Below are 72089 nucleotides of genomic sequence, written 5' to 3'. Positions count from 1 at the left end.
CGAAATTTGGGGAAAGGATAAAAGCGTGTAAAGTTAAACTTAAAAAGCTTTGCAATAAAAATGATTTGATTTCGAGCCAGCGGTTCCAATTAATTTAGAAGAAACTATTTACTATTCTTGATTAGAAGGAGATTTATTGGCGTCAGCGGTCAAAGCAGTTGTGGCTGCAATCTGTAGATCAAAATATTAAATTTTTTCATGCAAAAACAAGTTCTCAGCATCGTACCAATCATATTCATAAGCTGAAAAATGATCAAGGTGATTGGGTGTAGTGGGACTATGGCCTATAAGAGTTGGTGGTGAATTATTTTTCTAGTTTGTTTTCAGCTTCTAATGCTAATTGGCTGGAGGTGGCTCAGTGTGTGCTGAGTATTGTTTCGGCTGCTCAAATTTAGAGTTGCTCAAGCCTGTGTTGGAAGAAGAAGTGAAGCATGCTCTGTTCCAAATGCACTTAGACAAGAGCTCGGGACCGGATGGTATGAATCTTGCTTTTTTCCAAAAACATTGGGAGATAGTTGGTCATGATATGGTGAGGATGGTTCGAGATTTTTTTGATTGTGGTGTACTCTCAGAGGGTCTTAATGAAACTAATAATGTAGTTCTCATTCCCAAGAAGAAGAACCCTTCTGTGATTGGGGATTCGCGACCTATTTTTTGGTATAATGTGTTGGTCAAAGTGATTAATAAGGTGATTGCTAATAGAATGAAAGGGTTTTTGGATGTTATAATGTCTGATACTTAAAGTGCGTCTATTCCAGGTCGTCTAATCTCTGACAATATCATGGTCTCTTTTGAAGTCATGCACTATTTGAAAAGAAAAAAAAGAGGTCGGGAGGGTAGTATGGCTCTTAAGTTGGATATGAGTAACGCATATGACAGGGTGGAATGGGGTTATCTTCATGCAATTTTGCTTCAAATAGGATTCATGAAGAGATGGGTTGATTTGATTCTTACTTGTGTCATTTCAGTGTCTTATACTATTGTACACAGTGGTAGAGAGATGGGGCCTATCTTTCCAACTCATGGAATCAGACAAGGAGATCCATTGTCTCTATATTTATTTATAATATTTGCCGAGGGTCTTTCCTCATTGATTCAAGTCTGTGAATCTCAAAAGTGGATTAGAGGAATCAAAGTTTGCAGGCAAGCTCTTGTTATCTCTCATATGTTTTTTACTGATGATATTTATATTTTTGTAAAGCTTCCCCTGAATATGCTACGAGAGTTTTGGAGTTGCTTCATAAGTTTGAGGAGGCATCAGATCAACAAGTTAATTTGGTAAAATCTAATATCTTTTTTAGTGCCAATGTGGTGGGGCCAAGTCGATTGGATCTTTGCAATGTTCTACAAATGGCAGAAGCTTCTGAACAGAGTACTTATCTTGGTTTGCCTAATACCTTGGGTCATTCTAAGTCTGTGATCCTAGGTTTCTTGAAGGATAGAATTTAGAAAAGGGTTCAAGATTGGGATGGGAAGCTTCTTTCTATGCTGGAAAAAGATTTTGATTAAAACAATTGCGCAGTCATTGCCTACGTATGCCATGAGTGTTTTCTTGCTCCCAATTGATGTGTCTCAAGACTTGGAGAGAATTATGAGTAAGTTTTGGTGGCATTCAAATTCTTCTCATGGTGGCGGTATTCATTGGATGAGTTGGAAAAGAATGAGTAAACATAAAACTATGGGTGGAATGGGCTTTCGTAATTTTCATGACTTTAATTTGGCAATGTTAGAAAAGCAAGGGTGACGTTTACTAACAAAACCAAACTCTTTGGTGAGTATGTTATATAAGGCTCGTTATTTTTCTAGGAGTAATTTTCTTTCAGCATTCCTTGGGAATAATCTAAGTTTTATGTAGAAGAGCGTCTTCAAATTGCAGGAGCTTCTCAAGTCTGGCGTTCATTGGGCAATAGGTTCTGGTGTGATGCTTGATATTTTGCATCAGCCATGGCTTCTGGATGATGTGTGTCCTTTTGTTACTTCAGATGCCCAATATTTGGTGGGCCATAAGGTGAGCTCATTAATGTGTACGGATAAGAGGGAATGAGATTTAGATATTATTAATGATTTTTTTAACAAGCGCGATCAACAACATATTTTTGCATTTCCATTGAGTCTGAATGTAGCCGATGATCGTTTTTTCGGGTCTAAGGAGCATCATGGTTTCTACTCAGTGCGTAGTGCATACAAGTTGATACAAGCTCAAAAAAGAAATTGGATTGCAGATGATTCTTTTAGGTTTTGGCACAAGCTTTGGAATTTGAAGGTACCACCGAAAGCTCTCAATTTGGTATGGCGGGCTGCTTTAAATTGTTTGCCCATCTTGACTCAATTGTTAGGCTAATTTTAGTCTAAGTTTTGGGTATTATTTTCGGTTAGTTTTCACTCTTTGTTTCTAGTTTTAGGACTATATTACGCTTGATTCTTTTGTTTCAGGTCCTCGGGTGCTTAAAGAAAGTATGTACAAGAATTGAGGAAATGTGGTGAAAGAATCGAGAAGAAAAACCAAGAATTGTGTTGCTGCCTGTTCCAGTCGCGACGGGGGCATTGCCAGTCGCGACGGGAACTGGCAGAGAAAATCTCGAAGTCCCAAAGTTTAACCCCGTCGCGACGGGGGCATTGCCAGTCGCGACGGGGACCCCAGTGACGGGATTTTTGGGCAGTTTCGTAATTTCCCGAATTTTAAGGATGAGATTTGGTTTAAATAGATAGAGTGCGTGAAAATTAGGGTTCATTTAGAATTGGAACCCTAGAAACAAAGGAGGAGGCTAGAAGAGCGGCTTGTGGCGACCCGGATCAATTGCTTCAACTAGTTCTTTCTCTTCTCTTTAATTTTTCTATGTTCTTTTCTATTTCAATGTTAATTATGGATTTGATTATGGATGTTTTGAACTAAACTCCTATTTAGGGAGAATGATGAATGTTGTTTAAGTTTTTCCTAGTTAATGAATAATTGCCATTCCTCCATCTTGATTGTGAACACTATTCATATTTGTGTTTAATTTCCATGTGCAAGATTGATCACCTTTTACATGTTTTATGATCTCAATTCGAAATCTGAAAAGTGAGAATTGAGAATGCTAAAATTGGATAGTCTAGGTTTTGATGTGAAACGAAAGTATTTACATAGCCTTTGTGACATTTAGATTATTGCTTAATGCTGATTTCATGTTAATTTAATTAAGAGATTAATTAGAGAGCATGAGATTTAGAACCTAGAAGATCTGAAAAGAGCTAGGTTAATTTATAATCTGTCATTCACTTCAAGAGAAGGATAGCAATTAGACATTAACATTGGTAACTTAACAACAGGATTCGTCTCCCTATTCTCTCATCTTGATTAATACTCACTTGTTTCTTTAAGTTTCTTGAATTTCTTTCTTCCTTTTTTTAATCATAAATACTTTTGATTTGCCAAATAGAATTATAAGTATAGTTTAGTAGTAATTAATCCAATTCCCTGTGGTTCGACCTCACTTGCGTGAGTATACTACTTGATTGCGTGCACTTGCGTAGTAATTATAAATTTCAGCAACATCAATTAAGTGGTAAGAGGATCCCAATTCAAATCATGTGTCCAGTTTGTCAAAAAAGTGAGGAAACTATTTTCTATGTGCTTATTTCCTGTTCAATCGCTGCTCAATGTTGACAGAGACTTTTGGCTGGGGTTAGGCTAATTGTTGCTGGTGATTTTTACAGCTAGTTGATCAAATTTTGCAAAGGTGCAATAAGGACAAGTGTGGGGAGGTTGTTATGTTGTGCTAGGGGTTATGGAAGGCTTGAAACGAGTTGGTTTGGAACCAAAAGTATGCTACGGTGGATGGTATTTTTATCTCATCTATGAGTTGTCTTGTGCAATAGAAGTCAACCTAAAATAGAGGTTCAAAGGCTTCTTTTCCAATTTTTGAAGCTGGTGATGGAGTTGAATTTTGGGTTAAGCTGCAAGAGAATATAATTAAGGTAACTCTTGATGTCGCCATTTTTCGTGATCGAGCAGTGTTTGGTTATGGCATAGTCGCTCGAGACTCTCAAGAGAAAGTAGTGATGGCTAAGTCAAGTAGTTTTGCTGGTATAGGCGCTCTAGATTTGGCTGAAGCAATCAGTATAAAGAAAGCGCTAAGCTTGATTAAAATTCAACCATAGCGGAAAGTGGAGCTGAAGTCAGATTATTTGGTACGTAGCAGTCCAAGCTATTTGAAATTCATTACATATGCTTTATTCTTTTAGGATTATTATAAAAAATTATCATAAGTTTTTTGCATCTTTAAATAATGTTTTTTTTTATTAAATGATCTGTCAATATAGTTGCTCATAGTCTTACTAGAGCATCTTGTTGTTTCCCAGATCAAGTGTTCAGTAATGGTGATGTTCCTGTTAAGGTACAACCTTATCTTGGCGGACGATGAGCTATCCTGGTTCGAGGAGGTTCCAGCGCTGGTGGCGGACGTGGGCGTCGTAAATTCATGAGTGATTTAGATCACTTTGTCAAAAAAAAAAAAAAAAGTGTTCAATAATGGTGATGTTCCTGTTAAGGTACAACCTTATCTTTTGGCTGATTTGATAAATTAATAAAAAATTTATATTTGTTTAAAAAAAATTACCTTTTGTGATGTAAATACAAGAAAAGAAAACTCATTAATTTAATGAATATAAAAAATAAAACTCGTAATAATATAAATATACAAATATCAGAAAACCTCTAACACACTTTTACATGGTTTCAAAAATAAAAAATAAAACAACAAACTATTAAATATTCTCATTTAATGGACATATATTTTTCTTTTGGACTGCCATTTTAAAAATAATTATTTTTAAAATAGCATATATTTTATTTATTTTTGAAAAAATATGAATAATTTTATTTGTAATATATAATATTTAAAATAATTAATTGCATGCATATAAAATAAAATATGATGATGTAAATTAGTCAAAAATTTTAAAAACGAACCACATATTTACTATAACTATAATATAATAAATTATTATATAAAAAATAATTTTAATTTCTAAAAACAAAAAATAATGTCCCCACAATATACTTTAAAATTTTCTAACATATATATATATTAAAAAAATATAAATATATACATATATACATTGTATGTAGGCGTAGATCGACTAGAGCGTAAATATGGATTGAGCTTTCTAATTTAGCACGAAAACGGCATGAGTTTGGGAGGCACGAGTATGATCTGAGACGAAAAAATATGAGCTTGGACATGACACGACACAATACTGCAAATTAGATAACATAGTACAAAGAAAAAAATGGGCCTAAACACAACACAATATGACAAGCCCAAAAATATGATACGTAAGCACGAATAAACTAACCTGAAAGCACAACACGTTAAAAATTCTTATTATTTAATAATAATAATACATATGTATTTACTAATAAATTCAAAATTTAATCATTCTAATTAATTTTTTATATGATTATATGTAAAGTATTGTTAAAAATTTATATAAAAACAATTAACACTATAAAAAATATATATAATATATTGATTAACTCATTAATTGTAAAAAAAAAAGTGAAAAGTGAAGCCAGAGTTTGACCCGTGACATATTTATAAAAATTGGTCGGTCCGAGTAAAGCACGACATGAGTCTGAGCATATCACGAAAATATGGGCTTACATGTAGTGCCAGGCTTATCCTTTAAACTATTGGCACAGTACGACACGATCATATTTTTTTATGGGCCGATTCAACACAATCCATAATATTGTGGACTTTTTAAAATATTGGTGGGGTCGGCACAATACGCACATGTTTACAGCTAGAGAAGTGCTAAAACACACTACTAGTGCCTAGCACCCTACTCTATATTACAGCTATTGGTGTAATTAAGTATTAGGTCACATATAACTTAACACAATAACTTTTAAGAAATATCGCTAACCAATTATAAGATTTTTAACAATCTCAATAGTTCAGGGAGAATTTTTAACGACTAGAAAAGTTCAAGGAGCATGATTTGGTACATTTCAAAGCTTAGAGAGCAAAAATCTTAATTAGCCATATATATATTATAGGGTTTTTTTTTTTATTTTTACACTTTAAAAATAATTTTCTTTTTTGTATTTTTACAAAAATTCACATAGAAACTCACATAACAACTCATATAGAAATTATCGGAGTAATTCAAACCGTATATATTTTTTTTTAAAAAAAAGTTATAAAATAGTATATCGGAAAATTTCCCAATCTAATAATATTATTAGATGTGGTTATATAGTAACCAGTTGCCTAATGTGGGTAACTAGTTATCCGTAAGATTGTAACCAGTTACCAAACATCTAGATCCTTAAAATATGTATAAGGAAACATAAGGTTACTAATTACTTTACCCGAACACTGATAATAAAACGTTCCGGAGTTGGAAATGAAACAAAAGCACATAAAAAAATGGTTAAATAAGAAAATTGAGATGTTTTTTTTTTGGTTACGTATATACAATTACAAAATTATAGAGAAAAATACCGTAATGAAATTTGAATAATTTTTTTATGTATATAAAAACAATTCATTTAACTTTTTTTTTTTTTAAAAAAAATTAATATTAAAAAACAAACTGATAAACAAATAATAAAAAAAAAATTATTTACGCTCGAAATTTTTTTAAAAACACCCTATTTTAATAATTTTTATTTTATATAAAATTTATATTTTTAATAGTACTAATTTTTTTTAACTTTTTTTTTTCTAATTTATATTTTTAAAAATATACCTATCAAATAAAATAAAATTATATTTTAAATATTATGTAAAAAAATTATATAAAATTTTCTTAAAAGAAAAAAAGAAAAATATAGACATAATTTAGAAAAAAAAAATATAAACATAAATTCATATAAGTATTAGAATTATAAAATAATGTGAAGAATTTTTTTTTAAAAATACAATAAGAATAATTTTTAAAAATTATTTAAGTTTACTTTTTTAATAATAGGGTATACTTATAATTAATCTCCTATTTTTTGACAAAAAAAAATAAAATATGGCTTAAACATAAATTTGTACAAAAATAAGAGATAACAAAACTCATAAATACAAAATTTTGGAAAAGCGAATAGGCATCAAATAAGAATTTATAATAAATTTCATATTTTTGTAAACATTTTTTTTAAAGAAAAGCTGTCAATTATGTAATTTCTACCAAAATAATATTTGGTTGTAAGAAATGATGTAAGAAATACTAATTTATGAAATTAAAGCAATTTCAAATTTTATATTTAGCTTTCCTAAACAATCACTACAATTTTTTATTACTTTTAGTCACAACAAAACTTGTAACGAAAAGAAAAAAAAATGTGACTAATTATAAATCATTATTTTTATGTTGTGACTAAAAGGTCCGTGACTAAGTATTAGTCACAAAAATTTTAATTTATTGTGACTAAATGTGCTTTTAGTTACAATACTGGTTGTGACTACAAGTAAATTAGTGGCAACTTGTATCTAAAAATTATGTTTTAGTCACAAATAATTTTTTATTGTGATTAAAAGTCACATTTAGTTATAAAGAATTATATTGTGAATAAAAATTCATCACTAAAAGTAACTATTTTCTCTAATGAATATTGTATTATAGACATCCCAAGTCTACAACGGTTAAAACTTGTCAACTTTTTAGGTAATATTAGGAGTTTTTACATTTCATACTAAAATTTGTAACTTTTTCATTTTTTTTACTGTGGAGTGGTTTTTTTTAAAAAAAATATTGTATAAGTTTTATATTGTGTACTATGTTAAGTTTTCACGGTAATTTTAATTGTTCGATTTTGTTATTTTACGGTTGTTTTATAAAAGGATAATATTTTTGTAAAAAAAATTGTGTGATAGTAAAATTGTAAACTTTTACCTAAAATCTAATATTTTTGTAAAAATTCCTAAATATTATGCATAGTTAATAAAAACATATCTACCCATGTATGTTTCCTATATCATCATTATCATGGGCGTTTTCTGATGATTTTGAGTAGGCATGGCAAATTGAAGCTTTTTCGCGGATCGGGTCGGGGCCCCGACCCGACGGCAAGGCCCCCGCCCGACACAATCGGGTCTCTAACGGTCTTTGCCCCGCCCCGCCCCGCCCCCGTTAAATTTTTTCGGCTCTGGCCGACCCGATTCGATAATTTAAAAAACAAAAAAAAAAAAAAACCAAATTTTACTAAAACCCTAAATCCTTAAACGTTATTTCTTCACTGTCTCGATAATTCAAAGCCCCAGACCCCGACTCCCTCGTCTCCTTCCTCAAACGACATTTCTTCACTATCTCGAATTTCCAGCAAACTACTTGCAACGGTAATGTTCTTCTTCTTCTTTTTTTTTTTGTTTTTTTTATGAACATTGTAATTTAGTTTGTTGGGTTGTTTATTTTTTCAAATTTGAGAGCTGGTTTTTGAAATACTTCCCTGCTTGATGAAGTTCTTGTTAGAAAAATTAACTCTTGATATCTGAAATTTCAGAGTTGCAGAGACAAGGGTTCCTAGAGAACTAGAGATATCTCTCTTTTCCTCCCTCTAATTCTCTTCTCCAGGTTTTCTTCTAATTTTTTTCTTTTCGTTTTCATGAAGCCATTTACTGATTTAGTATGAGATAAGATATGAAATGGGGGTATCCTATTTTTGTAACTTATTATTGTTTATTGGATTCTGTAATATGGAATGAGCTCTTTAATCGTATTCAATTAATTTTTATGCTAATACTGTAATATTTATGTTTGGTAATATTTATGTTTTTGGGATTTGTTGGTTTCAGTAGTGTTAAGAAATCGTTATGACTGTTTTTATCACATTTGCCCTGAATTTTGAGTATGGAGACTCTATAATCTTGATCAATGGAATATTACTATCTTTAATTATGTTGCTCTGAAAAGAATGAGATTGTTACTGTGTTCGTGAGTGTCAATTTGTGTTAAGACCATACTGTAAAAATTTTTTAGTGCTATTAACCAAATGTCTTTCGATGAATTGTGATGAGTTACTTTGTTTTTTGATTCATTTCATTGGAATTTCTATCTCTAGCTCTGCAATAATGTTAGGTTTGCATATATTTTTGGGGCTTTTTTATTTTTACTCTTCAAAACAGTTTTTGCAACAAAAAATGGTATAGAAACCCCTATTGAAACTATTGATGATCGATCACTGTAGAAATTCAAACAGTAAATTTAAAAAAAAATTAAAAAAATATGTGGTAATTCTCCTATATTTTTCTGCTTTTGTTGGTTATTCTTTGGGTATGTTGTGTCCCTTGTTTTTGATAATTATCTTACATGATTATGTGTATATCCGTTTGCTTATGATCCAATCAGTTATAATAAGGTCTTTTCTAGTTTTGTAGTCTTACTTTTGGTACTTTGTTGGCGTTTCAGCCTTTTCATGAAGTTATCTTTCTACAGCATGTAAAGATGTTTTGGGTGTATGGTATCTTTGAGAATTGGAAGTCTTTTTTCTTTTTTCTTTCTTATGTTGACTGCTTCAATATTTTTGATTAGATCGCTAGGTGTAGTACGTATTTGAACCCCACATATATGTATTTATGTCATTATTCTCTACAGTTTTTCAATTTTATCTCGAGCTCGAAGCTTAATTACATTTACTCCTTTAAACTCTTGTTTTCTCTCTTAAGCCTTATGTAAGAATTTATTTAGTGGTGTTTCAAGTTATTTAAGTAAAAGGCTTGTTCTGTTTTAGTTTATACTTTTAAATCTTATCATAGAATGTAGTTTTTTATTGTGGTTAGATTTGAATTTGTGAGCCAGTAGTTTTGATTAATTAATAGATTGAACTATTTTATTTATATTTTAAGTATACATTAATCTAAATTTTTAAAAAAGGCTCATAGTGTCCACTTCTCACTGCAAAATTACGGTTTGAGTGTTGGAGTAACAAGTTCAAACTGCACACTTATCATATGTTTTTGGATAGAGAAAATTTATCATGGTACTAATGGAGAAATTGAAGGTGTTTGATTTATTATTTTGGATCTTTTCTTTTAGGCACTTTAATTTATCATGGTATTGTAGTTTGTGTTTTTATGATGACGAACTGAAAGAAAGAGTCCATGAAGCTATTATGTTAAATAATTCATTATTGGGAGACAATCAATACCTATGATCCATATAAGTACTCTTTTAATTTGCTATTTAATAATTTTATAGTACTCAATACTTAACTATTTTAATGTTTTTTCAGTCAAATAGGAGAGTTAAAGGAGATAAGTACACTGTACACTGCCTTTGTTATCTTTAAAAGTTTACAAGAAGCAGAGGAAGCATATGAAAAAGTCGAAGGCAGCATCTTGATTGAAGGTACTTTTACTATGATATAACATTCTTTTATTTAAGAGCTTGTAGATATTAATAGAAGAGTTTGAATATCTTATATATTCATCCATAGAGAAGTAGGTTCTGAGACTTTATGTGCTGCGGTGATATAAGGATGAAAACTTGTGTATTATCTGATTGTTTGTGATTAAAATTGACAGATGGTTAGATTAATAAAATAGGGAAAATGCTGTCCGATTTTTTTGAAAATATATTTATCATATTTTTTAAGTAGTTGTGTGCATTGATAGACATGAGAATATGATGTTATTGTAGGTTGATTAAAGAATAATGTCTGGTCAAATCGGTTCTAATTCGGAGGATGATGTTGATTTTGTGCCATCAACTAATGTTGAAGAAATACAATCTGTTAGTAATACATTAGATGAAAATCAGAATACAGGGAGAAAAAGAACTTCACGTGCATGGGACCATTTTACTCGACAAGAAATTGATGGTAAAATTAAAGCAGTTTGTAATCATTGCGGGCGTAAGTTGGTGGGAGGAAGTACTGCGGGGACTACGCATTTAAATACTCACGTGAAGAGGTGTCCAGTTAGAAAGGCCCAACTTGCTGCTAATCCAACTACAAGTCCTTCAGTTTCTTTCAATTTTGATCCTGATTTAGCAAGGATCAAATTGGCTCAAATGATCGTTAAGCATGAGTATCCATTGTCCATGGTTGAGCATAGCGGGTTCATCGAATATTCAAGTACTCTATGTCCTACATTTCAAATGGTGTCAAGGAATACAATTAGGTCTGACATCATGAAAATGTATAAAGCTGAGAAAGAAAAATGTAGGCAAAGTTTGGAAAAAAGTAGGAGTAGAATAGCCATAACCAGTGACATGTGGACTGCTAATCATCAGAAGAGGGGATATATGGCTGTAACAGCTCATTTTATTGATGATTCTTGGAACTTGCACAATCAGATTCTGAGTTTTAAGTATGTTCCATGCCCTCACGATGCTCCAGCACTACTTGAGGCACTAAGATCTTGTCTTAATGAATGGAAAATAGAAGACAAGATCAGTACAGTGACTCTCGATAATTGTAGTGCAAATGATTCCATGATAGATCTTTTGAAAGGACAATTTGAGCCTGACAGTTTTATTTTGAAGGGAAAGTTGCTACATGTGCGTTGTTGTGCACATATTTTAAATCTAATTGTCAAGGATGGCTTATCTGTCATTGGTGATAGTGTTGACAAAATTCGAGACAGTGTTGCTTATTGGTCGGGCACACCAAAAAGACATGAAAAATTTGAGGACACTGCTCGTCAACTTGGAGTACTATACACCAAAAAAATATCACTTGATTGTGTAACAAGGTGGAATTCCACTTTTCTAATGCTTAGCACAGCTTTATCGTACAAGACAGTATTTGAACGTGCAAGGTTACGTGAGTTGAGATTGAGGTGTGCCCCTTCGGAAATTGATTGGCAAAATGCTCAACAATTATGTGATAAATTAGAGGTGTTTCATGAAGTGACAGAGCTATTCTCTGGAACAAAGTACCCTACCGCCAATATTTTTTTCCCTAAAATTTGTGAAATTAAGACAAATATTGACTCATGGATGTCATCAGATGTGCCTTTTATTAAGGACATGGCAACTCAAATGATGTCTAAGTTTCAAAAATATTGGAAAGAGATTCATGGGCTTATGTGTGTGGCGGTTGTTTTAGACCCGAGATACAAGTTTATGTTGCTCGAATACTATTTCCCTGTAATCTATGGAGATGAGCAATATGTAACTCAAATTGCAAATATTCGTGAGCTTTGTTGCGAGTTACTGGAGGAGTATGGGTCTAAGTTTCCTGATTTGAGAGAGAGAAGGGTTCAGGTAGACAATGTATCATCTTCTTCGACACGGCGAATGGATGCTCTTTCTAACTTTGACAGATATGTTAGAGCTTCCTATCGAGTAGAAAATATGAAGTCTGAACTAGATTTATATTTGGAGGAGAACTTGGTACCTAGGACTGAAGAGTCATTTGATATATGCAATTATTGGAAGGTGACGGGCCTCAAATACCCTTTATTGAGTATGATTGCTAAGGATGTGTTTGCTGTGCCTGTTAGCACTGTTGCATCAGAATCTTCATTCAGCACTGGTGGTAGACACGTGAGTCCTCATCGATCGAGACTTCATCCTTCTACATTAGAAGCATTAGTATGCACACAGAATTGGTTGATGACTGACAAAAAAGGTAAATATCATTAAATAAATAATTATATATATTTGTGTATATGTTTCATAATTAGTATTGATTTTGTTTTGTTTTTTTTACAGTAACAATAAATGATGAAGATGTTGATGTTGATCCAACAATGGTAACTAGTTTAGTTTTCGTAATTTATCAAAAAAAAATTATCAATTTTTATTATTAATATTTTTCTTTGTTTTTTTTTTCAGGAGCCTTACGTTGTTGATCTTGATGATTAGAATATATGTTGTTTTATTGTTAGTTTTTATTATTAATGTACTTTGTTATTAGTAATATGAATGTAATTGATATTTCAACTCAAATTATAATTAGGAAATTTGTTTAGAACTTTATTTTTTGGGTATTGTTTAATTTTAATATGAACATCTTTAGAAATTTATTTTTAAGCATGTCTTTATGAATCCAAGAGATGTTTGTTTGTTTGTTTTGTTTGAAAAGTAATATATAAATATAATATTATATATGTGACATACGTGTGAGATGAAGAATCTATGTCACATATTTCAATCTCAACTTTTGAATATTACCATTTAAAAACAAAATCATGATTTGACCCAATAATTAAAGATAAATTAACAAAATATATGCTATAGCCTATAGTGAATTTTGTTGCAAGCAATGCATTACTAAATATCTATATAAAGCCAACATATTCTTTTTTTCTATCGATTTACATGGTGAAAAGTAATTTTTAAATTTACTCGGTTAGTAAAAAAAGTTTATTAAGGAATATATAAAAAAAAAATAAGAGAATATATATTTTTATTAAAAAAAAAACTTTAAATTTGATAAATTTTAAAATAATTATAAAATATAATTAAATACTTTAATTGATTCAATAAAATTTCTTGTAAAATTTTAGGAAAATATTTTTTTCTTAACTTATAAAGTCACTTATAATATAAAATTTGAAGAAGTAAATTTGAAGAAAAAAAAAAAAATCGGGTCAAACCCGACCCAATTGGGTCGGGTCGGGTCAGACCCAATTAGTTGTTTAAGGTAATCGGGGCGGGGCGGGGCGGGGCAAAAGCTTGTCGGGGCGGGGCGGGTCAGAAGCGGGGCGGGGCAGACCCGCCCCATTTGCCATTCCTAATTTTGAGGGTATTTTCAAGTTTTAAGTACTATTAACACCACCATGATTTTTGGGTTCAAAAATAGTATCACAACACTTTTTGATAGATTCATTTTGGTATGATTTGAATGAGTTGATTTTGTATTTGAAAAGTAACTTTGTAATCGTGACATTAATGGGGTGTTTGGAAAGGTTTAATGTTAACAAGGGAATGGTAATGTGAAACATTATCTTGTATTATAATTACCCGATACTTTAAAAAAGGGTAGGATTGAATCATTACCTTCTATTATTAATTTGAATAGAATTTTTGAATTAATAAATTAATTTAAATACTAATAATATTATTATTTATTATAAATAAAATATTACAGTATATATTTAGTTTGTGAAATCGGTTTTTTTTAACTGAGTTATTTTTATATTATTAGCAATAATATATGTATATTCATTATACATAAATTTTATGCGGATGGTGTACACATAAATGACATAGCAAACAAAAATAAATAATGTACTAATTGTAGAAATATTCATTTTAATTAATAAAAAATACAATAAAATTTAATATGGGCTTTTTCATTTTTACACTTGAAAATAGTTTATTTATTTATTTATTTATTTTTTGTATTTTTACGAAATTCTACATAGAAATTTCTATTGCAACTAACGCTGCAACCTAAATTGAAATAAAAAATCGTATAAAACCCATATTGCAACTAGCGCTGCAACCACTTTAGAAACCCAAATCGTAAATTTGAAAAAAAAAATAAAAGTTAAAAAAACAATATATGGAGTAATTCCCCAATTTAATATTTATACTAATTAATAAATAAATTTCTTTAATAAATAATTATTTTATTTTTATATATAATTAACATTAAATAAATATATAAAAAACATTTCTATTTTAATTTTTTAAAATAATATATAAGATTCCTGTATTCAACCAAACAGTTTAATTTAATTAATAGGAATATGATTACATATTACCCTACACAACCAAACATAGTTTACACATTTCCCTATAATCATATTCTCCTTCATAATATTCCCTATAATCAAATTATTTTGAACATCTCGTACCAAACGCCCCCTAAGAGTTACCAAAAGTTATTAAAGTTAGGAGTCATTTGAATTAGTTTTTGTGATTTTATTGTTGGTAGAAATTATAATAAATAAATGTTTAATTTTGTTTTAAGTTGAATGTAAAAAAATATAACATATATTTTATTAAGTTTTAAAATATAATTGTATTATATATATTAGATTTTTAAATTATTATTTTCTTTAAAATAAAATGTTATTTGTATATACAATTTTTTTAATTTTATTTTATAAATATGTGTGGATTAGATTGGATCGGTTACTTTTACATATCAATCAACATTCAATCCGCATAAGTAAGGATTTTGAATTTTCCAATCTAATAATTTGCACAAGTACAAATATCTGCACTTTACGAATTAGATTGGATTGAATCGTGCGGATTGAATTAGATCGACTATTTTATGAACACCTCTAGTTACTATGTAAATTTTCGTAAAAATATAAAATTATTAAAGTGTAAAAATAAAAAAAAAAAATCCAATTTTTAAATTACTTTTTTTTTACCTTAAAATATTAATTGTATATATAATTTTTTAAAAATTTATATAAATATGTATAAATTAGATTAAGTCTGTTACTTTTTTATGCCAATCAACATTTAATCTGTATAAGTGTAAATTTTGAGTTTTCTAATCAAATTCAATCCGCATAAGTACATTACAGATTAAATGAGATCAAATCATGCAGATTGAACTGACTATTTTATGAACACAATACCCTACCTCACTCACTTTAGAACTAGCACATGATAGCAATGCATTATTTTTGATTGGATAATGAATCTTGTAAATATATTTATATTTAAATATACTCTATGAACAAAAAATATTAATAATAATAAATGGAGAAATATGTAGAATTATTTATAGGAATGTATAGGTAGGTAGAACAAGGAGTAGTGTAGGTGGCAAATGATGGGGTGAGATGAGAAGATGAGACGGGCCGCCGGGATTTTGCAAAGTTCTGGGCTGGCCCAGACAGACTCGCGAGTCACCACTAACTCACTAACTCACTAACTCGGTGCCTCACTCACTGAGTCGTCTTCTCTGTCGTTCTCTTTCTCTTTCTCTCACTAACCCAAAACCCTTTTCTCTCTCTAACTCTCCACCTCTGCACACACACGCTTCTTCTTTTTCCTTCAAAACTATCTCTGTCCTTTTTAGTCTTTTCACATTTCATCTTCAGTCTCGCTTAATCCGACGGCCCAACTATTTCCACGTCACCATCGTCTTCTTCACCATCCTCTGCGACCTGCTCTCCCCCACACATAACATACAACTTTTCTCGTATATATATATACACATTTATATTTATTATATTATATAACTATATAACAACCCTCCTCGTTCTTTGCTCTAGGGTTTCAAGATTAATCTTCGCCTATTCTCTATTTTTTTGGGCTTCCGAATTCTCGTGCCTCGGTCGGTGATTTCGCCGCTTAAGCTCTCATCTTGTTTCGCTATAATGAGGTAATTTTCTCTGAAATTCCAATATTGTTTGGTTTTTGTTATTGTTTTAGTGTTTTGATTTGTGTAATACCAAGGTGGTTTTCGTGGATTTTGAGTTTGTTTTTTTTTTTTTTTGTGTTGTGTTTAATTAGGGTTGGGATTCGGATTTTTCTGTAACGGGTTGGAAGAGTTTGGAGAATTGGAGGAATTTTGGTTCTTGTTTTTTGTTTCTATTAATATATTATGATACATGGCGATTGAGAAAAACAACTTTAAGGTTTCGAGGTTTGATTCGGAGTTTTCTCCCGGTAGTAGGAAGAGTATGTCGAGTGATGATGATGAGCTTCAACGACGGAGCTCTGCGGTTGAATCTGATGATGATGATGATGAATTTGACGATGCTGATTCTGGGGCTGGGTCTGATGACTTTGATTTGCTGGAATTGGGGGAAACTGGAGTAGAGTTTTGTCAAGTTGGGAATCAGACTTGTAGTATTCCGTTTGAGCTTTATGATCTTCAGGGTCTTGAAGATATATTGTCAATTGATGTGTGGAATGAGTGCTTGGATGACGAGGAACGACTTGGTCTAACTAAATTTCTTCCTGACATGGATCAAGAAACTTATATGATTACTATGAAAGAGCTCTTCACAGGTTCCAATTTTCATTTTGGGAGTCCTGTTAAAAAGTTGTTTGATATGCTGAAGGGAGGTTTGTGTGAGCCTAGAGTCGCCCTTTATCGCGAGGGCTGGAATTTTTTTCAGAAGCGACAGCACTACCATCTTCTGAGGAAGCATCAGAATACTATGGTGAGTAATTTTTGTCAGACGAGGGATGCTTGGCTGAATTATCGAGGATACAGTATTGAGGAGAGGCTTCGGGTTTTGAACATCATGAAAAGCCAGAAGAGTTTGATGCATGAGAAGATGGAAGATTTGGAGACTGCCTCATCAGAAAGAGGGTCTGATGTAGGTTTGGCAAATAGCAGGGCTAAGGATAAGAAGATTTCGCAGAAAATGGGCCGTCAATCTGCTTATGTTGCTAATCAAAATCTGGATATTCCTCTACGAGGACGTGCAATGGCTTTGGAATCAACAAATTATGGGAAGCAGAATCCGAAAGGTATGCTCAAGTTGAGTGGCTCCAAAAATCCTACTGCTAAAGGGATGGGGGGGCGCATTACTCCTGCATACCATGGATTGGATATGAACTCTGGACCATACAGTTCGGCGGTAGCTTATCCTCGGCAGAGTAAAGCATTAGCTTATGAACCAGGGGCAAGCCACAAAATAAGAGACCAACTGAGAGGCAGTGATGATGCTGAAGATACATATGGATTTGGTGACCACCGAAATCGCATGATGGAGAAGTCTGGAGTTCTTAAAGTAGGGAGAAAGCATGATCTTCCTAGAGGTGATGAATTGGGCTCTGAAAGTTTGATTGGTTTCCCTGTGTCATCAAAGACTGATATACATTCCTATGGCAGGAAAAAGAATGCAAATGCTTTCTCCGAGGCAAACCTGTTTGGCACTAAGCCTTCTAATGTTCGAGGTCCTTATGATCTTCCAAAAAAGGGCAAGTATCCTGAATATGTTCAGCAATTTGCAGTTGAGGACCAGATGAAGTATTTTAAAGGCAGACTTCCGCAACAATCTGGGAAAGGAAGTCGAGTTGACTCATCAGACCAGATTGAATCATTCTGGAATAATAGGGGTAAAGAGGATGCTTTCTCTGTAGATTCACCCTTCAGAGCTGATGATTGGAGTGTTAGGAGCAAGAAACGGAAGACGGGGGGAAATTCTCCTGATCTTAAGTACAAGTTTTATAGGGATTCCCCTACACAATTAAATGATAGGCTTTTACCTTCTGAATATAGAGCAAAACCATTTGAAGAGAAGACCAGAGGACAGAATGGAGGAGCTGACCCAGCAGTAAATAGAGCTAATAAATTGTTTAATAGAAATGAAGAAACAGAATCTGACTCAACGGATCAATCCCTCGATGATGAGGATAGCAACCCTTTGCTGAGAAGCAAGATGGCTTACCCCTCTGGTGTTGGGGAAGCTTCCCGGTCTTCTTTGTCTAAGTATGTGAAAGGTGCTAAAAAGGCCAAAGTTTTCATGAAAGATCCAGCAGCAGATATACAGTCCCTTGATGGAACTACACACTCTAAGAAGGTTGGTAGTTTTCTGGAAGAGGGACATCTCCTCGGTATAGAAAAATACTCTTCAAAAGCAAAACAGAAGGGCAAGATGCGAGATAGTAGTCCCTTTCGTGAATCATCTGCCATAGTTATGGAAGAAGATAACTATGAGTTGGGTTTGGGTAAATTTGCTGACGGTGGTAATGATTATATTTACAATTTAGTCAAGAATGGCCCAGGGGAACCTACTGGGGAGAAGTCACAAAAGACCCATCCTTTTGATGGGAAACAAAAAAGGGGAATTACCCGTGACCAATCACATCACATTCGTGATTATATGGTTGATGATGAGGATGTTTCACTTCGACAAGGACGATTGTCAGCGGATGGTAAGAGACAAGGTAGATTTGGGAAGAAAAGTATGAACACTGAAGCATATGTGGTTGATCATTGTGAAAATCCTGAGGCCTCTCTACAAGGGTGCAGTGTGATGACGAAGAAACGGAAAGGGAAGGTTGATTTAACTGACATGGATAAGGGGGATGAAGGAGACAATGAACTGATATCTGACTATAAGCATCGTATTGATGATTCCATTTCTTTAAAGAAAAGGGCCAAGAGGAAAGTTGAGGCTGACGCTTGTGGCTCAGATATAGAACCTTCTGAACCACCTATTCCAGAAATGGGTACTACAGATATGGAGCTGGAGATTAAGCCACAGAAAAAGGCATTTACTTTAATCACACCGACAGTTCTAACAGGCTTCTCATTTTCTATTATCCATCTTCTTTCTGCAGTTCGCTTAGCAATGATAACTCCACTTCCAGAAGATACTTTAGAGGTTGGCAAATCTGTTGAAGAGCAGAATAAGAAGGATGATGGTGCAAATGGGGTTCATTCTAGAGAGAATGTAGATGCCAATAACACAGAGCAGGCTGGGGAAGTTAATGTACCTTCTCTAACTGTTCAGGAAATTGTAAACCGTGTGAGATCGAACCCTGGGGATCCATGCATTCTTGAGACTCAAGAGCCACTTCAAGACCTGGTGAGAGGAGTTCTCAAGATATTTTCCTCAAAAACAGCACCTTTAGGAGCAAAAGGTTGGAAGACACTGGCAGTCTATGAAAAGTCTACTAAAAGTTGGTCATGGCTTGGTCCTGTTTCTCATAGCTCATCAGATCACGAAACAATTGAGGAGGTCACATCTCCTGAGGCTTGGTCCCTTCCTCACAAAATGCTTGTCAAGTTGGTTGATTCATTTGCTAATTGGTTAAAAAGTGGCCAAGAGACTCTTCAACAAATAGGAAGCCTTCCCGCACCACCGTTGTCATTGATGCAGCTGAATCTGGACGAGAAAGAAAGGTTCAGGGACCTAAGAGCTCAAAAGAGTCTTAATACCATTAGTCCTAGCACTGAAGAAGTGAGGGCTTATTTTCGCAAGGAGGAAATTCTTAGGTATTCAATTCCTGATAGGGCTTTCTCTTATACAGCTGCTGATGGTAAGAAGTCAATTGTTGCTCCCTTAAGAAGGTGTGGTGGCAAGCCAACTTCAAAAGCCCGAGACCATTTTATGCTGAAGCGTGATCGACCACCACATGTTACTATTCTTTGTCTTGTTAGAGATGCTGCGTCTAGATTGCCTGGAAGTATTGGCACAAGAGCAGATGTTTGTACCTTAATAAGGGATTCTCAATACATTGTTGAAGATGTTTCTGATAGCCAAGTTAATCAAGTTGTTAGTGGAGCCCTTGACCGTTTGCATTATGAACGCGATCCTTGTGTACAATTTGATGGGGAAAGGAAATTATGGGTTTATTTACATAGAGAAAGAGAAGAAGAAGATTTCGAGGATGATGGAACTTCATCTACAAAGAAATGGAAAAGGCAGAAAAAAGATGCTGCAGAGCAGGCTGACCAAGGAACAGTCACTGTGGCTTTCTCTGGGTCTGCGGATCAGGTCGGTGGATATGATTTGTGCTCTGATCTCAATGCCGAGCCAATGAGCGTTGATGATAAAGGAACAGAACTTGGATTTGAAAGACATGTGGATGATATCATTGATCCGAATCATGGGTCTGAACAGGGTGACATCCGTGAAGGCGATCCAATTGTTTGGGATGCTCTTGACCTAAATCCTATGCGAGAAAACAAATTACTGTGTCAGGAAAATTCAACAAATGAAGATTTTGATGACGAAACCTTCGGTAGAGAAAGACCAGTTGGAGTCTTATTGTAGGCTTGCAAGGAGTCCTTCAGGTAGCTTTCAATAGCATAATGCTTAACCCCTAATGAGTTAGTTACTTAATCCTATTTTTAGTACATGGTGTTGCATGACATAGTTCATGAAGCCTTAGCTAGTTATGTTCTTGTTAATCTGCTACATACAGATCATGTTATATAACATCTTTATATCCTTAGGTTTGTTACCATTAATCAAATATTTCTATTTTCATCATTCTTTCTTAAAAATTGAAGAATCTGAAGACTGCCCACGATTGAGTCTCACACACTCGCAATGTGCTGCACTATTTTCACTCATGTTTGACAGTCAAATGATGTTTAAATTTTGTTGCAGACCCAGATGTGATGTGAAGTGATGTGCAGTGAGTGAGATGATGAGCATGATCTCAATCCATGGGGTTGCAAGTATGAGCAATCAAAACAACAAAGCAACAGATTTGATTGAATTTGCATGACTTGCTTGCACAGTGTATATTGATTCTATTTGTTTGTAGCTTGAAAATGTAGATTACCTTACAAGTTGATCTCTTTTTGTTGGTACAGTACAGGTGGATATCTATATAGTTCCAAGTTCGTAAATAATGCAAATTATTTTTTTTTTCTCCATATCTTACCCTTTTATTACCATATTTAAGATAATAATTTACTTTATGCTGTAAACTAGGGAATAGATACCTGTTTCGTGCTGTTTTAATAATTTTTTAAATTTTACATTAAATATATTAATTTTTAGTTACGAATGAAATTTTAAATTTAATACTTTTTTATATTTTTTTATGAATAATATAAAATATTTATGTGAAATCTCTTTTATTCGTGATTAGGGAATTAATTTACATTTTGTGCGGTCTTTTTTTAAGTTATACTAACTTTTGCTACTTTTTTTATAAAAGTACTGTCAGACGGTTTTTTTTAATAAGTTTTATACTGCAGTATATTGTGTTAAATTTCCACTGGTATTCTACTGGTATTTTTTAGGTCTTCTATTGTTGTTTTGAGTTGTTATGCTTTGTGTTTTACTAGTGTTCTATAAAAATATACTATTTTTGAAAAGATTTCTGTGTGATAGTATTTTTGTAAAAGCTAATCTAAATTCTAGTATTTTTGTAAATTTTTCTATAAATATGACATAAATTTAACCTTAATCTTATTCTTTTTTAGCAGTTAGATCTATTCAAACATAAATTTTTATCATTTCTATAGTGATGATCAGTTCATGTGATAAAAAAAAAAATAAATCAATATATACTTTGCACATATTGATATTAATATATTTTCTATTAATTATTATTATAACTAATAATATTATTATGTTTGATAGCGTATAGAATAAATTAATCCACAATTTAATATTTTTTTTCTTTAAAAATATTAATTTTGTCATAAGTTACTATTCGATGCTAAATATATGGGGAAATTACATCCTATACCCCTTTTAAGTTAGTGTCTCTCATTTATACCTGCTGTTTTAAAATCTTTAATTTATACCCTCTTTTTTAGTTTCTATTTCCATTATACCCCTCCCATTTCACCATCTCTGTTTATCGTCTAACCTAATATTTACTTGCCCTAATTTTCTCAAAAAGCTTTGCAGCCATCTCCACCTATCTGAGGCTCCAAATCTTGTATTAATAGTTGCAAGAAGAGAGAATAGATTGAGAGGAATAAGTGAGAATGCACGACGTATTGGGGCAAAGCATGTGATGATTATAGCTACAGATGTTGTCAAGGAAGATGATTGCAGAAGATTTCTTAATGAAACCTTCAACTTACATAGCCATGGTACTTATTTAATAATTAATTACTATTTGTATTCAACATATATTTATATAAATTTATACATTAATTAGTTTTCAATAAATAGATTTATTTTTAAATAATGTAATATACGATTAATGTTATTACATTAAATCTAATTTTATATTAATTTGTACAGTTTAATATGTATTATTATTAGTATAATATATGCAAAATGCCAGTAGATATACAAAAATCATATGCTATAACACTATATGCTCACTACAAAAAATTATTAGTAATAATTGTTTAGTCACAACATAATTTTTTTGTGACTAAATGTGACTTTTAGTCACAACAGAATATTACTTGTGACTAAAACATAGTATTTAGATACAAGTTGTCACTAATTTAATTTTAATCACAATAAATATTGTGACTAAAAATACATTTAATCATAACAAATTGTAATTTTTGTGACTAATACCTTTAGCCACAAACATTTTAGTCACAACATAAAAATGATAATTTATAATTAGTTACAACTTTTTTACTTTACGTCGCACGTTTTGTTGTGACTAAAAGTGAAATTTTTTGTAGTGACTTATGAAAATTACTTTTAATATTTTTAAAATTTTCCATTTTCTTATTATTTTCTATTAGTGTCAATAATTACTCGTTTCAAGGATATTACAACCCTCCTTAAATAATTTTTTCAATTAGTATAAAAAAATCTTTAATTAATAGTTTTTTTTTCTCAATCTTTATTGAAAAGAGTTTCAAAAACCTTTAATTTTAAATTAGTTAAGCAACATGTTTTAAATTAATTAAGCAACGTGACTTAAATTAGGTAAATAACATGTTTTGTTATGTAAATTATGTGCCTTATATACGGTAAACAAAAATTACTATTCTAAAATAAGGTAAACGACATACATTATTAGGTAAACAATGTGCCTTAAACTAGGTAAACAACATGCCTTATCAGATAAATTTTGTACCTTAAATAAGATAAATAAAAACTACTACCCTAAAATAAGGTAAACAACCTGCATTTTTAAGTAAACAACATGTCTTATGTTAGGTAAATAACATGTCTTATTAAGTAAATAATGTACCATAAATTAGGTAAACAACATGCATTATTAGGTAAACAACATATCTTATTAGATAAACTTAGTGTCTTAAAATAAGTAAACCAAAACATAATTTATAATTAAAATTAATTGTTGAAAGTTATGAGAATGCTATAAAAAATAATGAAAATACATTTATGGCAAATTTGTATAGCTTATGAATAGTGTCATACAAAAATTACTATTCTAAAGTTTACCTCGTAAAGTAAACATTTATTATTGTTATATTCAATGATTTATATGTGTCTTAAATACATGTTTTAAATTAAGCAAACAACATGCCTTATTAGATAAATTCTATTTCTAAAATAATATAACAAGAAACGTATAAAGAAAATAAATTCCTAATTAAATAATGTACCATAAATTAGGTAAACAACATGCATTATTAGGTAAACAACATATCTTATTAGATAAACTTAGTGTCTTAAAATAAGTAAACCAAAACATAATTTATAATTAAAATGGTAAACTACTACCATAAAATAAGGTAAACAACACACTTTATTATAAAAACTTGGTATCTTAAAGTGGTTTATGCTATAACACTATATGCTTTTGAAATCACTTTTAATATTTTTTTTTTTTGAATTTTTCTTAATTTCGGTAAACAACATACGTTATTAAGTAAACAACGCTCTTTAAATTAGGTAAACAACATACCTTATTAAGTAAATAATGTGTCTTAAATTAGGTAAACGATATATCTTATTAGGTAAACTACAGTTACTACTCCTCAAATAATAAGTAATAAAATTTTAAGGCAAATTTGTATAGCTTATGAATAGTGCATACATTTATCTAAAGTTTACCTCGTAAGTAAACATTTATTATTGTTATATTCAATGATTTATATGTGTCTTAAATACATGTTTTAAATTAAGCAAACAACATGCCTTATTAGATAAATTCTATTTCTAAAATAAGATTAACAACCTAACTTATTAAGTAAATAATATACCTTAGTAGGTAAATTTCGTGCCTAAAATAAGGTGAAAGACATACCTTATTCAGGTAAATTATGTGGCTTAAATAAGGTAAACCAAACATAATTTATCATTAAAAAGGTAAATAATTATCTTAAAACAAGTTAAATAACATGTCTTATTAGGTAAACATCGTGACAAATAACTACCTTAAAATAAGGTAAACGACATGTCTTATTAGATAAATTTCGTGCCTTAAAGTATACTCCATGCCTTAGTTAGGTAAACTTCATGCTTTAAATAAGGTAAACAACATGTTTTATTTAGGTAAACTCTATGCTTTAAATAAGATAATCAAAACATAATTTATCATTAAAAAGGTAAGCAACTACCTTAAAATAAGGTAAACAACACGTCTTATTAGGTAAATTTTGTACTTTATTTAGGTACACTTCGTGACTTAAATAAGATAAATCAAATCATAATTTATTATTAAAAAAGGTAAACAATTACCTTAAAATAAGATAAATAACACACATTATTAAATAAACTCTATGCCTAAAATAAGATAAATAACACGAAGTAACGCGACAACTTATCATTAAGCACTTTTTAGATAAAAACCTCACAATCACCATCGACAGAGAGCAACAAGCTCAAATAGGGTCAATTACAAGAGCTTCATCAATTATGTTTATGTTCTTCATAACTATGTTAGTTAATAAACACAACTAATAGTATGTGTTATCTGCAGATACAACATCAACGTTCAGGTTAGGTTAAGATACTAATACTTTTTAACTTGATTTGTCAACCTTATGTATTTAGATGAAAAAAAACATAAAACATATTAGAGTTGATAATATCCACATGACAATTATAAAAAAGCAGAATGTGATGTTGGATTTTTCTAATCCAATTCAGTAAAAATATATCTATATATATTTATATTAAGTGATATAGAATGTATTTTAACAAACACTTGGAATGCATTTCAATTTGGGCATACATTTATACATAAAACTCAAGTAATGTTCCTAACAAACTTTGCATGAAAAGAGACATGAATTAGATGAGCAAGTAAGAAACAATATATTCATTTGCTTATTCAAATCATCACTTAAATTGGAGACGTAAAATACAAAAAGAAAATGCTATGTGAATATGCCAATTCTACCATTGCACATTTAGACTGTTGAAGATAATATCCAATTGATTGAAGAGAAAAGGAGGTTATAACTCGCACAAAGTAAAAAATTGCTCATTAAAATAAAATATGCATAATAATCATACAGACCAAAGACTAAAAGTAATATTGATCGAGAAAAATTGAAAGGTATATTTGACTCACTATTGAGATTACAACTGTATGTTGTTAATGGTGGTGACAGTAATGGCGGAAGAAACCATGTGATCATCATTCATCCCTTTACAAACATGGCTGTTGACCTAAGCTGTGTGAAGAGGAAATTTTGGTTTTGCGGCTGAATAGAGAGGGAAAATTGTTTGACTCCTTTGTGGCAGGGCAGTTTAGGAATAACACTAATAAAAAGAGGTATATTTGAATTAAATTTAGATTGAAGGTAAATTTAGTTAATTAATAAAAAAAAGAGGTATTCTTCAACTTCTCCCTAAATATATTATACATTATGTTTGTTCGTATATCAATCAATGTTATAGTCTAAAGCGTTATTTGCGGCAAAACCTCCTAAAGTGGATAGGTTTTTGCAACTAACCCCCTAATCTAAAATTTTGGTGGTAAAACTACCTAAACCACTAGTCTGTTAGCAATTAGCCCTTTCCATCCATTTTTGGCTGTTAAGTGCTAGGTTGGAATGTCCACGTGGCACAATTTTATTGGTCCACCTAATCTCCATTATGTATCTTTAGAGAAAAAAATGATAAATCAAAACTCTTCCAAAAATACAATTACTACCATGTATAATAATATAATAAAATAGATATAAAGTAAATAAATATATTAAAATTTGATAAAATATAACAAAAACAAAAAAAAAAATAAAATTAACATATTAAATTTAAAAAAGAAAAAATATATCTATCTTAAAAATTAAGTATATCTTTTTTTAAGACTAAAATGTAAACTCTAGTCTCTATTAGGCTAATTTTTTATATTTTTAAGATTAATTAAATTGATATTGATAATCATTCTCATAGATATCACCATATTTACAACACCCTGAATAGTTTATGAGTTATTTTTAGCTAGCCGAGAAGTTCAAGGGCACAATAATACATAAGTCATAGTTCAAAATTGAAAATCTTAAATATCCTAAGAAAAAATTAAAATTAAAACTATCTAATAATTATCTACACTCATTTTCTCGGGGTGGTACCATAAAAATTTCTAGAAATATATATCAATTTTTAAAAAGGAAGAAAGTATTGTGTAGATGGGAAATCAAACTAAATCCAATTGTAAATTTCAATAAATTTGCATTATTGTTAAACAACCTCTTCTGCAATAATTATTTCAAACTTAAAAAGAAAAGTAAAAACCAATTATTATATCTTATTTCTTTTCCTCAAATCTCACTCAACTCGATGTTACAAATTATTGAACTAGAACTCTTCCAATACCAAAGCCGAAAAAATGCAAACAATAAAAATAGAACAATCACAAAGTTACTCGAAATAGCTTAGAGTTAGAAAACTATTTCAAATAGGTCATTAATAAAAATCAACATTTGGGAAGATCAGCCGGTGGAGGAAGCAACTTCTGATTAGGTAACTTTCCATCTAAGACTAACCAAGCCATTTTCAACCCCCAACTTGTGTGAATCTCCAAGTGACAATGCATAAACCACACACCTGACAACACATGCAAAATGATCAAATTTTTGAACTATAGACAAAGAGAAATGCTACAGGACACCAGTAGTATCTAGCATCCTCTTATGCGTTAATATCGCTATTGGTCTGCTAATCGAAGGCGACATATCTAGATGTGCTAAGTACCACTGGTGCCCAATAACAATGCTCGTAGATAAATATGACACATACATATGTGGTAAGTCACTTTAGATAGGTGATCTTAAATTAAATGATTAATTGAAATTACTTGTCACATAAATCTAAGTCCGTGTCAAATTTGTGTGTATATAAACAAAACTATTAATAAACACTTGATTTATAATTGGATACTGACCTGGATTATCTGCTAAAAATCTTATGGCAACCCATCCGCCAGATGGAACACCAACAGTATTTCTTTCTACAGGATCAACTAGATTGAATTTGGCAGGGTCCTTATTTGGATTGAAATTGCCAAACCCTTGTCCAACTACAAAAAAGTTAAAACCATGGAGATGAAGAGGATGGCTTTCAGCACCAAGGATGCTTGTGTCTTGCAACACTACCTCCACACTTGTGTTAAATGGAAGAACCACTAACTTAGTCCCATTTCCCACCATTGTGTTGTTTGGAGGATTTCCAGTGTAATTAAATGGAATTATAGGACTACTTGGAAAGTAAGGACTATAAACCCCTTTTGATTGACCTGAAAAATGGGCTTGCAAAAGGGCTGAATTGTTTGGGAGTACAAAAGAAACATTGTTGATTGAAGCTGCAAACATTGTCCCATTAGGCCCTTGACATGTTTTGTTACTATTACATGGACTTGTTCCAAGCCCAACTGTGAAGAAAAAATGTTTGTCAACTTTTTGAGGAACATTAGCTGGGAATTGAGAATTGGCCAAACTACGAAGTTTGTTGGAAAATTTAGTTGCAAATGAAGTGTCATTTAGAGCAGGCAATATTGGTTTTAAGAGTTGAAGTTTGTTCATTGGTAATGGGGTTTCATACTCAAGTATTCCTGCAACAGTAGAGTTGTCAAAGGTGCCTTGACCTGTGACATATGGCCTTGCTAGCATGAGGAATTTGGCATTTGGGAATTGAGATTTGGTGGTTAAAAGAAGATTAGTGGTTTGTCCAGGAGCTATGAGAATGGTATTTGTTTCAAAGGGTTTAACATAAATTGCATCAACATCAACTACTTTCAAAGTATGGTTTGCAATGCTGAAGAATAATTCATCATTAAGTGCAGCATTAATCATACGAAGAAGATAAGTCTTTCCTGGCTTCACCTTCAATTTGAATGTATCTACAATTACAAACAAGCATTCAATTATTATGTACAAGTAAAGAGTTAATTAAAATTTAGGAGAAATTTTCATTTTTATTGTTTTTAAGGCACATGTTACAAAAATGTGGTTTTTTTTCTTTCCAAAAAGTTATTTTATGGAAAAACATTAAAAAAAATATTAGAAAAACATGGGGATAAGGTTAGGGAAATTTACATGGTATACTAACTTTTGCTATTTTTTTTACAAAAATACTGCCAGGCGTTATCTTTTACTTTTTCCCCGTATTCTTTTATAAGTTTCATACTGCAGTATACTGTGTTAAGTTTTCACTAGTGTTCTACTGGTGTTTTATGGTTGTTCTACTGTTGTTTTGAGTTGTTCTGTTCTGTGTTCTACTGGTGTTTTATAAAAACACAGTATTTTTAAAGCCATTTTCGTGTGACAGTATTTTTGTAAAAGTTAACTCAAATTCCAGTATTTTTGTAATTTTCCGTAAGGTTATCCTAAGGGTAACCAAATAACTGTTTTTATTATTTTTCATAAAAAGATTTCATCAATTTTTCTAATAAAATAATTTTTTGAAAAAAAGCTTTGTTTCAAAATGTGTAATTTCATCACAAATTTATAGTTACTTAAGAAACAAACCTTTAGCAGAGCAATTATACAATGGGCCTGGAAGCCCATTAATGGTATAAGCATCTGAGACATTTGGGCCTCCACCAGTTTGCATAGCTTGGGTTATAACTGCTTCCGGGTCAGTATTCCACCACTCTCCTGTACAACATTAATTCATGCATATTATAATTATTTTTGTTACAAGATTCAGAGAGAGAGAGAAAGAGAGAAGATTAAAGTGTTTATTATTTATTTGAATGTGGGCAATGTTGTAAATTACCAAAGATAATGGGAACTTGTTTGTAGGGCTTAGGAAATGGGTAAGGAACACCACGCTTAGGAAGAATGATTATGGGACCATAAAGAGTAGCTCTTAGCCATGATATATGAGCATGCCAAAAAAGTGTGCCTCTTTGCCCTGTAATGGTGTAATTATACACATAACTTTGCCCTGTTTGAATTGGGCATTGGGTCACATATGCAGGCCCATCAGCCCAACCTGTCCGAAGCTGCCTAATACCATGCCTATAATATAGTAATTACATCAAAATAAACCAAAATATTAAACCAAACATAATTAAAGTGTTATATGATATTGTTGAAATTAATTAATTACCAATGAATGGAGATGTTGTTTGGGACATGATTGATGACTTTGATAAGTAAACGATCACCTTCTCTTGCTACAATACGAGGCCCAGGAAACTGTCCATTTACTGATACAATACTCTTTGTATGACAAAGTCTTGTCACATTTTGCATTTTAATCTATAAAATTCAAAACATTTAATAATCAAATTAAAAAAAAAACAAATTATAAGAATAATGAAGTGAAGTTTTTTTTTTGGGACATACATCAAATTGATAGTGTCTTGTAATGGCAAATGCAGATTTAGAAATGGCCAAAATAGTGATGATGAAAAAGAAAAGATTGTAAAGAACACCCATTTTTGCTATAAATCTTTTGTTGTAGTTGAAATTTGTAGTAGTGTGTGAATGTTTATTGAAAGGCAATATTGAATGGTATATATATATATAGACATTGGTTGTAGTTGATATATATTAGGTACAATTTGAACTTATATAGTTTTTCATTTGAATAAGATCAGTTGTTAGAAAGAACAAACTATAGAAGAGTGGTGTCAAAGACAATCAAATTCGTTTGACCCCATAATTTGATTAAGGATAATATAAAATTTGCTAGAGATAACTATATATCTTAGGTATAAATTAAATTCTTATTAAGGAAGATTTTTAATGTGTCATTTTCCACATGCAAAATTCTCAACAGTTAATCTTTGTGACAAAGCTAATTAAACCTTGAATCGCTATCTACCATGTCCTTTTATTGTCGGATGGAGGTTATATAATTATAAATACTATTATTATATATATATGTATATATATTTTTATTATATAATAAAGAAATATAATGAAAATTGAATAGAAGGGGAAACCTCAAGTAAAGCAACTTCATCTCAAGCAAGTACAGAAGAGAACAGATCACACTGATGTTTACATTTTTTTTGATATAACAATGACAGACTTCATGGTATGAAATTACTTGAATTAATTCATTTTATATTATAATCTTAGTTCTCATGTATACCAACAAAAATAAATTTATTATTATTATTATATGCTAATTAATGAGTAGCTCAATATTTTATATTGTATTATTTTTAAGGGAAAAAAATGAATAAAGGAATTATATGTAGGAAATATAATATATGGGGAGTTTGTGGGGTTCTTTTACGGCTAAGTTACTATACGTATATAAGTATTTTGCTTTTGTTCCAAGAAGAAGACCAGAGAGATTTCGACGCACCACCTCAATTCATTATATACTTTTTAATATACTTAATTCTCCTATACTATTTATATATACATGTATATATATATATATGATGGCATGTGTTTTAGTTAAATATTATCTAATAAGTCTTATAAATACGAGTGGTTTTTACAACTCTCCTGTTTATGAGGAAATTCCAAGTTGAAATCTCCTCTTCCACCAATATAAAAAGAAAACTAAGACTTATTAATGTTTAAGACTTTAATAATAATTTTAATTAAGTTTTATTTTACTAAGATAATTTTACTATTGTTTTATTACAATCATTATATACTTAATGACATAACTTTAGTAATGAGAGTAGTGGAGTGTTGTAAATATGGGTCGGATTTTTTGAGACGGTACGTATTTAAAAGGTATGAGCACGATATGACACGAAAAAATATATGTTTAAGTACGATACGACATGACACAAAAAATATGTGTCGGAGTAGCATGACACACTTGTATTTACAATTATCGATTGGAGTCAACTAGAGCCTTTAGACATTGCCCTACATGGATTAAAGTAACTGAAGCATTTTAATTTCAATGCTTATTTGGATAATATTACCCTTTTATGGATTAAATGTAAAAAAATATTAAACTATTTATAAGAAAACTAATTAGGATGAATTTGGCATGTATCGAATCATGTTTTTGAAATTTTTCAAACGTTTAAAAATTCTCTTAAACTATTGAGATTGTTGGACTCAACAACTTTTTTTGTTCAATTTTACTAATGAAAGTCTGACACAAATGAAAGTTCAGGGAACATGATTTGATACATGTTAAAATTTGGAAGACATGGAGCAGGTTTTAGTACATGGATAATTGTCGTGTTAGTAAAATTGAACGAAATTGGATAAAAGTCCTTAAATCTAACAATCTCAATAGTTTAAGAGCATGATTTAATACATGTCAAAGTTCGGGAGCAAATTTTTTAATTAGAATGTGGATTATTCTACTCATCACTAATTGGTTTTAAAATAGAATCTCACGATTCTTATCATTAATATCGAGGCTATGATTGCTGTGATATAACTAGTTCTCATTTCTACCAAGTGCAGTTGAGAATGACGGTAAAAACTTGAGAAAATGATGAAAGAAATAGCTTGTAGGGTTTTGAAATATTGAAGAAACTTGATATATGGCTTGTTTGAAAGAAAACGAAGGTAATATTGTAGGAGAGCAATAAAATGTAATGTCGTATAGTTAGGATAAATTTAAGTTTAGTTAAACCATTAAAAACTAACATAACTTAAATAAATATAATAATAAAATAACATTTATTTTAATTTAGTATCTCTAACTTAAATTTGAATATATGAAACCTAATGTCAATATGGAAAGATGGGGTACTATAAATTCATGAAAATATCAAAGATATCAACGGATATTTGTCTACAACTTTTACAATTAATGATATAATTAACTTATAAAATACTAATACATTTGAATAATTGTAATAATTCATACAATTTAATAATAAATAGAAGTCTTGTTTAGATATTATTATATCATCTTGATTACACCATCATATAAAACAAATACATTAATATTTAACCTACACAATAAAAAATTATTAATATGAAAATGAACTTCTAGAAATTTCAAAATTATTAATTAAAATTAATTCTCTGTACTTGGTACTTCGATTCACATTTTTTTAATAATAAATAAAGCATATTCATGAATAATTTTTATTTTTTTTTATGAAAAAAGTTATATTACTTGAAAAAAAAAAATGTATCCAAACAATTTAAAAATATGAGGAAAAACTTAAATAGATTAATGTGTATTGTAGTATTACTTATGCCAACAAGATGACATCTTTTTTTTTTTTTTTTGACAAAGTAATTAAAATCACTTATGAATTTACGATGCCCACGTCCGCTACCGGCGCTGGAACCTCTTCGAACCAGGATAGCTCATCGTCTAACCGCAGAGCATGCTTTGCCAACCATGGGTCGCTAAAATCTAAGAGCGAGCCTCATGGGACAAAACTGCCCCCGAAAATTTAGACAATAAAGTTGTGACATCTTCAAACAACCCTCTTAACTCAATAAAATACTGAAGTTCCACCTGAAAAAAAACATCAAAAAACAGCATAAAACTTTAATTAGAAAACTATTTAAACTGAAGAGAATCAACCAACCACCAAGACTAAGCAACTAGATCTCCCTATAAAATACTAGAACTAGCCAAAAGGATTACCCTTTGGCTAGTAACAACTAAATTATAGCATTCTAATTCATAACCTTCATAGGATCTCTATTCCTTACTTTTACCTTTTTAAAATCAAACATAAATAAAATTTTCCTTTTAATACCCATTATTCCTTAAATATTCAAAATATTATATACTAATTATTTCATTTTATCTCTTAAAAATATTACTTATTTATAGACTAAAACATGTTAAAATCCTTAATAAGTCAAATTATTTATTATTTTATTTATAGCGTAAAACATAGTATCTATAATCTTTATTCAACCTAAATTAAACAAAAATTGTATTAATATCCTTAAAACTTAAGATTACACTTTTCACATTCAAAAAATTCTAAAATTAAGCGTCATCTTACTTGTACAGATAGATCTCATCACCTCTTACTTTGCTCCTCAAACCAGTATAATAAGTGTATTTTACCCAATGCCTCATGTGGGATTTGTGGTTTCAATATTGAGTCAATTTTGCAAATCTTTTGATCTTTACTTTTTTTTTAAGATGAATAAATGTGTGAATATCTATGATTTTATTGTAAAACCTTTGAAATTGTTAAATTCTGACTTGTATGAGAGTGGATTATGTTTTTGTGGTCAATCTTGAACAACCGAAATGGAATTATTTTTGGCAAAGCATTGGTTGCAGGAGTACATGGAAGCTCAGAAGCAGCTCAAGTCAATAGAAATATGAATTAGCTACTACCACTAAAAGGGGACCTTAAATTGAATGTTCATGAAACAAACAACCTGCATTGCGTTAGATTGGTCTCGAGGCGGTTGTTGGGGGACCATGCTGTTGTTTCAGAAGGTAGGCGAAGCCTTGCTTGGGGCCGTTCGATGGATACCTCTATCGGGTATTGTTTGTTGTCTTCGTCTCCTAAAATGATGTTGGGAATGGTAAATATTCCAATCTTCCTTAAAATCCTGTAACTGTGTACTTCCTACTTCGATGAAAGTTACAGATTTCTCAAAATAAATGAACAATGAATGTGAAATCATAAATATAAATCTAGTTTGATAAAAACGAAAGAATAATCCACTTCAGTATATATATTGAAAGAAGTCAAAAACACAAGTAGCCTACAAAAAACACAAGAATACAGGATATATTCCACCTTAAACAGTAATCACTTTTCTTTATACTCTTTTTCTTTCTTCTTTTAAAAAAATAGAATAAAATAATGAATATTGTAGCTCAGCATTGAGTAGTAAAGTTTGACCAAATATATATATATTACTTCTTCTTACTATGTACAACGCTTCTCAGGGGTTCCTCTCTTCAGTTAATAGCAGTGAGAGGAACTCTGGAATCTCTTAATGACTGGGGAGTAGCTTCATAAGGGCCTGCAATGTGTTTTACATCTCCATTTGCTTGCTTTACCGATTTCGCTTCCCAAAATGGCTTTAACAATTCATCAAAATCGGGGGTTCTAAGCTCTTCAATGGATGCAACACTAGGTAGATTGAACGACCTCTTTCTTGGTGTGGAACAAGACGGTTCGTCCACCTGTTTGTTGTCAAAGTTGAAAGAACTTTGTTATAGCATTTTGTGCTTTGTAGTAGAACTAAGAGAATAATAAGGAAGAGAAAACAGGTTTTTACCACATATTCATCTAGAAGGCATTTTCCGGCGTCCTCGGTTATTTCTACAATCTTATGGTAGTGACCACCTTTCAGTTCCCTCAAATCTCCACAGCAAGGAACAATCATTGAGTTTATATTTCCACATGCATCGTGGTCGAGTTGTAATGATTCTGCAGATGTTATTTTTCATCAGTTATAAATTGAGAGTTAAACCATATGAAGTGAGAAAAAATAGACACTCACGATCGATGGATGAAAGCATATTCTTGTTTGCAATATCTGCATCTTCAAGTGCAGCTGACACGGCAGTTGAAAATCTAGTCCGCAGGGTTTCATTGGCTTCAATTCCTCGCCTAATGAAAAGTTCATAGAAAGAAAATGAGAAATCTTTCATAGAAACCCGGTAACAAATTCTTTGAGAAAAGTAAAGAAGCCAACCTGACAATGGAATCCACAGAAGTGACATTTTTACTTTCTAGACTGGTCAAGGATTCTTGAGCATTTCTCCATTGTTGTGCACCTGTTTTTGCCTTCTTCAGACTGCATTATATTGTTTTGGATTAATGCCAGGAACAAAATAAAAAACTAATCATAAGACTGAAGCACTCAATGAACCAAATCGTCCTACCAGTTATGAAGGACCTCCTGTAGGTCTTTCTTTCCAGATTCAACAGCAGAAGTATCTTCAACATAGTGGGATTCTGTTTCTTCCATGTGAACTGTCCATTTCGCCTTGACAGAAGAGGTAGATTCTTGCATGGTTGACATCTCTTGCTGCAATTTGACAGTCCTACTAGTGGCACTCTCCCTAAGATCATCTACTGCCAATTGGACCTAAAATAGAGATGGGTCAGGTCATGTTATCAGTTTTGGAACGAGAAGCGAAAATTTGATTTTTGATCATAAAGAACAAAATCTGTCTTTTTTATACCAGCTCTTTTTTCCTAGCATTTGAACTTGCCAGCAGCTCTGCCACTTTTTGTAACAATTGCTGTTCCTCATTAGCTGCACACTCCTATAAAAGAAAAGAAAAGAGAAAATGAATATCACTCAGTAAACAGCTGAAGAAAAAAGAATCTCATTTGGTAAACGACGTAGCATATTTTATGCAAGCACCTCAAATTTCTTTTCAAATGCAGATAACTTTTGATCATTTACACCCTGGGCTTCTTCCACGATTTGGGTCAGATTGGATGCGTGTATGTCTAGAGTCTTGAAGAAGTTTACAGTAATCTTGGAAATTGAGCGCGCAGTTTCCACAGCTCTGGCATGTGCCTGTATTGTGAAGTGATGAATATCAGAATACTCACTTTATAAACTCCATAAAAACATGGGAAGCAAAAACGAAAGGCAATTGGTGAACTAGAATGTGTAATGCTGATTAAGGGTAAAGGGAACAAACCTGACGCTGCTGTTGTGCATATGCAGAAAGCTTTTCCTCTTGCTTGTGAAGGCTACTTTCAAGATCACTTAGTAATTCATCAGCTTCTGAAGCAATTCCTTTAAAGAGCTGAAATCAAATAAATGAAGTCAAATGCTTTATGAAGATGCATATAACTGAAGTTAAATGGAAAAGAAAAAGTATAAAAATTTACAATTGCTTGAGAAGTATGTTGTCAAATAATGTTATAAATACTACTTACATCCTCCAATGCAGAAGCATGTTTAGAGACCTCAGAGTTTAGATCAACAAAAGTCGACCGAGAATTTCCTTCAAGCTCACCAGAAATATTATCCAAAGATTTAATGCCAGAACCATACATGGCTTTTAACTTTCCTAGCCTTTCTTGAAGTTCTTCGGTAGCCTACAGCAAATAGAATACATAAAACTTTATAGACCGACCGATTAGTAGCTTACAAAATTGAATTAACCCATTTTTGAGATCTTACCTCAGCCTTTGTTGATACAAAGGATTTCATATCTTCCTCCATATCTTTCAATTGTTGCTCCTGTTGTGTCACAGAAACTGCAACAGTCTTGTGCAGGATTTCAAGCTGCTGGGTTAATTGGGACTGGAATTTCTGCACAAGTGACTTGTTCCCTTCTTCAATTTTATCCTTGCGTTCTGGAAAAAGATCAACAAATCACTACAAGTTTTGGAGAGCTGATTATCCAACAAATTGACTTCTAAAATTATCAAATACAAACCAATTTTGGCAAATAAACTGGATACGTCAGAAGCAGCATTCTCCAGCTCTGTTCGAAGCTCAAATGCACGCTCAACAAGTGCTTTCTCTGAGGATGGAATAGCAGTGAAAAAGTTAATTTGACAGGCAGATGACAATTTGAACTGTGAAGTGGAAGTGAAAAATAAAAAACACTTGATGAACAAAAAAGGCCCATGGAAGGATATAAATGGAACACTTCTGCACTTAAATAAAGTGCTTCGTAACCTAAACCTAAAAACATGAGTATGACGAACTAAAACATGCATGGATTGGAGTGCAGTGGAAGTGTATAATCCCGAAGCAGGACAAACAACACCAAAATTTCTTACCAGATTTGAGGAGATTGGATATCAAAAACTCCTTCTCTTTGATCGTCACATTTGCCTGTCTATGTTTCTCTTCGAGATCAAACAGCACGTGTTCAGTTTGATCGAGTCTTTTCTGGAGTACAACAGTAGTAATTTTTAAGTTCAAGAATATTGAAGAAAAACGAGAGAAATAATTCATAAGAATACTTAATATCTAAGCATAAAATTGACCAATCATATTTTTAATATTACCTCAGTTCTTTCAAGCTTCTCACTTAAATCAGCGGTCAAAAGTTGTTGAGCATTGTAGAGTTCTTGAAGCTCCATCACTTGCTGTTTAACAGTCATTAAGAGTTAGTCTAAATTTCAAACTGAAAATATTGCACATTGACATCAATATACAATGATGTGAATACCTTATCTTTGGAGTCAGAATCAAGCTCCATACGTTCTATCTTCTCTGCCATTGCCTACGGAAACATAAAAATAGAGTCAAAAGATGGAGTTACTAGTGAAACTCGGATAAGTATTCCAAAACTTAGCAAATATAACAAGGATTAGACCTTCTTCTCTGCTTCTTCACTAAGATATCGATCCCGTGGTATATAGATTCCATTCTTCTCTCTTGCAGCATATACCTCTGATCCAAGTAAGATTACAATTGACAATCAGAAAACATAAGTAAATGTTTTCTAGAAAAACAAAATCCAAGAGAGGAAAAAAGCAAAAGACATGTATGTTAGAATCAGTCATTACGTACCTTGCTTGAGCCTGTCAATTTCAGAATACAAATCTTTGATCAAAGCAGATTTCATCATCTTTTGGTTTATCTGAAATATAATTAACAGAAAGCCATAAGACACTACGAAGGAAGGAACTAAGTTGCATTAGAAGATGGAATTGCACCAACGAGCTTGACAGATGAAGAACATAATACTGACCTCTGGTTTGTTCTTTATATTTTTGGCACGGTGTGCATAATCAAGGGTACTGAGTGTTTCTTCCAAACAGTGTATGGAGGGTGATATTGTGGCTATTATGCATGTCTTTGTTTTCCCTCCCAGGGAATCCCTCAGCAATCTTGTTAGTTTACTATCTCTAAAATAATCCAACTATATTTCATTAATATCCAGAAGATTGGGATTAATTAAAGTTCAAAAATATTGACTGCAAATTGAATTCTATACCTATATGGAATATGACCAGAGTGTTCAACCAGAGCATTAATAACACGACCAAGAGTAAGTAAGCTTTTATTAATCTCCCCGGCTTCTCTTGCTCTACCCTGCACGAGAAAATCTAATTTCAGCAGATATGAGAGGAATGAACCTTTTCTCATGAGTTATATATAGTGCAAGTAAGGATAAAAAATTTCTCGAAAATAAGATTGCAATGAGAAAATTGTATTAAGTTCACAAAAAAAAATATTTATATGCATTGAAAGTATCAGATACAGCATAATCCTTGAAGAAACATGTTAATATGATTCTCTTATTCACATTACACCAAAAAGCTTATCACCATATGACATACCTCTCTGGCACCAGAACGAGAAATGTTCTCAGAACCAGCAAGATCAACAAGATTAAGCTTTCCACATTTTATCATTTCTTCCCCTTCTGGAGTACATTCCTTAATGTGAATTGTGATAGAAAATATTGAATGGGAACGACTACTTTGTTTGTTAAGAAGAGTCTCAGCTGTACGCCTTTTTGCAGAACCTTTCTCTAAAATTTTGTAGATTTCGTTAGCGGTACATACTATTTCTTCTTCCAAACCCCTAACAAAGACACCACCCTTTCCATCCTCCATGAGGGCAATGGGCTTTTTAGATTTATCATCTACAAATTTTGTGGTCTCCTCTGGGGCCAAAAGATCCGAAATCTCTTCATTGTACAGCTCTAAAAATGTTACTTTCATGCTATACTCAGCATTCTGTGCTTCTAATATGTCGAAAATTTGTTTGACAGCTCTAGGGATAACACCTGCATCACTTGGAAAGTCTCCATTCTGCCAACGAAAAAATGGAGAAAATTTTAGTTCACCGAAGCAAAGTCGAAACTAGAAAAGCAAGCTTATTTAGATGTTTTGAAGTAGCCTTAATTTTTTAGCCAACCTTTTTTCGAGCTCCACCTTCCATAGTGTACGTCTTCCCAGTACCAGTCTGACCATATGCAAAGATGGTGCAATTATAGCCCTCAAGTACTTCAAAAACAATAGGAGATACTGCCTGGTCATATAACTCCTTCTGTTGAGACGCTGGACCGAAGACCTAACCACCACAATACCAAACTTTAATTATCACATGACCAGGAGTTCAAATTCTTTTAGTGCTCAAGATCACATCACCAAGAAATTAAGTTATTATACCAAGACTTCTTTCTCCAGTACAAAAAATTCAGTATAATTGAAACACAGTAAAGAAAAACAGAAATTATTCAAAGACAGACCTTGTCAAATGCAAAAGTTCTATCAATTTGCTTGTTAGCTATATTCTGAATTGCAGAAACTTCTCTTCTACCGTCATTACAAGTTATGACAACTGGGGTATGTAACCTCATCTCATCCTCACTCAGAGGCCTACAAAATGGAAGCAAATATTACATCTAATCAATTTGTTTGGACAAAAGAAAGAACACTAACACAGAATTGGGTTTACTCAACAAACACTCACCTGCAACGCACAAGAACCTGCACATTGACACCCTTGTCTTTATCATGCTTGCTACTTGAATTAGAATCTCCAGATCGCAGATCCCGAACTGCCTTGTCGCTCGACCGTGGGGTCTGAGAAGGTGAGAGTGAAACTAATCCTCCTCTTCTCAGCTGAGACTGAGAAGAATCCATAGCTCTCTATACTTGTTCGAATAAATCTCAGACCTTTAAACCAATCAGTAAAACTCAGTGAGTCAACCCAAAATCAGACATAAATTAAGCTCATTTAAACCTAAAAATAGAAACTCCTAATCATTCATTTCCACAAATGCAGGATCAAATTTGGATGAAATTCAACTTTTTAATATAATGATTGAATCCGAAACTCAAGCAAATACTGATTATGTACCAGAAATTTAAAATCACAGTCAACGCAGCTCCGTTTATCCAATCCCAAAAAATAAAAATCTAAGCTTTACAATCAAATCCAAAACAGAGATCAGAATCTCCCAGACAACTCAACAAACAGAGATTTGATCAATCAAATCAAACAATGCAAGCCTTCATTGCACCGAAAATGAAAATTCAAACAAAAAAACTAAATCGCAGCCAGATCGAAAATGACCGATCGAAAAAAACTACAACGAATTTAACCCAAAAAAAAAAACTAATCATTTTTAAAAAACTTACAGTAAAATCTAAATGCCGGCTTGAAAAGTTCAGCTTCAATTGCCTAAAATGGATAGAATTGATATAGACAGAGAAGAAGAAGAAGAAAGAAATAGGTTCTTGAAGCAATGTTGGTGAGGAATCTTAGATAGAGAAAGTCCTAGAATTTAGAGAGAGAAACACTACGTACGTGCGTGTTCAGTACATATGAAATTTTCTTTCTATTTTTTTTTCTTCCTTTGATATTTATATATAAATATTTATATATATATATTACTGTGTCTGTGTGAGTGAAGCTGTGTGAAAGAGAAGCAATGAAGAGAGAGAGTGTATTGTAGTACTACCTAGGCTCGCCTGCACTGGAATAAAATAAAATAAATTACGTCAAACTTTTTTAAATTAATAATTTTTTAAAATAAATAAATAAATTGGAAGCTTTTCTGAAAAATCCAATCCAAGGACGGCAAATGACAGTTGAACTTAACGGCGTTAAGAGTGAAAAGATCCGTTTCGATCGCAATTCCGGTTCCCGACCGTTATAAATGGACAAAGAGGGTTTTAATTAATCTTTTTTGAATTTTTTTGAAAACTCAAACTCAATCTTATTTGATTCCGATTCTGTCCTTGGTTTTCTTCTGATATTACGAAACTGACCCTCTCTTTTATGGAAACTTGAGCAAGATTTGGCTATTTTTGAATTTCATTATCAATGCTACTAAGCTAACCTAATCTCTTTATTTAAAGGGTCCACTTTTTTTTTTTTTGGCTTATTTAATTTTCATGAACAAATTGGATTATGTATTAATTGTTGAGATTGTTTTTTTTTGGCAGTTAAATGTTTCAAAATTTAAATTTGTAATTAAACTCTTAACCTTGCCTATTGTGCATAATAAATAGGAGGCACCTTTGATTTGGGGAGCTAAAGTGCAAAATAAAATTAAAGGGTGCGATTATAAAATTTTAAAAGAAAATTAATGAAAATTGTAAAAAAATATGCTACAATATTGTTATTATCGAAAAAATTGAGACAATATGTTCTTGATTGTAACATCAAATCAAATTATATGTACATATATATTTTCTTAAGAATATATTGCTAATAAGTATCAGTGACTAATGAGACATCAAGAAAGTGTTAGTCACTAGTATCTTTTAGAATTTATTTTTTTAAAAAAAAAAATATTTTAAACATTGTTTTGTAGATATTAAAATTTGATTGTAAAATTAAACCCATCAAGAATGAAAATTTTGGGTTATAATAATTAATAAGGATTTTTCTTTTTTACGAAGCTTTTTTCTTTTTTTAAGGAAAACAAAGTTTTGTTTAATCACATAAAATTTTCAAAAATCATACTTCTCAGAATTGAAACTTTAATGAACTTAACTATCCAAATAAATTAATAAGTAGTTAATTAATGTACTTGGACTTACCTAGTCTTATTATATGGTGTTTTTGCTCAATATGTCTTAAGTCTCTTTTCAAAAAAACAAAACATATATATGTTCAACTTTATATATTTCCTTTAAAAAAAAAATCACTTTAAATCATGCATGCATTAAAAAATGTGATTTAATTAACTATTAAATATGCACTAAATTTGGGTAGAATCTTCCATTTGTCAGTATTAAATCCATGTTAGGGTACACTTTTAAGCTCTTTTCCATTTAAACAAAAGAAAGTGCCCTCTCTCTCATTCATTACTTTTCTAAAACAAAACAAATAAAAATAATAACCTATAAAATCTAACCAAGTTTTTTTGGAAAAAAAATTCACACATTTTTGGATCTCTCTATAATTATTGTGACTAACAAGCTTGAGTGCATTTTCAATTATTTACTATTTTGTTGTACAATTATAATTAAAATGAAGAAGATATTTAATTTTTTTAAATGTAATTTTTTTTATTGGGGCTATAACTCAACATTGGTACAATTTAATAATTATTATAACCAATTCATGGCTTAATAGTAGGAGTGACAAAAGGTATCATCGTGTTGTGTTCGTGTCATATTTTATGTGATCTGCTTTTATATTTCGTGTTAAACGTGTCGATCTATTTTTTTGACTCATGTCTAGTTATCTTAACTCTAACCCAACCCGTAAAAAATCGTATCGTATTCGTGTCGATCCACTGTGACCCGTTTTGCTATTATTGAAGTTGGAATTGTAGAAAAAAATAATAAATTTAAACTTCATTAAAAAACTTATATACATTTATGTATATATAATATGTTATATATATAATAAAAATTATAAAATTAAAATGTTTTTAATTTCATGTTAAAAAAAATTAAATTAACATTGAATCATTTTTTTTTGGATAATACTTGAATCATTAAATATATATTTTAATATAATTATATTATTATTATTAATTTTTTATTTTATTATATTTAAAAAAATCGTGTCAAACGTGTCACATTCATGCTAAGCGGGTCGTGTCGTGTTTGATCCGTTTTTATTTCATGTCAAGTCGTGTCGACCCGTTTTCAACTCGCGTCTAATTTTTCCTATCCTAACCCGTAAAATTTGTGTTGTGTTTGTGTTCGTGTACCGTGTCGACACCCGTTTTGCAATTTTTTTTTTTTTTTGAAAGCTTTAAGAGCAATGTTGTTATTAAATAGCATCCATACATAATAGTATATATAATTAGAAGAATAAATAAACTTGGGAAGTGATATTTAGAGAAAGGGAAGGGAAGACAAAAAGTGGGGTTAAAATGTGGTGGCAAAGTTGGGCCACGTGATAAAGATTGATGGGAGCAGGCACATGTTGTTTGGTGCCCCAATATTATCTCCTTTTTCTAAACTCAAATACACACCTAATACCAAAAGCTACCTAGCCCAAATCAAACAAGTGTTATTGTTAGAGTTTTATATTGATTCAAATAATAAGTTGAGAGTAATTTTTTTTTTTTGGAATTTTTACATAAATTTCTCACTTTTTTTTACTATGCAATATTTTTTATATTGTGTACTGTTGAGTTTTATTTATTGTTCTACTATTATTTTTAATTGTTCTGTCTAGTGTTTTATAATTATTTTATAAAAAGATATTATTTTTGTAAAAAGTTTCGTGTGACGGTGAAGCGTAAAGTTTTGCCAAAATTCCAATATTTTTTGTAAAATCTCTATCTTCTTTTACTAAGTCAGTTTTGTTAAGCTGAGTTAGACCAATAATTTTTCTAACATGATATTAGAGCGGGTCTAATTTTATAATATTACAATAACTTTTCTAACATGATATTAGAGCGGGTCTAATTTTATAATATTACTCACACATGATCTACTCTCCGCATAAAGGAACTATTATACTCACACATTGACTGATAATATGTACTCGATTCAATTAATAAAGTAAAAGCAATCTTTTACAAGCCAATTTTATTAAGTTGAGTTAAACTCAATAATTTTTCTAACACTAATGTCATAATTTTACCACCAAACATTATTTTAATTGTCACCAATATCATATTTACCTACCCTTTGAAATTAACCTCTATTAATTTTTCTTCATTGAGTTTTTCATACACAAATGGATCCATTTGGTAATTTCAACAAATCTCTTTCCCAGAATTAAGGTTCTTTTTCTTATTTATATATTTAATTTTCTTGGTGAAATGATGTTGTTTTGTGGCTGAGGGCCCAATGGTAATCACAGCCTTTCAACACCGTTTAAAGAAAGAGAGACGTTAGAAAATAATGCTTAGGACGGCAAAAATTAAAAAATATGAATGAATGATGTTTATTATTTTGGTTTTGGGGAAAATTAATTAAAGCTCCACATGGTACAAATTGTAATGATAATGATTTTATTGACTTGATATATATGAAAAACCAAACATTATTATGTATATATTGCACATATATATATCCATATCGAAACAAACAGTTATATATGGTCCCACGTATTAATTTTATATGCTTATACTTAAGGATTTATTAATTAATTGTCGTATGATCTTAGATTGTTTCATTCATAAAGAGAGAAATTTCAAGTGCAGTTCCCACTTTCTCCTAAATTTCCTTTGCTTGTACTGTCATCCATTAGGGAAGCAATATCCATTAATTAATATATATAAATGGTTGGAGTTTACTATTCAGTTTTAGAGTTTCAATTCAGAAATTCTTCTATATTTCGATAAATTCGAGTTTCGGATGATGTTTTTACTTGCATAATTTTTTATAAGGAAAATTGTTATGTAAAAATTATTTATTTATTTGATTTTAAATAAATTAGATTTTGTATTTTTTATTTGAATTATTTTTTTTTAATATAAACAACTTAAATGTAATTTCTAACATGATAGATATGAAAAAATACAATTAATATAGTCATAAACATCTCCAAGTTTGATTACTATAAAGTTTTATTTTTGATAAAAATTGAGATCATGGTAAGACCAAACATTTTTACCGACCTGGACCCGATCAACCCGCCTAGTCCCTACCTAGTCAACCCGACTGTGGAAAAATCTGTTTTCTACGGGCAGGTCAGGTCTATCCCAATCAGTTTTATCGGGCGGGTTTGAGTTTGTTTTCTGCATAAGCTTAAATTTGGGTTGGACCTATACCTGCACGCCAACCCAATCATTTTTATTATTTTTATTTATTTATTTATTATTTTTTTAAAATCTTCCTAACCTTTTAGCTTAACTTAAATCCTTAAAAAAACTATCATTTCATTTCAAATCCCTCTTGAGACCCTAAGAGAGAGACCCCATAATAGCCCTAAGAACCCCAGACGGCTAGACCAACCAAACCAGACCCCACCTCCCTTGACAACGTCGTTGACGCTCCCTCCTCGACGAAGGTGACCTAGTCGCTGAAGCTACGTCCCTCCTCTCCTCTCTCAGTCGTTGTCGATGCCTCCTCGTCGGTGTCTCGTTTTGTATAGGATTACACAGTTGAAGATATCTTATATTGATTGATGGGTGCTACCTATATTAAATGTGCATCTTATTTTTTGGTGGCCCATCACGAAAGAACTCTACAATTAAGCGTGTTTGATCTGGAGAAATTTCAAGATGGGTGACCTCCTAGGAAGTTTTTTCAAGAAGCGTGCGAGTAAGGACAAAGCATGTTAGAAACACTCGTGTTGGTCTGTAGGGCTAGCCATCACTCTAGGAAGCAGAGTGACGTACTCGTGTATAAGATTAAGAGCCATAAATCCGTAGGAGAACCCAATGGAGGCTTGAAGCGAGGGCGCTACAAATAGTATCAGAGCCTTGACCTAGCCAAAAGTGTAGTCGGCGAGGACGTCCGACCCCCCGTAAGGTCGGTGATTGAGACAGTCAGTAGTTCCGTGATCCGTAAGGGGAAAATACCGGGTAAATTTTGCAATCTTACATGGCTTCGGGAATGTCAAGTATGATGATTTTGAGACTGTGTAAGTATACAACTACACAGTTCATGAAGATAACTTAAATGGATTGATTAGTACTACTTTATATCAACAATGTGCATCTTATTTTTTAGTATAGCCTATCACGAAAATACTCCATAATTAAGTATGAATAATTTTAAGATGAGCGATCTCTTAGAAAATTTTCCTAAAAAACATGTGAATGGAGACAAAGCACTAATCCTTTGTGCATTTTAATGAAATATAAAAGAAGCTAACTGAAAATTCTTAATATAAAGAGGATCGCAGATGCCTCTAATATTCTTATTAACTAGATGCTTATAATGGCCCTTCAATGGAACTATATATATATATTAATTATGTTAATAACACTTTGATTAAATAATGGTGTGTTAAGGCTCAATATGACCTTATTCCTTAATACATGTGACTCGAAAAACATATGCACGTCCGGGACTCCTAATTAAAACGACAATTGTTTTTCACCTAATAATTCTTCTTTAAGAGGAAAATTTAACACCGATTCTGTATATAAATAATATAATATGTATATATTTGACTAGCTAGCTAGTGTGTCACAAACACATATACACATTTGGTTATATAAATATGACTCATGTTTGTCCATGGAGTAGCTTCATCTAATAATTTGGACACGTTTCAACAAACCCATGTGGAGTTGATCAAGGAATTAGTGATCACAATCACAACAATGGAATCTCTCCTTTAAGGAATTTATATATATATATGTATATTTTCACCTGAAAAAGTTTGGTATACTACTTGTCATGAAATATATAATATAGTCCAGAAAATTGGCAAACAATATTAATATATACAGTATGGGCTCATGTGTCTCTCTCACACTGAATTAATCCTATTGAGTGAGTGAGGCACAGTACTGTGTCAAAGTGTTTCTTGGAACATACTCCATGTATATATACATATACATACATATATATATATATGGTGGCGTATAATTTACTTCATCAATCAAAAGTGAGATGTCTTATTACCCCATTTAACTGACATTGTATGCTGTGATGAAATAACCATGCATGTTTCTGTAAAATTCTATTATTCTTACTTCTTCAGTACTTATACAGGAGGTTTTTATCTTTAGCATTTTTGGTCAAAGTTATAATAGGAAAATTTTAATTAATTTATTGTACCAAATTAATAATATTTGTTCCTAAGGATAACATTATAACATAATAATTTAAAAAATATACTTTTTTATTTTTACATTTTAAAACAGTTTTTTTTTTTTTTTTTGTATTTTTACAGAATTTTTACATAAAAACTCTTATTGCAACTAGTGCTACAACTTAAAGGGAAACTTACAAAAATATTGGAATTTGGGTTAACTTTTACAAAAATACTGTCACACGAAAATCTTTTTAAAAATACTGTGTTTTTATAAAATACCAATAAAACACAAAACAGAACAACTCAAAACAACAGTAGAACACCAGTAAAACACCAGTGTAAACTTAAAACAGTATACTGCAGTATGAAACTTATAAAAAAACACAGTAAAAAAAATAAAAAATTCCGCCTGACAGTATTTTTGTAAAAAAATAACAAAAGTTAGTATACTATGTAAATTTCCCAACTTAAATTGCAATAAAAAATGAGGAAATTACACTCTATACCCTTTTTATATTGTGCTATTTTATTTTTACCTTCTTTTTTAAAATTTATCATTTTTACCTCTTTTTTTAAACATTGTACCAATTTTGCCCCTGTTACTTCAAGATACTCTCCATGTGATTCTCTTATGTAAGGGTATTTTGGGTACAATACATATAAAAAGAGGTATGTTTCAAATAAATATAAAATTAGAGGTAAATTTGATTAATTGATGAATAAAAGAGGCATTTTTCAACTTACCCCATAAAAAATCGTATAGAACCCCTACTGCAACTAGCGTTGCAACCACTTTAGAAACCCAAACTGTAAATTTATAAAAAAAAAAATAATAATATATAAAATAATTCCCCTTAAAAAAAATAATGTTATCTTATGATTTTGTATAGATTTCCATCCTCCACATAATATTTATTAAATTATTAAAATTTTTATTGGGCTCAAAGTTTGCTCTCATAAATCACTAGTATAATATATAATATTAATGTACTAAGTCATCATTTTGTTATTTTGTTAGAATATCTCCAATTATAATTTTTAAATACAGTCTTTAACTAAAATAGAGAGTGATCAGACTTCAAAAATAAACTCTAATCATACAAAAAAAAATAGCTCTTTATTTTTTATTATTAAACCTTTTTAATATATTTTAATTGAAAATATTATTACTTTTTTATTATTTTATAAAATTAATCTATGTTTAACAAATTCAAATTATAAAATATATTATTAAAATAATTAAATAATAATTAAAGTATGGAACATGCATGATTAAAATATAAAATGACTCTTTATTTTAATTTTGTAACTTAAGCTAAAAAAAAATAAAAAATATCATAAGAATTGCTAAAAAATATTACTAGTGTTTAGCACTCTCGTTTCTTCCATGTCATACCGCTGTATCATAGTATAATCAAGTATAGAATTTTATATAGAGAATTGCTATTGGGCACCAGTGGTACCTAGTACCTTCTAAATGTGTCGTCTTACAATTGGTTAGCGATACTCCATAAAAATTATTATATTAATCTATATGGGACCCGATACTTAATTGTACCAATAGCGATATTGACACGTAAGAGGGTACTAAGCACCAGTAGTGCCCTTTAGCAATCCTCTTTTATATAATATTAAAAAAATATATATTATTAACCAATCACAAAACATCACCTATTAGCTAGAAACCCCATAAGCTCAAATATGATTGAAGATGCCCATAGACCATAAATAGGTATGTAGTACAACATTCGAAGCAAAAATGGAATAAGGAATTAATAATACATTATAATGAGGAGAGTGATCAGTCAGAGACCAAATTCGATTGGGTATGTGACCACGTGATCACATCACTACTATACAATATACATATACACATATAGATGCCATATATCATCAATTAATTAATTTATTTCAATACAATTAATTAGAAAAATAGAATTTCTTAAGTATAATATAATTAATATCCTATTATATGTTATTTGTATATGCATAATGCATGCATGTAGCCATGTCTTTTGAAATTGATAAAAGTCAATTGAGGCATCTAAAGAATGAATTTTTATTTTATTTAAATAATTTATTGAACTTATAAAAAAATAAATACATGTACAACACAAATTTATTATGATAATTATAATAAAGACCATATCACTAATAATGTATATCTCAATTATGAGTATGCCACACCAATAATTAATATTTTGGTGTGCATATTACTAGATACTATAACCTTAATTATATAGTGTGTTTTGAATTAAATTATAAACAGCTTTAGTGTTAAGCATGATTAAGTTATTATACTCAATTATGTATAGTGGGAGTCATGGAATTTATAGCCACCGGACATTTAGACTATATGTCCAATACATTAATATATATTTAAAAAATATATTTTTTTTTGACAAATATAGAGAATATATATGATTAATCATATATATGATATAACTCCAACAAATTAAACTTAGTCCCATGCTCCATATATATACATTAGCTATAAGTTAATAAAGCAAGCTAAACCTGTTTTTTTTAAGGAGATATATTTTACAAGATATATAAATGATTTGTATATATGTATATTTATAATTATTCTCAGTTTAATAAAATTAAACTAATTAAATATGATATTTATCTAATTAAATTCTAAAGTAAGAGGCCAACCTAGCTAATTAATATTAACATTGGCTAATTAAAGAGATAATAAGAAAATAAAATTTGATATTATCAATAAAAATTAAGAGTCATATCATTATCTAAAATTCCCTTATTTTAAAATAATTAATCATGTAAAGATACATTACATGTTACAATTAATGAATTATACAATTAATATAGGACACACATGTTATTATGAGCCTTACTATAAACAATCCCTATAATCTAACACAATCTAGGACTAGGAGGACATGAATATATAACAACACTATCTAAATAACAAGTCACAAACATCACTACATATTAACTATAATCTCTATAATTATAAAAGTTAGAATGTTTGTGGACTTCCACTGTATAAATTATATAATTAGTCTTCATTAGATATTAAATTAAACCTTTTATTTTATTATTTTTTATGTACAACAAAATCCATTAATATTTTATTATGCTTTAAAAAATAAAAAATTATTTTGTAATCATCTATCTCACATTTAACTAAGAAATAATTTATTTATAAAATTAATTAAGTATTTTATGTATTAATTATTGATTAGCCCTTTAAAGAATAAGGCATGTTAAGTCTCTAATTACATCAATATGTTAATCCTCTAAAGACAACCAATCATTATCATTTTAGCTCACTTTTGATGGCCAATTACTTTGTAATTCTAATTTTTACACTCACTTTAATCGTTGTACACATACTTTTCTCAGTTATATAAACAAATTTTAAGATAATTGGAAGTAATTGAGTAAATTAAAAGTTCTATTTTTTTTTTTAAAAAAAAAATCATTATATGTATTTCGAACATCTAAAATAATCTTACTTAAAACGTAAGCGAGAAAGTTAACATTCCTACACTCAAAATAAAACGTGACAAAAATTAAATTAGAACAATTATATTTTGAAATATCTAAAAGAATGGTATTAAGGACTTAATAATTATTGAATAGAAAACAAAGGGAAGATATATGAGATTTGTCACATATATTAACATGGTCCTTCCTAGCTTTGCACCAAAGTGATAAGTGGGTCACTTCACACACACACACACTTATATTATTTGAAGAAGATTTTGCATGTGATATGAGGATCGATATAGGCTTTATTACAAGTAATGAACCCAAACCAAAGTATCCTTTCCTAGCTCGTTAATATTTATAAATAAATAGAAAGTGTAGGTATCTTTTGCTTTAGGAGAAGGTAATTGGATTGGAGTGGTCAGAATTGAAGGACAGCACAACACAGCAAAGACCAAAGACCATATAATTATTATTATGTAAACCCATGTTACCCCCATTAAAGGTAAATGGTCTGCCTCATCTACATGATCACTACTATAAACAATTTATTTATTTATTTATTTATTAATTAATTAATTTTTAATTGGTAAACAGAAACCATCATAAAAACAAATATGGCTATAGTGTTTAAGAAATTATATATATGTCTAATAATTAATTAAGGAGAACCCTGTAAATCAAATCATTTGGAATATATATATCATAAATATTAAAATTTATTTATCAAATATAAGAGGATTAAATGAAACATTAGAATGACACAGTACTGCTTAAAGTATGTACTGACTAAGTTTGCTTCACATTGGGATTATATAAAGAAAAAAAAAAAAAATTGTTTACAAATGTTTGTTAATTAAAAACATTCTGAAAAGTGAATTATTTTAAACTGTAAACTGTATCTAAGTAACTAGTTTGAACACAGTTACAATGATCATGTGATTAGTTTACTTGTCCGAGAAGGAGCTTATAATATTTCATGCATGTGAAATTAAAGCTAAGCCTTAATTTGACTATTCTCATCAATTCACAGACCTGAAAAAGAATTTGACAGTAGTTTTCGAATACTGCAAATGGGGCAAAAGTTTTTTTTCTGAGAAATACATGTGAGGGGTTAAGGCTATATTAACTTTCATATAGGACTCTAGTTTTTTTTTATAATATATTTATATTTAAGATTCTTTAAAATAACATTTGTTAAGAGATTGTATGTACTATGTCTAATTCAATTTAAAACATTCATTTTGTAAAAAAAAAAAAAAATCGTCATTAAATCAAAACAAGTCATGAAAAAAATGAAAACAACAAAGAAATTATCACCACAATTCTAAGTCCAATCAATCTAGAAAAAGGAGTAAATTGAGAGGTATTGTTTTTATTATATATTAACCAAATATAACTGGAAAATAATTTTAATTGATAAATATTATTTTTTATAATCAAAATACTAAATATATAATTTCACATAATTTGTCAAAATTAGAATCTCTAATTAATGCACATAATGGGGATATAACTCATAAAACTGAGTATAAATTAAAGAGTAATAAAAAAAAGTAAAAATTAAAATAGAAAATAAATTTCCTCAAAAATATAGGAGTTTTTACAAAAATATTGAATTTTGAATAAAAATTTACAATTTTACTGCAATTCAGATTTTTTTACAAAAATATTATCCTTTTATAAAACAACCATAAAATAACCAAACAGAATAATTATAAATAATAGTGCAACAACTAAAAAATAACTGTAATAGAGAAAATTTAATACAGTATACATTGTAAAACTTACATAGTATTTTTTAAAAAAAAAATCTACCTCACATTAAAAAAAGAATTGAAATTTTCAGTAGTGTAAAAACCCCAAAAACAGATTGGGCCTCATTCATGTTCAAATGGCCCATATAGATAAATGTGTAATGACACTTTCTTTTAGTTAGGGAAATTTACATTGTATACTAACTTTTGCCATTTTTTTACAAAAATACTGTCAGGTGGTATTTTTTACTTTTTTACTGTATTTTTTTATAAGTTTCATACTGCAGTATACTGTGTTAAGTTTTCACTAGTGTTCTACTGGTGTTTTACTGGTGTTCTACTGTTGTTTTGAGCTATTCTGCTTTGTGTTTTACTGGTGTTTTATAAAAACACAGTATTTGTGTAAAGATTTTCGTGTGACAGTATTTTTGTAAAAATTAACTTAAATTCCAATATTTTTGTAAATTTCCCTTTACTTATTGCTAAATACAGCCCATATTGATTTTAACATTTCTTTTCCAAGTAGAAATGGCGATGTAACTGACTTTGTTTTAGTATTATCATAATTTGGGGGTTTTTATTTTTTTGTTTGAAAAATTTACACAAAGTACCTAAAGTCACACTTTTTAAAATTTTCGTAGTATATATTAATGGACTGGCATTTTATTAGAGGAAAACAACATTATTTTCATGTTGTTACAACATTATATATTTTCCGCAACGGAAAAATAACATCATTTTTAGAATAATGTAAAAATAATAATTCCTACAAAGTAAAAAAAAATAATTTGTAAAAACATTAACTTTTTGTTGTTTTTGAGTATTTATGGAATAATAATCCTTTCTTTTTTGTAGTTCTCATGCAGAAATCTGGGTCACACCCACTTGCTAGATTAGCGAGAATGAATTATAAGTTAAGTATATATAAGAGAGACACAAAAATTTATAGTAGTTCACTCCTTGTATCGCGACAGTAATGGAATAACGTCTACTTTGAGTTTTATTTCTCATAGATTACAAAAAAATGGCTAAGTTTGAATACTCTAATTTTTAAAGAGAGAAACTAGAGAGATGCTCTAACCTTATGGCTACTTTTTTGAACTTAAAAGATGAGCTAGTGGAGCTCTCCTTTTATAGTGTCGGAGGTCCTATTAAAATGACAATAAAATAATTCAAAAAATATGGAAAAATACATTTAAGCTATTTTTAACCGTAAATGATGATCTAATGGTAAAATTGACTCCGGAGGTCGGTCGTTAATTTTTGGAGCTTGAGTCGTCTCTGCGGGACCCCGCTTCGGGTAAGTTGTATCTTAAATTTGTACCTCTCTTAAGGGTGAAATTTGGAGCCGATAAATTCAAAATTGTGATTGAAGTGTGTGACATGACTTGATAAAACATTAAAATAGTTTGGAAACGCAAATTTAATCGTGTCAATCAGATTAGTGAGTTATGGTTGTTTTACTAAAGGTTGTTCTGGGCCTATTGGCCAGGTTGACATCTCAGCGCCCAGGTTGACATGTGACGTCAACCTGGAAGTTGGGTAAGTGGGAAAATGTGCTAGGGATATATTTTTTGATGCCTAAGTGATATTTGTACGTTACTTAGCCTGTTTCTGTGTTCTGGTGAAGTTGGTCACCAATTCTCGGAGATGTTGCTGCTCTGCAGTAACGGGAGAAAAAAATAGTAAATCGCCTTGTTGAAAAAGTGAAACTATAAAGTTGTAAATTTGACTCTTCTAGCTTCATAGCTATTAGTTATTATGAAAAGTCAGACGAACAATCGAGATAAAATTATAATTGGATAAGCAGAACCCAAGGCACTAGGCCACATGTCAACTTGGGTGTTGGGTGCTTATTTAAAAGCTTCCAAAATATCGTTTTGATACTTTAAAGGTTCTTAAAATTGAGGATGAGGTCTCCTACCCTATTTTTGACCATTCTAGAGAGAATGCTCAAAACATAATTGGCATTTGAGTGATCGAAACTAGCGCACCAAGTTGATTGTCAACTTGGGTGCTAGGCTCAGCTTTCATGCCCTTAGGATTGTCATTTCTCTCTAAGTTTACTTGTATCTTTGTTATTTCTAATGACAAAAAAATACCCAGAATACTTTTTTGGAAAACTGATTGGAAACAGCCCAGGTTGAAAATATGCGTTGGGCCTAGTGTCATGTGTCAACCTGGACGCTGGGTCCATTTTTAGGCCACTTGAAAGTTTCGGTTGGTCCCCAAAAATAGTTGAATTTTAATCTTTGATGAAAAAATAGAATATGCTCGAAAGAATTTTTGAAAAAACTCATTAGAATTGGCCCAGGTTGACAAAATGTCAACCTAGGCACTGGGCCCTTGTTTTGGCCCCCATGTTGGCCTGTTTCTTCCCTGAAAGCACTTGTTTTCCCGTATTTGATGAAGACAAAGAAGATGCAAAGTCAGATTTTTCGATTTGATGCTTGGAAGTGGCCCAGGTTGACAAATTGTCAACCTGTGCCCAGGCACCGGGTGCTTAGGGTGCTCAAAAATAAAAGTTCTCTGAATCCGATACTGATGTCTCAAATATGTTCGTGGTATGGCCAGTTCATGTCTTAATGTAAAGTTTGACTCATTTGAATTAAGACAGTACCGAAAACATAAACCATTGTCGGGTTGTGAACTTGGGCACTAGGTGAAACCCTAGGCACCCAAGTTAAATTTTTGAGGTGGTAATTCGTGTATTTTTAGCTCCCGAGCCCTGGACTTGGATGCATTATGTCTTCATGGTATAGAAGCAGTGACGAAGCCATAAATTTGACTGAGTGAGGGCTTGAATAAATATTAAGTCAAAACTAATAAAAATAACTGATAAATGTATCTTTTTAAATTTTTATCTACAACAAAATAAAATAAAACATTGTCAATAGTATTATTTTATTTTTTAATAAAGTGTTATTTTTTTATTATTTGTATTGGGCTACTTTTAAAATAGGCTTGATTAGAATGAGAGTAGGCTTATGAATCATGATTTAGATATTGAGTGAGGGCTTTTGTGAATTGAGCTTTAATAAATTGGGTGAAATGAATTACTACATGTATATATCTACATGTGAAAAATTTTATGTATATATTTGAGTGAGGGCTTAAGCCTACATATAAGCTTAAGTCCCTCCGTCCTTGTATAGAAGACTGAAAGATAGTGAGTTAAAAATAATTTATTGAGATCCAAACACTTATCCCAGAGTTCTCGGAGTCAACCAAGGCACGGAGCTAGGGCCCCTCCCAAGCCTACTGCTATGAGTCGGGACTATTTAATTCTAAGATGTTATCTTTTTTACCACATGTCGAACATTAATGTCTACATCACCAAAAAAATATTTTCAAATTAACAAACTTGTATATACATATAAATATAAATTAAAATTTAACATAATATTATATAAAAAAAATATAATATATAATATAGTTTAATATAATACAATACAATAACTAAATACAATCTAATATGACATGCTGAATGAAGTGAATCTAATCATTATAATATATTATGTTAGTACAATTTAATAATCACAAAAATATGTAGGAGATTCAAATGCTTTTTGGCACAAGAGAGTGCCTATAATACCAATGCTCAAATATAATCATGGCCTTGTAAAATTGTTGTACTTAGAATATGTTTGTATTTGTTTACATCTTTATGAAGAAGGCATATTTTCTTCTTTTATCCAATTGAAAACAACATAGTAGTACTATACTCAACTATAGCTAATATATTTACTATTCTCTATGCGTGGAAACATATATATTACCAAACATAGATATTAATATTATATAACATCTCTATATATCTTTCTATAATATAATATAAAAAAAAAAATCCGCTAAAATTAAATAAGGGTCTCTCTCACAAACACAATAAATCCGGTTACGGCATATTCCTTCCCAAACATGTCACACTCACGTATATAAATGGGGAATTTTTAAAAATAGATTTTGTTTATATTTTATTTACAAATTTAAAATTTTTAATTATAAAAAATACATTTGTAAAATTTTAAAATTATAAAAAATATACTTTATTTAATAAAAAAAAATAAACAAAAAAAATAATTAAACCATAACAACTATAATACAATTATAAATAATTTATAAAATAACTAAAAAAAATTGACTTATTTTTTTACTGAAGAAATATTATTTTCACCGGCCTAATTTGGTCGTAAATTTTTCTATATAAACACCAACATTCACCATTTTACTCATCAAAATACAAAACTAAAACAACAAAGAAAGCCAAAAACCTAACACACCCAAACAAAGCAATTAAAAAAACAATATGAAGCTAATTAGTAATATTACTACTACTAATCCAAACATACTTCTCATTACAATTTTCCTTATCATCTTATCCCAAGCTAACTCTGTTCCAATTCCAAACACAAAACTTTTCACAGAATACATAGGAGCAGAATTCAACAACGTTACATTCTCAAACGTACCAATCAATCCAACCCTCCAATTTCACTTTCTTCTCTCCTTCGCCATAGATTATGACACGTCATCAGGCTTAACCCCAACCAATGGCAAATTCAACGTCTTTTGGGACTCAAACAATCTCTCCCCATCTCATGTCTCAGCCATCAAAAAAGCCAATCCCAACGTCAAAGTAGGCCTAAGCCTCGGCGGAGACACCGTGGGCCACGGTGGCGCTTCGGCCTTCTTCAAGCCATTCTCTATTGATTCTTGGGTGTCCAATGCAGTCAAAACTCTCACTCAAATCATCCAACACTACAACCTCGACGGAATCGATATCGATTACGAGCATTTCAGCTCAGACACTCATACTTTCGCCGAATGCATCGGACGCTTAATAAAGAGTTTGAAGAACAACAAAGTGATCTCGTTCGCTTCCATTGCTCCCTATGAGAATGACCAAGTACAGAGCCATTACAAGGCTTTGTGGAATAAATATGGGGATTTGATTGACTATGTGAATTTCCAATTCTATGCTTATGATAAGGGAACAACTGTGTCTCAATTCATTGATTATTTCAATACTCAAAGCTCTAACTATCATGGTGGGAAGGTTTTGGTTAGCTTTACTACCGAAGGCAGAGGAGGTTTGTCACCGGAAAATGGGTTCTTCAAGGCTTGTAATGAGTTGAAACAACAAGGAAAACTCCATGGAATCTTTATTTGGTCTGCTGATGATTCTAAGAATAAGAAGAATGATTTTCGTTATGAGAAGAAATCACAAGCACTTTTGACTAGCTAACTTAGAAATCAAAATCTGCTGTCACTAAGTTGGTGTGCTTTTTCTGTTCCCACCAATAATATGATGTGTCCGAAAATAATTGGTGGGACAGAAAGGACGCAACAATTTAAGGATAGTAGATTTTTTTTCGTAAGTTAGAGTCGTCTCTAGCTTTTACGGACTTGAAATGAAATTTAAAAAATGGATTTTTTTGGAAAATAAAATAAAATTTAAATTATTTTTTTAAACAAGGTTTTTAAAAGTTTTTTCTTTTTTTTTGCTATATGGACTAATGTTTAGAAAAAGAAAAAAGACTTGAAGGCTTCTTTGGATTAATAATTAGTAATATGTATATCTTATATTATTTATTGATGATGTTAATTTCATTATGTATAGAGGATATATAATATATATATCTTGTGTCTTGTTATTGTAATGTTATCAATTATTTCTTATCTCTAATGTAAATTTTTAGTACTATATGTTAGATAAATTAACAATTAACCCAAGATCTATTTGTATATAACATAGAACACAATAGTAAGATATAATAATTAGGTATGTGTACCTGATTGATCCATAGCAATTATCTCTGATTGATCCACAGCAGTTACTCCAATTTGATAGTGCAATACTATCAACTAAGTCTTCCTCCCTAGATCTCTAAATCGAAGCAGCTTTATTTTCTGCGATTATCAAAAGGTATACAATTGTGATGAGACAATATGTATTTATAGAGTTAGGGAGGGGACTTAGCTACAAAACCCTAGTTGGCCGGGCTCGCTCATCAAAGGCTTCAAATCAACTAGAAAAGCCCACACTTCTGCTTCACCTAGACTTTACTCACAGATGCTAAGCCCATTAACAATTGATCACCAACAACATGGGCTAACACAGCAAAGAACTATCCAATCAACCCAAGTTTTAATAAAACCAATAAAATTTAATGTAAGCCCAAATAAAAGTCTAACATTCTCCCACTTGGGCTACATTGATTTTAATACATATATATTATATATCAAAATAATTTTGTTTGAAAACGACTCATGGGTTGAACAACAAGAAAACATTTGTGGCCACTTTAAAAACTGATAGTTCTCTGATAGCATCTCAACATACCGGTCCAATTTAACCTTTGATAATGAACTATGACAGTCATATTGTTTTTAGCTCAACAAAAGACATTCATAATCACAAATACCAAAGTATTAAATCGACATGGTCAATAAGTCTAGTAGTGTGGTAAGGAATTATGTTCAACATGTGATCAATATAAAATAACATAATATCCTTATCAGTCCTCAATTTCACTGATACCGTGATGCTTAATAAATAAGCCAGTGAAATTAAACATACACCACTTAAAATAAGTAAGTGTCACTAAACTTGCTTAAATAATTAAGCCAACAACATATCATTGTCAATAAGCAAATAAATTTAATGTATTAATGATCACAACAATATGAACCACATGCTTTCAATTCAATCATTCTCGAGAATATAACAAAACATAATTGAAAACATATCCATTCAATAATAAAAAATATTGAAACATAAAATGTAGTTCATAACTTTATTCAGAAAATTATAAATAATAATTTCTAAAAACAAACAGAAAACAAAACTCCCACTAACCCAAAAGATCAAAAGATTCTAAAATGCCCATATTAACAACATGTTTATTAAACAAAGACACGGCACTTAACCCTTTGGTTAGAGGATCAGCTAACATCGACTCGGTCTTGCAATTTTCAATGACAATGTCTCCTTTCTTGACCAAGTCTCTGACAGTGAGATACTTTATTTCCATGTGTTTAGAAGCACTACTAATCTTGTTATTCTTTGAAAAGAAAACAAGAAAGATTATTATCACAAAAGATTAGCATACGTGTGGAAATAGAATCAACCACTCGTATCTCCGAAATAAAATTTTTCAGCCACAAAGCTTGCAAAGATGCCCCATAACATGCAACAAACTCAAAGATACATAGTAGATGACGTGATCAAAGTCTCGTTTGACACTCTTCCAAGAAATGGCAAGACTCGCCAAGGTGAAAATATAGCCGAAGTTGACTTTAAATCATCTACACAACCACCAAAATCTGAATCAATAACCAACAACTCGAAGATTGTCAACCTGCTTATACACAAGCATAAAACTCTTCGTTCTTTGCAAATATCTCAAAACTTTCTTGGCTGCAACCCAATGATCAAGGCCAGGATCAGATAAATATCTCCCAAGAACATTTACTACGAAAGCTATGTCGTGTCGAGTGCAAACCTGAGCATACATCAAACTCCCTACTACACTTGCATAAGGGATGTTCTTCATTGCTCCTCTTTCCAAGTCGTTCTTAGGACATTGCTGCTTAGTGAACTTGTCCCCTTTCAGAATAGGAACAGAACCAACTTTACACAAATCCATGTTGAACCTTTTGAGCACACGATTAATGTAAGCTTCTTGAGATAAGCCAAGAACTTTTCGATTCCTGTCACGATGGATCTCAATCCCCAAAACATAGGATGCCTCTCCAAGATCTTTCATATCAAAATTGGAAGACAGAAAATTTTTGGTCTCATTTAGTAGTGACAAATCACCGCCGGCAAGTAAAATGTCATCTACATAAAGAACAAGAAAAATATAACGACTCCCACTGATCTTCATATAAATACACTGATCAAACTTGTTCTCTACGAAACCAAACGATGTCACAACCTTGTCAAACTTCAAGTACCACTGGCGAGATGCCTGTTTGAGACCATAAATGGATCGTTTCAACTAGCAAACTAAGTGTTCTTTTCCTTTCTCCTTGTAGCCTTCAAAGTTGAGACATATAGACTTCCTCATTCAATTCTCCATTCGTAAAAGCAGCTTTTAACATCCATTTGATGCAACTCTAAATCAAAATGCGCAACTAAGGCCATAATAATTCCGAATGAATCTTTAGTGGAAACAGTGAGAAAGTTTCGGTGTAATCAATACCTTCTCTTTGAGTAAAGCCTTTAGCCACTAAACGCGCTTTAAACCTTTCAATCATCCCTTTTTATCCCTTTTAGCCTTTAAAATCCACTTACAACCTATTGGTTTAAAACCATCGTGTAATAAAACTAGCTCCCATACACCATTTTTCTTCATGGAGTCGATCTCATCATCCGTAGTCGCTAACCATTTTGAAGATTGTGGACTATTAAGTGCTTCACTAAAAGTGACAAGATCCACAAAATGATCAATATCATATTCTCCTTCTCCAAGATAAACAAAATTATCATGACACTTTGTTGACTTCTTTTGTCTCTGAGATCTTCTTAGAGGAGGTACTTCTGGAATAACTTCTCTTTGTTGATCATTGTTTTGAATAACATCTTCCACAACTGGAATTTCTTCAATAGCAGGATTCTCATTAACAATAGGAGCTTCATCATTAACAAGCCCTTCATCAATAATAGGACCTTCATCATCTTCGATATCGGGAGCAATATATTCATCAACAATGGGAGCATTACCAACTGGAGTAGGATGGAGACTACTATTATCATCTCTTGAAAATGACATAGGAATACAAATTCCTTTAGAGGACTCCCCCATTTCAAGAGATGTTGAAGGAATTTTTTCAAAGAACATCAAATTCCCGTAAATTTAGCAAACGTTCCGAGATTCAACAATTCGCGTACCACGAGTGGGACAAGAAAAGCGATAGCCTTTCGAGCGCATTGGATAACCAATGAAATAACAATGATTTGTTCTCGGATCTAACTTTTTCAAATTAGGATCATAAATCTTTACTTCACGGACAACCCCATACTCGAAGATGATTAAGACTAGGCTTCCGCCCAAATTCATAACTCAAAAGGGGTCTTGGGAACAGATTTACCGGGAACACGATTTAAAATATAAGTTGCGGTACTATAAGTGCTTCACCCCATAAAAACTCGGAAGATTTGTTCTACTCATCATACTTCTAACCATATCCATGAGAGTGCGATTTCTCCTTTCAAAGAACGCCATTTTGCTCAGTGAACCAGGCATAGTGTATTGAGCAACTATACCATTTTCTTGTAAGTACTCGCAAAAGCCCCATGTGTTGTCCGCATTCGTATAACGACCATAATATTCTCCTCCACGATCGTAATGAACAACTTTGATGACTCTTCCTAATTGTTTCTCAACCTCATTTCGAAAAATTTTGAGTTTATCAAGTGGCGTCGATTTTTCTTTAATTAAATAGGTGAATCCATAACGAGAAAAATCATCGATAAAAGTGATAAAATACTTGTTTCGCACAACGTGGTGGAATAAGGACCATCGATGTCCGTGTGGATAATTTCCAATAAAGATTGATCGCGTTTGCGCCTTCTTTCTTGTTTTAGTCAATTTTCCACGAGTACAATCAACACAAGTATCCCAATCGAAGCATCAAGAGGAGGAAGTATTTCGCATTTAATTAAACGATCAACCCTTTCTCTCGGAAATATGACCCAATCTTTTGTGCCATAACAATAAGGATGTTTCCTTAATATGAGGTCTTTTACCCACGTAATTCACAACATTAAAAGAGGAATCTAAAGGAGCCAATGACAACTTGTAAAGACCATCGAATAAAAGCAATTTCCAATAATTCGAGAGTCAAGCATAATGTCAACATTATCATTTGCAAAATGAAAAGAATATCCTTGTTTAACCAAAAGCGGAAGCGAAACTAAATTCCTTTTAAAAGTAGGAACATAAAAAGTATTATTCAGAATAATCTTATCACGAGACTGTAATTCAAGAATAAATGTTCCAACATAGATAACGTCAACTCCAACATCATTGCCCACTTTAAGCTTGGACTCCCTCTCACTTGGCTTCCTGAGATCCCTTAGCCCCTGTAAGGAAGCATAAACATGAACAAGAGCACCACCGTCTAACCACCAAGAATCAATAGGAACATCAACTAGATTAGATTCAAAACAAACACATGCCAATGGATTACCTGATTGTGCTTGTTTCTTTTCTAACCAAGTCTTAAATTTGTGACAGTCTGTTCTCCGATGCCCCAATTTTTCACAAAAGTAACACTTCACATTAGAGTATTTGGACTTTCCATTGTTATTCTTCTGTTTATTCTTATGCTCCTTACCATTACCATTCTGTTTTGTAGCACCATCATTTTTATTCTTGAATTTTCCTTTTCCTTTGTTGGGCTTGAGGTGAGAAACATAGTTAGCAGATTCATTCTTCTCCCTTTTAAGCTTGCTTTCTTCAGCTACACACTGAGAAATTAGGTCGCTGATAGTCCATGTTTGATTGTAAGTGTTGTAGGCTGTCTTGATAAGGCTGAAAGAGGCAGGAAGAGCATGAAGAGCTCGATGAATAATGAAAGAGTCAGGAAGAGGAATATTATGATCTTTCAACTTGGACTGAACATTCACCAATTTCAGAATAAAATCTCGCACTCCTTTTATTTCATCATACTTAATGGTTGTCATTTCATCCATAAGATGCCCAGCTTCGCCGTTTTCACCGTTGTCGTATAATTTTTCTACAAGCATTGAAAAACTCTTTGGCATTTGTAGTGTCTCGGCAAACCACTCAATAGATGTTCGTGAATGGATCTTTTTCATAGTAAGAAGACCGAGACGACTTGACTTTTCCCATTGTGCATGATGAGTTCTCTCGTACCGTACCGGAGTCCGCAAGATCAGCAGGTTTTTCTTCTCGTAGGCACAAGTCCATATCCATTATGCCTAAAGTAAATTCCACATCTCGTTTCCATGTCTTGTAGTTGGAAGCATTCAAAATATGGATGGAAGCATTATTGTTGTTCACAGAAAAGGAGACTGAAAAATTCAAAAATTAAAACTTGAATAAGCAATATGAGCAATGTATTAGAAAATATTGTAGAATCAACTGGTCATTATAAACTCCCCTTTGGGGTGAGAATATAACACACACATGATCTACCTTCATGAAGTTAACAACAAAGAAAAAATACATATCATTTAAGAATTTTATTACCTTTGGGCAAATAAATTTCTTAAAAAATATGTATTAATTCAAGCAAAAAATAATAATAAATTTATATATTTAAATTATTACCTTTGGGCAAATAATTAAAATATATATATTTAATATTAACTCACTTCATGGAATGTGAACTAATATATGTAAATACTACCTTTGGGCAAGTAATTACACATATAGTCAACCAAAAGATATAATATTTTCTTCAACATGTGAAATTTGGTGATAAAACAATCATTGAAAATTAATAATTTTCAACCAAATTTCCAAAAGAGATATATTATTGCTTTTATTATATTGATAATAAAAAAATAAAGTGTCCACCATAACACATTATTTTTATATCAAATAATCAAGTTTTATAACTTTAGAACAACAATTAATGGAAAAATGTGAAATAAAGAATATTGGTGGAGATTACATAGTCAAGATAAATTAAACAAGAGAGTGACTATGTTTTATGGAACGAGAAGAAACCCAAAAATTTTTCTATGATTTACGGATTTTGAAAAATCATCAAAAATTATTTTTAATAATTTTTTAACTACATAATTATCATTAAAATAATAATAATTATTAAACGGAGTCAAAAAATTAATTAAAAATCATAGAAAAATCAGAAATTAAATTCTAATAACGCTGAAAAAAAAAACGTCGAAAAACGACATCCCAGCCGGCCCCACGCGCCCCCACGCGCCGCCTGCGCGAGTGGGCTTCGCGGCTGGGCTGGTTCTTCAACCTCCAGCGGGTCTGCAATTCGGGTCACGTGACCCGGTTCGGCCAGTCGGGTCTGCAAGCATATTCCGGCCAAAAATCGACGAAAAAAATGGGGATTTTGGATGGGTTTTGTTCGGGAATAGATTTCTAATCAATCTAAGCATTCAATTTGGGATAAAACATCCAAAATAATGGTAGATCAAGAAATTGAATCCGAAAATTGAAAACTTAAAAAAAATTGATTGTGTTATGAATTCTCGGTTGGAACACGAAATAAATTGTGTAAGAATATTGATAAACAATTGATAATGAGAAATCTATCATCAATTTTAGATCAAAAACCATAAAATCAAAACACACAAATTATAATTTCATATTATAATTATATAAACCCTAAAACTTTAAATTTAAAATTCTCTTAATATACACAATGATTTCATGCATATAATATATCAATAGAACGAGAATTTAATAATAAACAAAACCCCTAAAGTTTTAAGATTTAAAAACAAAAAATTGCACATAAAATAATAACGAAATTGATATGAAATTATGGATAATTAACATATACAAATTAATTATACTAATTATAGGTTCTAAATCATATACAATAGGCAATCTGATACCACATGTTAGATAAATTAACAATTAACCCAAGATCTATTTGTATATAACATAGAACACAATAGTAAGATATAATAATTAGGTATGTGTACCTGATTGATCCATAGCAATTATCTCTGATTGATCCACAGCAGTTACTCCAATTTGATAGTGCAATACTATCAACTAAGTCTTCCTCCCTAGATCTCTAAATCAGAAGCAGTTTATTTTCTCTGATTATCAAAAGGTATACAATTGTGATGAGACAATATGTATTTATAGAGTTAGGGAGGGGACTTAGCTACAAAACCCTAGTTGGGCTGGGCCTGCTCATCAAAGGCTTCAGTCAACTAGAAAAGCCCACACTTCTGCTTCACCTAGACTTTACTCACAGATGCTAAGCCCATTAACAATTGATCACCAACAACATGGGCTAACACAGCAAAGAACTATCCAATCAACCCAAGTTTTAATAAAACCAATAAAATTTAATGTAAGCCCAAATAAAAGTCTAACACTATATGTTTAAAAGTTATGAATTAATGAAATCTGGTATTTCATTGATAGATGGGTATTTTATTGAGAATGAAAAGTCATCAAATTCAAAATTATATATCAAAATTTTGATTAAAAATGTGAATACTACCAATTGATCATTTGTGCTTGATCACATTTATTTTAAAATAACTAATTAATATATATAAATATTATTTTAATAATTTCAAATATTGGGTTGGCCGTTGGAACTTAAATAATAATAATAGCTTAATTAATATTCACAAGTTATTCTGATTATTTGACGTGCTTTATTACAAGAAATAGTATTCATTTATGAATAACATATATTATATGAGAGAGAGTTAAGAAAAAGTACTAATATGAATTATGAAGTTATTCTTAATATTCACAAAATGAATACAGATAAGTGAATGTATTAATCTTAAGTCATTGTTAGAGATTGTTCATAAATTTTTTGATCTTTTAAGAATACAAGAACTCTAGTGTTTATTGAAGACTACTATCTATTTATAGACTCATTATAGAATGATTTTTGAATATTTATAATTTGATCCCTCAATAAATTATAAATTAACTTATAGTATCTATATAATATTTTCATGACAATTTAATAATATTTTGATATTTATACCATAATTGGTCACTTAATAAAATTATTTGAGATTTTCTAAAATTTATAAATGGTTTTAAATAACACGATCACAAAAAAAAAAAAAGGAAAAAAAAACTTAAATTCTCTCTAAAATGTCAAAACACATAGAAACCAGATCATCCTTTTATTAAGGAGTGTAATATAAATTATTGAGAATTTCTCATTACACTTATCACAACCAAATAAAAAAAATATATATAGATGTATAATTACATAAGAAGAAGAAAACATTAATAATACATAACAACACAAAAAGAGAATAAGAATTCTCAAATGCTAGCTTAAACAAGGTCAAAGACATTTGTCCTAAAAATTATTTCTTCCTTCACATGAATATTTAAGAAAATTTTAGAAATACTTTTAAATATTTATAAGCCTTATATATATATGCTAAGTCTAGTGTCAAATGAAAGATGAGATCCTCACAAGATTCTAACTACACAATTAGTAATTTCAACTAGTATCTCTCGAATGAACAAGTGGTCACTTTTTATATAGTTTTCATGGATCTTAATGAGTATTAAGATTTTATTTGCTTAATTACAAATGTTCCAAACGTTCTAAAAACACATATTGATATGCCGAAAAAGCAGTAACTGATTAATGGTTATCAATTTATTTATTTTTTTTTTTTTTAAGATTTTGTTAATTTTTCTCTAAAATTCTCTAAACCACTCTTTCTTAATTTTTAACCATTTATACACTTTATAAATGATCAAATTCAAGTCTCCAACAATTATATTTTTAATAGCATCATTACATTCAAGCACATTTTTTTTTAATAAATTATGAAATTTTATTAATAGCAATTAGCAAAAATAATAGCCTGGAATCCAAATGGGACATCTCCCCGTTAGAGATATGACCAAGATTAGAATTAAAAAAAAAAAACCAAATAATGAGTCGCCTGATTTTTAAATTGTTTGATAAAAAAAAAATTAAAATAAAATTAAATGAAAAAGATTGCAACATCACAGTTAACCTTAAGAACACTTATATCATGTTTCATCCACCACTTATAATACACAACAGTAGAAATTGTTGTAGTAGGTTCAATCTCGTAGCTTGTGCACTTAACTATTGGTTAATGTACGTAATTGCACTACTAACAACCCATTCAGTCACAAAAAATTTGTTATTCTCAACCACTAACCACGATGTAATGGCAAGTCATAAAAGAACAAAGAAGAACTAATAACGAAAAAGAAAATCATGTCACATAGACAAGATTAAAACACTCAAAACCATGTCACATGCACAAACAATACTAAAACATTCAAAATCATGTCACATAGATAAGACTAATTGTAGTAGTAAAAATCAAATGACAATAGCAAAACACAATCTCGATCAAACCGCACCTGAGCCTAGTACTTAAATTAAATAATTTTTATAAAAAAAAAATAATGTTGTTGATTGTTTATGTAATAATATTAAAAAAAAAAACTAATTATAATATTAACTCATTCTATGTATATATGAAACTAAATTTTTAATGAGTATTCCTAAGGGTATTATATATAATAATATAGTCAAGGGATATAAAAATAAGGACCTTATTATCCTATCAACTTGTAACACATTCAAATATAATATTAGTAACACTTTTTACTAATTTAAAAAGTAAAAATGTGGAGAGAAAAGTAAAACAAGTTTATGATATCATTACTTAAGAATTTACAACTCGTTTTTATGATTGTATTAAAATATAAACTCCTATTGTATGTTACTACTTGACAAAAATACTATTGTCTCTAACTATATTATATTATATAAAATAATATAACGATATAATTTTTCCCTAAATTTTTATTATTAACATTCAAAACTTTGGTGAAATTATTTATATTTAATTAGGAGGCAGGGGCGGCTTAGCTAGGCTGGCCGAAAATGTTATCTAGGAATTCCAGTAGTAAAACAAAGAGAATTGCTAAAAAGTATTATTGTTGGTTTGGTTAAAAATTTTTTTCGGTGTCATAATACTATTTGTATAATTAAGTATTAGTCTTACATAACTTTAAAAAATAACTTTTAGAGAATATCGATAACTAATCAACGCTACTTATAAAAAATGTTAGACACCACTAATATCCAATAATAATACTCTAAAACAATAGGTAGAGTGATGTAATTAATTTATGGATCAAATCAAAGAAATTGACAATTCCAGCTACCATTGCTACAACAACACCACCATCATTATTATAGCGACATAAGTACTCAAAGTTTTATGTTTGTAAGCAGCATAAACTCAATGTCTATTTTTAGCAGCATAAGTACCCAATGTTTGTAAAACTATAATTTTCTTCCAGTTTTATCAGTACAGACTTTGTTTTGAATTTATTAAAAGAAGATTTGGAAGTAACTGATACTATATATTTCTATCTAGACTCGATGATAAAAAATTTAGGCCTTATACGTGCCCTGTTTAAGACAATATCATAGTCTGTACTGACAAAATTAGAGAAAAATTACAGTTGTACAAACATTGGGTACTTTTGTTGCTAAAAATAAATATTAGATTTATGCCGCTTACAAACATAAAACTTTAGATACTTATGTCATTATTTACCCTGTTAATTATAAAGTGTCATTAATTTTCATCTTCTTTCAATAATAAAACATTAATTGAACTTATATATATTGTGTGCCAGTTTTACTTTAGAGAGTTTTATCTCTAGACACTATTCTCAACTAATTTACAAAAATACCATTTTAGTCATTTTTATAACGTCCATTCAAAAAAAAGTAATATAGTGATTAGTTATACTACTCTTATCTCTTTCTTCTTTCTCTCTCAATTTTTAACTTTAGTTAAAAATAATTTCGGCCACATCATTATTCTGTTAATCTTAAAAGAATAGGATATTTTACAAAAATACCAATTTTTTTATTACTTTTACATTTTTACTATCAAAATCTATTTTTTACATTTTTACTGTATAAAATTTTCAAAAATACTATGTTAAAGTTTTAAAATTACAAAAATAATATATTTCAGTAAAATAAAAAAATAATTAAAAAGCAACTCTAAAACAACTTAACAAACAATATAAAAATAACTATAAAACAACAAAAAAAAATAATTACAAAGCAACACAAAAATAACAAAATAATGATCTAATTACAATATACAAACAATATCAACTACTCAATATATTTTTGTATTACGATTTTTTTTACTTAATTTTAATAATTTAATTTATCTTTTTGTATTTCTACATTTATTTTTTCATAGAATTTATTGTTACAACTTCATACTTTTAAAAACAAAATTCTCTTTTCTTTTTTTAGTTAGTGGCAGTTAAAATAATAATTTAATTTTTAAAAATTAAATAAATAATTACATTAATAATAGAAATAATAAAATCTTATGATTTTAAAATGTGGTATATAATATAATGGGTAATATATAATTAATATATCAATATCTAATACTACACATTGTGTCAATTAAAAAAAATACAAAATTTTATCATCGTATTTTTAAAAAAAATGTGTCAAAAACTAAATTTATGTATCTAAACTACAAAGCAACATACAATCAAAAAAAATTCAAGAAGAAATTAAAAATATACACTATAAAAAATACACATGAATAAAAAAAACAACTTAAATATAATTTTTGAACAAGAAAATATTTTGAAAACTACTTAAAAACAACTAAAAAATAACAAAACAAATACACATTGTTGACCGAGGTTTTCGGCAACTAATAAAATATGATTATAATATTGAGCTGTAAGAAAATGAGAGAAGGATTTTTACGTGGTTGGGGCGTTAATGAGCCTTAGTTCACGAGTCTTTGTTATTAATGGATGTATTTAATGCAGATTCTACACTTGAGAGAATGTCACCCTTATAAATACAGAGAATGTTCTTGGTGAGTATTTACTCTTCTTGCTCATATGCAGCCCAAGATTCTCCATCCTATTTAATGAGCTTTGAGGGGGTATTTATAGTGTTTTGGTGGGGTAATCCCTAGAATTGTTCTTACAAATGTATCTGTAAGTATCCATAAAGTTGGGTATTCCCAATGAATATACCATGAGTAATGCATGGTCAAATCCCTAGGTGCTGTAGGGTTTTTATGAGGAATGTCATTTTTGCCTTGTGATTGATGTGACTCTTCGCAGTGTAGCCGTCGCTAGACTTAAATGATCATTACTGTAGCGCTGCTGGTTGGGGGTTGTGCCGTCAGACTTTATTGCGTGTTGCAGTCCCAACACGCTTCCTCCCATGCAGCATTAAATGCGACTTGACTGCTCAGGAGAAGCCTGACACTTCACGGAGAGGCTTTATGCTATGCGAGCTCCCGGGAGCACCTTGCACTCCGGGTACCTCCTCTGGGACCTATGCCCAGGGTGTTTCCTTGTGGCATACAAAGACTTAGCAAATATTTATAAGTTACCTGATCCACGTGTCCCTGTTCGGTTGATCCACGTATATTGGGTGAAATCAGGGGCAACATTTACCCCCCAAGCCTTGTTTACTTTGAAAAATAAACCAAGGCTTGCTCAGGTGCCTCCGGTTGACTCCTCGGTTCCCTGGCTCAAGCTTAGAGCGCGTGGGGGCGTATTTAATGATGACATTTAATGCAGCGATTCGCTTTTTGCAGAGGTGTCTCCGGCCGACTCCTCGGTTTCCCGACACGAGCTTGGAGCGCGTGAGGGTGCATCTAATGATGGCATTAAATGCAGCGATTCGCTTTTTGCAGAGGTCGATTCGTTTCATGCCCGTTGATTGATGCGGCGCATTAATGGTGTCAGACGGATACTCAAACGTTTCCACCGCCTTTATTGCAAATCAATCTGGCCCGTTGATCTTTGGGTATTTGAATCGTGCGTTTCCCCCACCGTTCGATTGGTAGGTGGTGACGCTTGTTCCTCATGCACTTTTGCCTATAAAAGCCACCATCTTTCCTTCATTTCGGTTACTTTCCATTCCTTGCCATTTTTGCTCGAATTTCCCAGAGAGAAAATTCTCAAAACCAGCACGAAACTTTTAAACACTTTGCCATTTTTCCCAGTTCTTCCTTGCTTGCTGCTATCAGTCCTTCTTGTCTTTACTCGACTCAAATCAGGACCCCCAGTTCAACACTTCACTGTAAGTTTCTTGCATCCTTTGGTAATGACATGCTTTTACTTGCTCTGTTTGTTTTTTTTTTCTGGGTTCGCATTTTGAGATTTCTTGGTATGCAAATGTTTTAGGTTCTTCATGTATCCTGCTTTGAGTTTACTGTTTTAGTAGTAGGATCGCCATTATCATGCCTCTGTTATTATTGTGCATTTTCGTTGAAGAAGACTATACGTTCTTCGTTCAATGGATGTTTAGGGCATAGTATAGGGTCTTTTTCTTTCTGTTCCCCTTATTGTGTAAAACCACCTTCTGCGATTTTACTGCACCCGACACTTGTTCAGGGAATCTTTCTAGGGTTTCCCGTGTGACACGTGTCCGGAGGGGGCCTCTTTCCAGCGGTTAGGGGACCCCCATTCCCTTTTTCTTGACTTAGGGTTTGGTATGGGGCCTAACTGCTGGAATTTTCTCTTTCTCTTTTGTTTTTCACAGAATAGAAAATGTCTGCCTCTGGTTCAAAGTCCTCGAAGAAGAGCGAGAAACGCATGGCTACTTTGGAGGAGGTTTCCCTGGGACCCGTTGCCCAGGAGGGGTATAAGTCCCGAGCAACCGGGTGGGAAGCGGCTGAGCTTCATTCCACCTTAACCTGTCCCCATCAACTGGAGAATATTGTGGAGGTTGCGGGGATCAAGCCTTCCACCTCGGGAACCTATCACCGACCACCTCGCGCCTCGGAGACGCCTAACCATAATTACGGCAGCTTCGGAGCCTGGAGCCAGACGCACCTGATGGTCGGTGCCATGCTCCCACTTCAAGACTACTTTGTTAATTTTCTTGTTTTTGTCGGCCTTGCGCCATACCAACTCATTCCTCAAGCTTATCGCCTGCTCTCAGGCTTATTTATTTTTTATGCCGCCCGCGGATGGGGATCTCCCCGCCCGGCGGAAATTTTGTATTTTTATGAACTTGTATCCGTCCCCAAGAAAGGGGACAAACTTAAGGACGATTTCTATGGGTTC

General features: G+C 31.1%; 5 protein-coding genes and 1 long non-coding RNA gene across 8 annotated transcripts; 3 read left to right on the top strand and 3 right to left on the bottom strand.

Annotated features, from left to right (window-relative positions):
- Positions 1-8145: 8145 nt before the first annotated feature.
- On the top strand, positions 8146-8874 carry LOC133035158 (uncharacterized). The gene is made up of 2 exons (XR_009686431.1): positions 8146-8315; positions 8480-8874. It is a non-coding gene; the product is annotated as an uncharacterized LOC133035158 (long non-coding RNA).
- A 6719-nt stretch (positions 8875-15593) lies between these two features.
- Positions 15594-21187, top strand: LOC115720937 (uncharacterized). 2 transcript variants are annotated; one of them, XM_030650149.2, is made up of 3 exons: positions 15594-16219; positions 16351-20596; positions 20916-21187. In XM_030650149.2, the coding sequence occupies exon 2, from the start codon at positions 16449-16451 to the stop codon at positions 20574-20576; it is 4128 nt and encodes a 1375-aa protein (XP_030506009.2). In that variant the 5' UTR covers positions 15594-16219; positions 16351-16448; the 3' UTR covers positions 20577-20596; positions 20916-21187. The 2 variants fall into 2 exon arrangements, with proteins under 2 accessions (XP_030506009.2, XP_060966954.1); XM_061110971.1 differs by having other exon boundaries at positions 15635-16219; positions 16351-21187.
- Positions 21188-26893: 5706 nt separating this feature from the next.
- Positions 26894-30150, bottom strand: LOC115720941 (laccase-17). Of its 2 annotated transcripts, none has more exons than XM_030650153.2 (6): positions 29957-30150; positions 29718-29869; positions 29382-29626; positions 29132-29260; positions 27550-28503; positions 26894-27212 (listed from the first exon to the last, which is right to left on the bottom strand). In XM_030650153.2, the coding sequence occupies exons 1-6, from the start codon at positions 30047-30049 to the stop codon at positions 27082-27084; spliced, it is 1704 nt and encodes a 567-aa protein (XP_030506013.2). In that variant the 5' UTR covers positions 30050-30150; the 3' UTR covers positions 26894-27081. The 2 variants fall into 2 exon arrangements, with proteins under 2 accessions (XP_030506013.2, XP_060966953.1); XM_061110970.1 differs by having other exon boundaries at positions 27546-28503; positions 29957-30149.
- A 4003-nt stretch (positions 30151-34153) lies between these two features.
- Positions 34154-40823, bottom strand: LOC115718973 (kinesin-like protein KIN-5D). Its single transcript, XM_030647807.2, has 23 exons — positions 40570-40823; positions 39899-40104; positions 39675-39804; positions 39341-39496; positions 38758-39234; positions 38412-38509; positions 38166-38322; positions 37985-38054; positions 37788-37864; positions 37641-37694; positions 37477-37557; positions 37246-37357; positions 36897-36983; positions 36638-36813; positions 36391-36552; positions 36150-36257; positions 35864-36022; positions 35679-35762; positions 35376-35581; positions 35186-35287; positions 34991-35100; positions 34766-34917; positions 34154-34670 (listed from the first exon to the last, which is right to left on the bottom strand). The coding sequence occupies exons 2-23, from the start codon at positions 40069-40071 to the stop codon at positions 34443-34445; spliced, it is 3159 nt and encodes a 1052-aa protein (XP_030503667.2). The 5' UTR covers positions 40072-40104; positions 40570-40823; the 3' UTR covers positions 34154-34442.
- A 15476-nt stretch (positions 40824-56299) lies between these two features.
- On the top strand, positions 56300-57979 carry LOC115720504 (chitinase 2-like). The gene has a single exon (XM_030649651.2). It carries the CDS (start codon positions 56582-56584, stop codon positions 57518-57520), a length of 939 nt encoding a protein of 312 aa, XP_030505511.2. The 5' UTR covers positions 56300-56581; the 3' UTR covers positions 57521-57979.
- Positions 57980-62107: 4128 nt separating this feature from the next.
- LOC133034056 (uncharacterized) lies at positions 62108-62976 on the bottom strand. The gene is made up of 2 exons (XM_061109070.1): positions 62473-62976; positions 62108-62365 (listed from the first exon to the last, which is right to left on the bottom strand). Exons 1-2 carry the CDS (start codon positions 62966-62968, stop codon positions 62337-62339), a joined length of 525 nt encoding a protein of 174 aa, XP_060965053.1. The 5' UTR covers positions 62969-62976; the 3' UTR covers positions 62108-62336.
- Between the last annotated feature and the right edge of the window lie 9113 nt (positions 62977-72089).

The sequence above is a fragment of the Cannabis sativa genome, chromosome 2 (genome assembly GCF_029168945.1).
Source record: "Cannabis sativa cultivar Pink pepper isolate KNU-18-1 chromosome 2, ASM2916894v1, whole genome shotgun sequence".
NCBI lineage: Eukaryota > Viridiplantae > Streptophyta > Magnoliopsida > Rosales > Cannabaceae > Cannabis > Cannabis sativa.
This window is presented reverse-complemented; position numbering and strand designations above follow the sequence as displayed.

Coding starts and splice junctions, on each gene's coding strand:
- LOC115720937 (XM_030650149.2), top strand. CDS start 16,449: ATGGCGATTGAGAAAAACAACTTTAAGGTTTCGAGGTTTGATTCGGAG.
- LOC115720941 (XM_030650153.2), bottom strand. CDS start 30,049: ATGGGTGTTCTTTACAATCTTTTCTTTTTCATCATCACTATTTTGGCC. Junction 29,627..29,717: donor AACAACATCTCCATTCATTG/GTAATTAATTAA, acceptor ACTATATTATAG/GCATGGTATTAGGCAGCTTC. Junction 28,504..29,131: donor GTATAATTGCTCTGCTAAAG/GTTTGTTTCTTA, acceptor TTGTAATTGTAG/ATACATTCAAATTGAAGGTG.
- LOC115718973 (XM_030647807.2), bottom strand. CDS start 40,071: ATGGATTCTTCTCAGTCTCAGCTGAGAAGAGGAGGATTAGTTTCACTC. Junction 36,984..37,245: donor ATCCAATCTCCTCAAATCTG/GTAAGAAATTTT, acceptor TTCCATCCTCAG/AGAAAGCACTTGTTGAGCGT. Junction 34,671..34,765: donor GCCTTCTAGATGAATATGTG/GTAAAAACCTGT, acceptor GACAACAAACAG/GTGGACGAACCGTCTTGTTC.
- LOC115720504 (XM_030649651.2), top strand. CDS start 56,582: ATGAAGCTAATTAGTAATATTACTACTACTAATCCAAACATACTTCTC.
- LOC133034056 (XM_061109070.1), bottom strand. CDS start 62,968: ATGACAACCATTAAGTATGATGAAATAAAAGGAGTGCGAGATTTTATT. Junction 62,366..62,472: donor AAAGAAACAAGCACAATCAG/GTAATCCATTGG, acceptor GCTTCCTTACAG/GGGCTAAGGGATCTCAGGAA.